General features: G+C 39.9%; 1 protein-coding gene and 1 non-coding gene across 2 annotated transcripts; both read left to right on the forward strand.

Moving 5' to 3' along the window:
* Positions 1-1984: 1984 nt before the first annotated feature.
* Positions 1985-56114, forward strand: NPSR1 (neuropeptide S receptor 1). Its single transcript, XM_015855020.3, has 9 exons — positions 1985-2256; positions 13673-13805; positions 39372-39475; positions 39740-39833; positions 44692-44893; positions 50798-50874; positions 52290-52379; positions 54441-54621; positions 54753-56114. Exons 1-9 carry the CDS (start codon positions 2110-2112, stop codon positions 54844-54846), a joined length of 1122 nt encoding a protein of 373 aa, XP_015710506.1. The 5' UTR covers positions 1985-2109; the 3' UTR covers positions 54847-56114.
* Positions 8511-8582, forward strand: TRNAM-CAU (transfer RNA methionine (anticodon CAU)). The gene has a single exon. It is a non-coding gene; the product is annotated as a tRNA-Met (tRNA).
* Positions 56115-72089: the final 15975 nt, after the last annotated feature.

Below are 72089 nucleotides of genomic sequence, written 5' to 3' on the forward strand. Positions count from 1 at the left end.
TCTTAAACAAGAGCAAACATCAGAAGGTTCAGATCAGCCAAATCTGAGAAAATTATCAATGTGGTGCACAGCAGTGAAGTGATTTTGCTGTCTGTCTCACAGTGCAGCTGTGGGGTCGAGATGTGCTGCAGGTCTCCCCACTGTGTGCTCTCAAGTTCTCCGGTCCTCTGATTCAAAGCTAGATTTGAGAAACATAATTTTGTATGACCTCTTAGACCAAGGTAAAGAGAATGGCCAATGAAGCTGCTTCTTAAAGAAACCCTCTCTGTTCTTCTTACATATAATCCATTTTCTTTGCTTAAGGATTATCTCAAAGTTGTTTGATCTTTCCTATTTGGAAAGCATGCTTATGCTATGGTGTGCTGCCAGAGACTTAAAAAAGAAACAGCTTAGGTTAAGAAAGCGCTATCACATTTTGTTATGCATTAGAAACAAAATATGTGTCAGAATAATAATTTTAGAGTATTTTATGTTAAAACAGTGGGAAAACTCAGTTTCTCCCTTTGTAACGCTACCTAAATCTCTTCAAGCTGAAATTCTTAGAGATTTCTGAAAGTCCTGGCTGGGGAAAACAAAATCAGTTGTAGGAATCAATTCTGCACAGAGGAATTGCTGGGATTTGATCTTGCCTGCTACAGGCTTTTGAGATTCAATCAGAAAAGTCGGCTGTTTCACCATTCATTTCAGAGGTATTCAAATAGCTTGCTTAATACTGGAGAGGGCAGAGGGAGCAAACCCAAAGCACAGAATTTCAGAGAGTGAGCACAGCTCTGTAGAGGATTAAAAAAATAAGTTTTTGGGTTTTTTTTTCCCCTAAAGAATTAGTTTTATTATAGACATGGTATCAGACCGACAGCCCATGGCCTAGGATTCTGAGAATAAATACAAGACAAAAACAAACAACAACAAAAAACATTTATAGCAAAGCAGCCAACTACAAAGCAGGGCAGTGACAAGTGACCAAGAAACACTCAAAAGCAGGAGCACTACTGAGAAGCCTCTTAGCGCCTATAATATGCTCATGGGAAAAAGGAGACAAAAAAAACCCACCACCACCAACAACAAAAAAAGAAAAAAAAAAAGAAAAAAAAAAAACAATCTAGCCAGCCAATGCAAGAAGTTTTATCTTATTCCATAAATATGAGAGAGCAAGGTGAGAGGAGAAAAGAGAAAGCAAGGTGGGATTCTTTCAGGAAGAGGCTTGGTTGCTGCCTGAATGCCTCGGAGCAGAGGTTCTGAGCCTACCTGAGCAATCATTCAGGATGGACTTCAAAGAGATGTCCTCCTCTCTTTCGGATAACATATAAGTTACTGTTTTCCCTGTTGATTTCAGCTTAACATGGTTTTTCTGAAACACTGTGATTTATCTGTATATTCTAACGGATGCATGATTTTCAGTTGTTTAAATGCCTGTTACTGATGTGTATAGGTTAGCGCTGTTTCTTTCTCATCATGAATGGTGCTAATCACCTACATGGGCCAGAATAAGAACCCTCCTCTTATGGAAGCCCAGGCCAAGGTCTGGACATTGCTGTGACACCCAGAGGTCTCTCCAGTCCCCACATGCTCCAGCTCTGAAGGTAATGGGAAACTGAGAAATTGGGCTGGCAGGGCATAGCTGTGAAAACAGATCAAGTTTTCATTAGGATTGTATTGGTCTTGTGGCAGAGCAGCCCATGAGGCTGGACAAGTTCTGGATGTGCTAAATGCATGCTTGCTCTCCAGGTCTATGCTTTTACAGCTGTGGCAGCTGTGACTGCCTGGCAGGCTGAAATGCACATGGGCGCCTCTACATGTCCTGACTTATTACCTGTTGCTGGTCTTGCTGCTGAAAGAGCATGTGGGTGTTGTTAGAGTTGTGCTGAAGGAGAGCTCAAAGAAACGACACCAGCTTGTTGGTTTTTTTAATGTGTTTTTTTTTTTTTTTTCTTTTCTTTCCTTCACTTTGCTTTTTTTCTTATCACTCAGCTGCACTGAAGCCTGATGCCTTTGGTAGCCAGTGGTGGAGCAGTGAGAAGCAGCTTTTGCTGCTGTGCTTTTACAGGAGAGGCTTGGCTGCATTAACTCATAGGAAAATAAGAGCCCAGGCAGCTGGAGCAGAGCCTGGCAATGGAGGTTGGCCCCACAGCAGCCAGCAGCAGCTCCCCAGCTGGCACGGGCTGGCTGGATGTCACCCTTGTCACCTGCACCGACACCGTGACTTTCACCGAAGTGCTGGAGGAAGAGGAGTGGAAATCCTTTTACTATTCCTTTAAGGTACAGCCAGTGCATTACTTTTCTCACAAGATTGGGTGCATCTCAGTGCCTCTGCAGGCAGGCAGCTGGGATTATTGATGCTTTATCCCAAATGTAGGTGGCATTTGCCCTGCGAAGGCATCTATGTATAGTATAAATATATATGAGGCATTTACTGGAAAACAAAAGAGTTGCAGGTTTTGGAGTTGAGTCTTGCAGATCTTAGCAATTGTATCCCCTTATAAGGTGGTAATGTTTTTCTAAAGTGGCATTGTAGTTATACATGCATCTTTAATCAAAAGTGTATTATAGTTTAACACATCTTTTGTGTAATTTCTTATTAGCCATCGCCTTGACACAAGGAATATATTTTCAGTTTCCCAGCTGCAACAGACAATTGCACAAAAGCAACAGGGTTTTGTGTGTGTGTCTGTATCTAAAAACAAAAACAAAAACAAAAACCAAAAAAAAAAAACCCAAACCAATCTAAACTAATAAAACAAAACAGGGATTAGCTCTAATTAGTTAATTGGCTTAGTTTTCTTTTAAACTTGTGAGAAGGATGCAGCATCACTATTAGAATGTAGCAGACAAACGATTCAGGATTGAACACTGCTGAATGACGTGAGAAGTGTATTCATTCATCTCCCAGAATAAACATCACCCTTGCAGTATGTGATTGTAGAGAACAGATGAAAGAGGTGCTGAGTTACATCTTTGCTTCAGCTTTCCGTGTCTGTTGTCATTGCTCAGTATCATGCTGCATGCCATGTGTTACGGTGCTGTAGTGGCACACAAAGTACAAGTTTTGCTTGAGTTTCTAAAAGGAGTTACTACAAGAAGTACCCCGCCTTCCCTTTGGAGCTCAGAACCAAGCAGATCACTTCCAGATGGAAAGATGCAGGCGCTTGCATCGGTTTGGCAATCTGTTGAAAATCAGGGGATGTATTCAGATGCAATTTTGACTTGGAGGAAGTTGTTAGTACTCTGATACATTGCCCCTTGATTCGATGGAATTACAACAGGGATTCACCTCTTCTAGGGAAAATGCTGATCTCTAGTCCTACAGTTCATTAACTGGAGTTTCTTTTAACACAATACTCCTTTCTCCCTCTTCTTTTTTTTTTTTTCCTTTTTTTTCTCTCTCTCCATGTTAGACTCTTAAAAGGCTCTTGAGAAAGCAGAGAAGTGAGGAGCAAAACCTTTTATTACAATTTTCTTCTTATCTCCTCTCTTCTCTCCACACTTAGGGTTGTAAATCTGAACAATGTCATGGGAGCAATATTTTATAATGGTAAAAGTGACAAATTAATTCCATGATTAGAAAGTCCCCAGGCAGAAAAATGCTTCTTAATAGGGCAGATTGAGTAAATTACAATAATTAGGACACTATGGATAGTCATGCGTGCTCGTCCACTGCTGAAGGAAACTTGACTCTATTAGCTGAGAGCTTCTCATTAGACTTGCACTCTGCTGCCTGATGTCTAGCTTTGGCAAATATAAGATGAACTTTGCAAGGAGGTTCACTGATTTCACATCAATTACTGGCTGCTGATAGGCATGGAAATATTTTGACTCGGGAGACAAGTGACAGCTGGTGTTGCTGCTGCAGGGAAGGAGGAAAAACATACCTGCTGACATCCTCTAAGCAAGGCAGGGCTTTTTGCCAGCCATTTCAGCTCTCAATGAGAGCTCATGTGTGGAAGGTGCTGCTGATACCCGCAGCCATCTGCCTGTACCATGCCATCCATGCTCTGTATGGTGGCCGTGTCCATGTCCATTCTAGCAAGGTGCTCAGGATCTTCTTTCTTTTCACAAGGCTCTGCTTTGGCAGCTAGAGAAACAGAAGGTCAGCTTGGAACAGGCTGAGTGGATTAAAAATCCACGTCATTTGAACTTGGTGCTCAAAATACAGCTATAAATGGGCTTTGGCCATTAATTGGGATTTTCAAGCATCCTGTAACCTTTGCTGGCTTTAAAGAAGATCAACAAATGGCCACCATGCAGGTGCAGGTTGTTCCCTGTGTGGCCATGAAGCAGAAGCCTCAGGATGGATATGGGCTGTGCCTGTGGCTGTGGCATGGGGGGGACTGCCACATGATTGTACACCCAACACAAAGCAAGCAAATATTCCTATTTCTCTTTGGGAAATACAGAGTTGTGTTATCTACCTTAAGAGATGTAATAGGAAAACATGATCGAAACCAATAAATGGGGACCAGGGAGTGATGCTTATGCAGTACCTGTAACAGTTCCTACACAAGTGACTTTTTGAGAGTTTTATCCTCCGGCAGCTCTGTAGGGTGTCTCAAACACTGCTCCAACTATGGGATGAAAAGAGAACACTGTATTCTTCTTTTCCTCCCATGCTTCAGAAGGACTGCTTGCACCCACCCACAGGTAATATCTGAGTTATATTGTGGTGGCAATGTGACAAAAGTAAAATAATGCCACTCAGAGCATTTCAGTGCCAAAAAAATTCCCATTATGGGCTGATTTGTGAGTGCTTCCCTGCTTCCCCTTTCAGAACCATTTGAATTTCTTTCCATTCCTCTTCAGAACGTAATAACTAAATCCCATGCTGCTTCAGATTAAAAAACATTTTGCCACTTCAATTAAGTCGTTCCCCCCCCCCCCCTCCTTTTATTCTTTTGAGCTGGGAAAAGGAGCGCTTCATTCACTTGGATGAACATGGTCTTCTCTTCTGTTAGGCATTTTGATAGCTGCCTGGCCAGCTGCTAGATGATCCTTTACACCCAGGTCTGCTGCAAGGCAGCATCCTTTGGGTGGGACCAGGTGTGTAATGTAGTTTATAAGATAAGCCAGAGCTTTCTATGGTAAAGACAGCAGCTTATCCCCACCTGCAGGTTCTGTAATCACAAAATGGCTTACATTGAAGGGGACGTTAAAGATCTTCTAGTTCCATCCTCTATGTGGAAAAGTACTGCTGAAAACTGAGCCCGTGTCTCTTCCTGAGGCCTTTGCATGAGGCAAGTCGGTAGCTCACTGTCTGGAACCACAAATGCAAAGAATTCTGTTGTCTGTGCTGGCATCAAATTCATAACAGATGTGCAAATTGGTATTAATCACAGCTCCAACCTCCCAGGCCAACGGAAAGCTCATTACACCCCTTTACAGTCTCCTCCACATGAATTTAATGTCTGTGTAAGAAGACTCTCTGTGAGTGTCAAATGCCTTTTGCCAAATGCAGTGAGCTGTAGAAGACAGAGATTTTGAGAATGCCTGTGACTTTCCTCTACTTTCAAAGTCCCTCACCTCTGCCTACCCTTGTCCCATGCTGCAAGGTGGAAACTCCAACTATAGGACTATATGCTGATATCTTCCTTATTCCAGCTCCACGAATCCTGATCCCTGTGCTGTACAGCATCACCCCAGCAGTGGCAGTGAAGGATAAGAGCTGTTAGGAAAAATACTGTGCAATCCATTACAAATGATTACTCATAAATAGTTAAGATTCACAGTTGTTGTTTTCTTCTTCCAGAAAGAACTGTCTGCCTGTGGCTATGGCATCCTCCAACACCATAGCATTGCCAGTACCTGCATGTTGTAGCCTAGTTATTTCAGATATACAGGACTGTAGCACCATGCTAGTATAAGCACATATGTGCTTCTCATCCATGGAGGATAATCTTCATTGCAAAGGTCAGGACCAATCACTTCCTCCAAAGTGCTGAGAAGATCAATGCAAGGAGAGCACGTTTCCACAGATGAGCTTTGCAGAACTATCAGGTAACAAGGGTTTGTCTCCAGTTGTCCTCAGAGCCTGTTTAAATCAGTATCTGTGTCCCTATCATTTCAGCCAAATGCGGGAGTCTCTTTATCTCCTGGAAAGCATTTGCCTTTACTATTGCTCATTCTGATTTTCAGGCAGATTGCACAGAGCATCCCATCCCTGAATACATAACAGAAAAATATTAATGGGTGCTGTCAAATTTCTGGAGTAATCTCTGTAAATGCAATCATATGTTTTAGGAAAATGAGCAAACCAAATTATTCATAAGTGACTTTGCTATCTTTCAGTGGAGTGAGAGGAGGAGAATTAAGTCTACACAAACACAGTGTCAAGAACTACTAAACGCAAGCACTGCAATATGCTGTAAGGAGTGCTGCTAGAGCTGAGCTGCTGTGCTGAGGAGGCAATAACTGCTCTCACCTTGTGAAACAAAGCTGCACTGTTCTTGGGTGGGCTGGCTTCATCTACTAGCTTAAATGCAGCACAGAAGGGAGCTAGCTTAGTAACAGCCCCACGTGTGGAAGCTGTGAGTCAACCAATTCAGGCAGGTTTACACCAGTGTCGCTCACACCTCTGACTCTGTGGTCCATGTGACCCGTAGATAGTGTTTGTGACTGCATCTCCTGTATGAATAGGCTTAAAATGTCTCTAGTTTATGAACTGTTTTAATTTCACAGATTAGGCACATTTAATCATCTTACTCATTTCTGTGATTAAGAAGGAACGGTTTCACAGCTTTTAATAGGGCTTTCAAAATCATACAATTATGGATGGGCTATTGAGTGACCTAATATTATCTCTTCCTGTTGAAATTACTTTAGGAAAAATAGAAACATAATGAAAAATACATCATTCTTGATGACATCAAAATTAGGGAAATCTGCTTAACTCCTTCATTGGAAGCTTTTATCATTTGTTGAAAAAAAAAACCAAAAACAAGAACCCTGAAACTCAATAGAGCCATTGAACCATAGAATGGCTTGGGTTGGAAGGGACCCAAGGATCACCAGGTTCCAGACCTCCTGCTGCAGGCAGGGTTGCCAACTGCTAAATCAAGCACTAGGTCAGGTTGCCTATGGTGCCATCTAACCTGGTCTTGATTTTCAACTTCCCCATGACGTCTGATCTAAACTTTCCCTCCGATACTGTAAAAGAATTTGCCCTTGTCCAATCGCTATCTGCCCTATATGTCCCAATTGCTCACTATCTGAATAGTGAACTGTCCTTTACCAAAACACAACAAAATAGTGAATGTGAACTATCTGCTAGTAAAACTGAATTGTTACCATCTGTTCTTGACTTAAAATCTGCCCCTTCTGCCCCAGTCGCATCTATAGAGGATTTGGGGTCAGGCTAAGGACATTTTGCTTCACTGATATTGGAGCATAGAAAGATCTGTCTACATTCATTAAATGCTTCCCACTGAAGTGACCCTGCCTCAGCCATGATGAGAAAGTAAGAGCTAAGAAATATATTTGAAAATATATTTTAATATATTATTAAATATATTTAATTTAATATATTATTAAATATATTTTAAATATTTTTTAAAAACTGAGGCTTCATAAAAAAAGGTTAGTAGAGTATGGCTATATCTTAATAAAAAGTGAAAATAATATTAGTGACATAATTACTTCTTTCTATGAGAAAGTATTCTGATGTAGTGAATAGTTTTCCTTGCACCTAAAATGTAGAAAATATTTTAGTCTTTCCTCTGTAGAACACATTAGCATTCACAGTCTGTAAGTGCAATACCATCCAGATACAAACACATGCAAAACTGCTTCACAAGTTTGGCAGAATAGAAAACATGATTATAGGTCCCCTTCCATCCATGCCATTCTTCCAGGAATGGAGATGAGTGGAGGTATGACTGCTGCCAGAATCTCTGATGTGTGGTGAAGGTCTCATGTGACAGTACATGCCAGAATAACCTACAAGCATGTGCTGGAAGGCTTACATAGTCATCCTGTGAGAAATCATCTCAGTAAAGCAGCCATTGTGCAGGAGATTGCAAAACTATTGGGCATGACAAGTGCATCTGCTGAATTCAAAGCTCATGCTTGACTCAGAAAGGTGTGAGATGCTTTCTTTGTTAAGCTTGCTTGGGGATATTTGTGTTTGAAGAGAAACCTCATAATTAATAGTCAAGGTCTATAGCAGTCAGAGCTATATTTTAGCCCGAGGGCTTAAATGGGAAATCTGTGGTTCAAGAGAGACCTGAGGCTGAGCTAGTATTCATGCAGTGTAAATTGGGCTCAATTCCAGGCCAAGTTACCAAAAAAATCAACTCCTAGAGGGCTTTGTTGCCTTCCTCTCAAATTCAGCTGCAATGGAAGAACCTTTAAATAAATAAATAAATAAATAAATAAAGCTTTGAAGTAATTATTTTCTCAGTCTTTGTTACCTCATCACAAGTTTTCTGTTGTCAATCAAATTGCATTCAAAAAAAATTTAAGGTTTCTGTGTTGTATAATAAAAACTTCTCATTTTTGCCTTGTTAGGCAAAAGGTATTTAAGTAGCAGAGTGGCGCAGCGGAAGCGTGCTGGGCCCATAACCCAGAGGTCGATGGATCGAAACCATCCTCTGCTAACATTTTTTTTTTTGCCTTGGCAAGTTTAGGTTGGGTATCAGGAAAAACTGCTTTACAGAAAAGGTGGTTACACACTGGAATAGACACCCCAGGGAGGTGATTGAGTCACCATCCCTGGATGTGTTTAAAAACTGTTTGGATGTGGTGCTCAGGGACATGATTGAGCAGAGGGTGGTATGGTTAGGTTGGGGTTGGACTTGGTGATCTTTAAGGTCTTTTCCATCCTGAGCAATTCTATGATTCTATGTAAGGTATACTTTTATTATATGAATGGCCAGTACAATTTCTGCTAGTTGTGACAACTAAGTGATAAGGTTACAGTGATCTTTCAGTTCTTTAACATGCTTCTTTGTCCTCACGCATAGTTCATTTACAAATTAATCAAGAGTAATCCAACCTTTTTTTTTTTTTTTTTTTTTTTTTTTTGTGGCTTTTCCCCTCCTCAAATATTCATCTGAAGTAGGAGGTAGTTTGTGTTAATCTTCTGAACTTTCACATTCAGAAGCTTAACATCTAATGTATGAAGCTTACTTCTAGCCTAAAAATCCCCACTGTTACCTCTCTCTTGGTAAAATTATTGGTGCCTATTATTTTGTCCTCTGACAGTGAGACCTGCTAGCTGCTACTAAAATATGTATAAGTAGTTTTTAGTATATTCTTTAAGAAAATAGGCATTATGAGTATTATGCATGCTCACGTGTGTACAGTGCAGGTACAGGGGACTTCTGAAGGCTGCTTGGGCTGACCACTCAAAAGCATCCTGAAAACATACCATACTGCTCTGGGCAGTACCCAGCCAAGTCCTGAACACCTGCAGAGACAGAGATCCTGCGTATTCTATGCACTCCTGTTCCAGTGTTTGACTATCCTCATAGTGATTTTTTTTCCTAATATTTAATCAGAATGTCCTGAGTTGCAACTTCCATTTGGTGCTTCTCATCTCTTTATTGTGAACTCCATTATAGAATATACAAGGAATATACCATACTGGAAGGCACACACAAGGATTGAGTCCAACTCCTGGCTCCACTCAGTACCACCAAACCCTATGTCTGCATCCTATGAATTCAGAAATTTTATTAGAGAGACAAAATAACAAACCACTTCTGCAAGCAAATGGAAATGTATGCACTTTTCAGACAGGTTTCCTGACTTACATTTCACCCATGAAGTGACTTGCTTCATTGGCTAAAGCTGGATTTAATCTTAAAGCAAATTAGCAAAACATGAATATGTGCTCCAGATGTCAAGCATTTCCATGCTTCAAGCAGCAGTCTTGTGGAATAGCAGCATAAGCAATGGTAATTGTCAAGCCAAGGAAATCCTCTTGACTTTGATTTGTTCTGTAACCTTAATTAGGTCACTAACATTTTTAATTTTTCTAATCAAAAAGAACTGCTGTATGACACTAGTCTCGTTCATGATGCTCTTGTGTAATGTAGTCAGTATACCCATTGCAAAAGCAGCCCTTGAAGAAAGCTTCTATACAAGGATCCAAGAGATGTTATTATCTTTTTATCCAGTTGTCTGTGTAAGATATTATTAAACAGCGGTTCTCTTTTCTTCCTGTAAATCACCTTGCTGTAGGTTGTTACAAAAAGACGATTTCTGCTTGATGAACGTGACATGAAAAGAAACACATCTATTTTTAAGCAACCTCACTGTGATGTATAAAACAGAGTTCTGGACAATGCAGCTGACGTGAAGTTCAGGGATCAATTAGCTGTATCTCAAATCTAAGACTTGTTTTCATAGGTGGAAATTTCATTGACTCAGTCAATCTGTACAGGTATTTTGTAAGCCAAATTTTTTAAATAACCATCCTGAATTCTGTGCTGTGATTTTGGTTCACTGATTTTGGGCCAATCTGCAGTGGATCTGAAGAATATATTATTCCTTTTCTTCTTCTTCTTTTTTTTTCCCCCTACAGCCTTTTCATGTCTTCAAAAGTATGCTCATCTGTTCCTGGAGCCTGTTGTGTACTAGATTGAGCAATTTAAATAATTCATTCTTTTTGTCCATCAGTATCCTCTGAACTGCTGTCAACTCCTTACCCTGTGCCTCTCTTGAAGTGCGGTGTCCCAAAGTGGACATAGCATAGCAGTTGGGTTCAGTGGAGTAGATACATGCAACACGTGTTGGTCTCATGGCAGTTGTTGTTTTCAGTGTAGAATTAGACAATATCCCAAGTTAGAAGGGATCCATAAGGATCATCAAGTCCAACTCCTAACTCCACAGAGGACCACCTCTGTCTGAGATTGTTGTTCTCATGCTTCTTGCTCACTAGATCTTTCCCCATCTTCATAGCCCTCTTTAGACTGCAGGGCCCAAACCAGCACCCAGTGCTGGAGGTGAGGCCACACAGCACAAAGGCACAGCAGGACAGCTCCTTCTCTCACCTGGCTGTCAGTGTGGGCCTGATGCACCATTCCCGGGTATGGTTGACCCTTTGGCATAGTGGCGGTATTCCACTTGCATGTAACCTTCACCTACTGTGTGTTGGAAGTGATGTCTTGAAGTCTCACCCAGGCTGGTGTCATTACAGCTACTGCACTGTATAGTCCTGTGCTTCTCCTTTATTCAATGGATTCCTGTTTTTAAAGTGTGTGTTTCCAGTTCATAAAGAACATTTTGAATTCTGGTTGTAGCTTCCGTGAAGGCCTTTATCATGATGAGCATCCCATTAATCCCTACAGAAGTTTTCATTCTGCAAGCAATTCAGGCTGATAGAGGCTGCAGTGATTTAAGCTGCCTATTATTGTAGCTCCTTAATCCCCTAGAATGAGATCTTTTTGTCTACTCTCTGAACAGCAGCTACCATAAATAGATAATAGAAACTTTGTCTATATGCTTTTGTCTACAGTCTTTCAAACTCAGCTCTCCTTACTCAGCTCTTGCACCTTTTTGGTCATTTCTGTAGACTGGTTTAATTGTACATTTCTGTAGAGCTTAAAGCACTCATTTTTAATTGGCAAGAGTACTAACTATATGTGTGCTTACTCCAATGTGGTGAGGAAGCACCCCTCTAACACAGGCTTGGCTGACACTGAATTTTTTCTTATGCAGCAATTGCAAAAAGATTTGTGTCAGAGCCTTGTTCTCTTGTTAGCCTTATCCTTACAATACAGGAATGCAGAATTTCTTAAAAAAAAAACAAAAAAAACGCTCTCTCCCAATTTTATATTAGAGAAAATGGGAGCAAGTCTTGTCCCTTACTTTTTAACATATGAAAGATCTTTGCTGGAATGGAAAAGACAAGTCAATCCCTTAGGAGAATCAATTAATTTGAAGGACAAACGTGATATGAAATCTTACTCTCCCCACCTCTCCCTCCCTCTGGCTTTATCTTCCAAAATGATGCCTCCTTCCAATCCCTGCACAAAACAAAGTGTCCCCATAAGCATAGTTTTACCATGTCTCTGCCAAATGTTGTAAAGGGAATTTGCTTCCAGGAGATTCTTAGATTAATATATATATATATATATATATATTTGTTTGTTGTTTCTTTTCTTGTTTTTGTTTGGTTTTTGTTTTATCTAAAAGTTAAGCATCCGGCCCACACTGGTTGTCTTGTATAGGTGATTCAGTAATCAGTGGAGACAGACATCCCAGGTTGGGTGAGATGAATGATGACTCATGTCTGAGATATTACCATTATCTAGGCTACAAAGACCATTTGAGTAGCTGTCTCTCTTTAGAGCTTTAAAGTTAGATGAGGTGACCCAAATGACAGATTAAACCAACAAAAGTTAACGTGCTGGGAAAAATGAAACCATCTAAACACAGCAATCATTGTGTGCTTAAACTAATCCCTGGCCTCGGGCATGGAGCACAGCCTGGAACTGCTCATACAGCAAGTGGATCCTGCCTCTTCTGCATGGCCACATAGGTCATGAAATCCCACTGCTACCAAACTGGAGCTGTGCTGGCTGATGACTGACTCCTCAGTTGAAAAGGAACTATTCATGCTGGCTACCGATTCTGCTGAGCCATGTGTGTATTTTTTTTCTACCCTGATAATACACACGTTGTCTGCTATCACTACTGGATTCTTCAGCACTTCTTAATTCTGCATTTCTGTGTTTCTCTGTCCTATGCCCTTCAATGTCTTGCTGTGAAAAATGCTGTATGTTCTGATCGTCTTTGCAGAAGAGCAGCAGAATTGTTTTCCTCCTTGCCATACATGTATTATGCAAGCTAGCTTTTCTAAGTTTGCTGGATATTTTCTCCACATGCTCTGTGGATTCATTGCTTCTCCGGCATCGTAGCTGGTTGGCTGATGTGGAAAAACTGAACAGTCCCATGTGGCTAGGAGAAACCTACTGAAAAATAAGTAACCTGAATTTAGAGAAGACCAAACAAGTTTTGGTAGGCCATAAAGGAAAGAGCAAATTGTGTGTGCACCCACATGAAACAATCAAATGTATGCCCCAATTCTTGCAGTCAGAGAATCATGATGCTTCCAGAGTGCTTTTCTTATGTTTCTTTTCTTTGTACACACTACCACTAGGGGACGTTTTGTCATCACGTATCGCGTACGGTGCAATTTTACTTTTCCTTACAGTGGGTCATGCTTACTTTTCAATCTTGGTACACATCTAGATTGTGGAGTGCATGTCTGAATTTCATAGGGCTTGTGGATGACCCATATTCAGTGGGCCTGAGAAGGAGAGAACAATTTTATTTCCCCCATTTCTCCAAAGGAGCATGTCTATCAATATTCCTCGCAAACCATGGCAGCTGGTTATTTCACAGCCTGTTGGAGCAACGAGAGAAAGCTGATGGCTGCCTCTCATTTAAGTGTCCAGTGCTGAACAGAGGCATTGATAGTGGTTTTGTGAATGTAGCACTAATATACAGGCACTGCAAATCAAGCTGGAGGGGACATCACTGGTGATGATGCATGTGAGGTATTTTCTGAAAGAACAAGAATATCTCTTAGTCTAAATAATTAAAAATCAGTTGTCAAAACTCACATTGCACTCCTTTTTGCATTCTCATCTCATTTGTTCTATGTTAACTGACTGGCTTAACCCAAGTCACTATCCCACTCACCTGCCCACATGATTTTTTTGTCTTTCCGATGCAGACAGAGCAGCTGGTGACTCTTTGGATCCTCTTTATTGTTACTATTGCTGGAAATGCCATCGTGCTCTTCTCTACGTGGAGAAGGAAGCGGAAATCTCGAATGACCTTCTTTGTTACACAGTTGGCAATCACAGGTAGTGTTTGGGAGGGAAAGGGGCACTTAAGCTTTGTAGGAATCAGTATGAAAATGACAAGAAGTTTTTTGCATAAATAAGGAAATGCAAGTTGAATGGTGAAGAATTCAGTTGCCACCCAGCGTGCAGCTGCAGCTTGTCATAAGACAGATGGATGGATGCTTATCTAAGGGCTCAGTCTGCCTTTGATCTCAATAGATGCTGCTAGATGTAGTAGTGTCTGTGTCGATTGCAGCAGCTGCAACTCATTGTTTTCACTGAATCTTATCTCCCAGTCTGAATTAGCATCTACATTTCCCAGAAGTTATGTTCCCAGCTGTTGTCATAGAACTGTTTAGATTAAAATAGTTCAAGATGAATCTCTAGTGTTTTTCTGCTAGAATCCTTTCTAAAGTACTTCATTACAGTGTTGCTCCATCAATTACGTGCTTACACTGAAAAGTGAAAATAATTTCCTGTGGTCTGGTTTAACCAAGTAGGGAGTTATAAAGATGTAAGTATAGAAAGGAATATATTTGGTAAACTTTTTGTATGGGAATAAGAATTATGTGGGAGAGTATACAGAAACCTGGCTTGTAAAATGTCACAATGACAAGGAATGGGAATAAGAGCATAGTCAGTAGTTTGTTTCTCTTTGGCCTTGAATTGCCTGAATTTATAGTTTTAACCGTTTCCCAGGGGGAAAAGTGTACAGTTTCTATAACAATGTCCTGCTACTAATCCCTGCTTACAAGACATCTGTGCTGTATTGCTTGTGTATATAGGATGCATTTATTCTTTTTCTGTTGCTTTTTTTTTTTCATTTTTTGTAAGAAACTGTAGGATTTACACAAATTTTCTACTAAGCAGCTATTTAATACATTTTTTCCCAGCAATGCTGAGTCTTCCTTTGATGTCTGCTGTATCTGTTTAAGCTGGAAAATCAAAAGACTATAGTCTCGAATTTTCAACATTTATAATTTGTGAATAAATCAACTCCTGCTCATGGTCTCAATCTGATCTGCCCATGGCCTTTTCCTGCTTGAAGACCAAACCTTACCTGAAACAACTGCAACAAGGTGTGCAAAGTTATGTGGAGGGACTGGCCCATGACTACAGGTGACATAAGAATTATTGCAAAATGAGGAGGTGAAGATTTGCAGTGGGTCTTCTTTGCTTTTACCTGTGAGTCATCCATAATAAAAGGCTTCACTTCTTACCCTGGTTGTGACTTTAATGTCACTTTCTTTATGTACCAGCTGTATTTTCTATCAGATATGCTAATATGGTCTCACAGCACACTTTGAATACTGCAGTCTGAGATCACGTGTCCATTGGAGTTTCAAGCCAGTTTCTGCTCAAAGTACTCCCAACCCCAGATTAATATGCAGAAGATGGTAAAAGGCAGTCATCTAAGCAGTAGCATGGAGCAAGAGCAAAAAAGTACACGAAGCCTCAGAGGAACACAGACCACTTTCTACCTGATGGCATCAGGGAGCAGAGTGCTGAGGACAACTGTCATGAGTAGGGCTTTGGAAGGAAGGTGGGTGGAAAATGGCCCATTACACAGATGGCACAAATGCAGGGCTCACTGTCAGAGCAAATGCACAGGTCAGCATGGTAACAGAAGATGGTTTCTAATATTAAGAGATCAATTAAACAGCAAAGTTAGAAAATACGTATTTTCTGCAGCAGATGAAGAATCAGCTTGAGGACACGGGTGTCATGGTAAAATAAATATAAGAAATAGAAAGATAGTATTAGTCAGAACTAGCTGAGAGACATCTGGTCCGTGTAAGGTACACCAGGAGAAAACTACTATTAGTGTTGTGCTGGGTAGGAGTTCTGTCATTTTTGCACCCATGGGAAAGGCTATTTTACTGGACTAAAATGGTATTGGATGGGGAACTATTTGCTGCAGATTTGAACACAGTCTACATGATGAGAGGAGAAGGGACTGCCAACACAGTTTTGAAGAAGCTGCAATAGTCAGTGACAAAAACAAGGAGACATCTCATTAGATGTGGGCAGCACATAATTGACTAAGATCCATGTGTTAAACTTGCTAGCTCTTCTGATCTCCTCTTTCCCAAAATCATCCCCAACTTTCAAAATCACACCTTGAAAGTGTCTCAGTTCAACAGTGTGTTCCATTTCATATTAAAGGAATTCACAATGATAACTCACCTGACACCTCCGTCTTCAATGTTAGAAGAGTTAACACCACTTTGAACAGCAAGGCTCCTTTCAAGCAATGTTGATTTCTCTCTTGTGATGCAGGAGTCAGACCTCTAATTTATCTTCCCTTACCAAGAGTTTCTGTCAGTATTTTGGCACAAAGAAATGACTTAATTCCTGAAATTGAGCCATTTCACTTCCTTATCTCCAAAAATATTAATAAGAACAAAGCAAGCTGGCAACAGTCATCAGCCTTTCACAACAAGTTATGAGGTAGACACAGAACATTATGAAAACACTGACTTGTCACATTGCTTTGACATGCCAGGCATATTTAAATCCTACTAACTAAAGCCTAATCTCCTGACAATCAGTTTCTGCTTACTCAATCTTACTACTTCCATCTATTTTTGAATTCTTAAAATATTAATTATTTCTGCCAAGGAGAAGGAGAGAAGAAGAATGAATACAGTTTCACCAGTGCAGGCATTTCTAAGCAGGCATTTCTAGGCCATTTGAAAACTTCTTTTCTACAGATATGTGGATCATCAGTTGAGTAGCATCCTCATTTCTTACATCTTCCCACTAACGTAGTACTAAAATATAATATAAAATGAAAGTATGGTTTTTGTGTTATAATTGAAAAGGTATTCAAAACAAATTGTGCAGAGTACATGAATAGGAAATGAGCACTGTTATTTTCCTTTACTCATTGCCAAGCCAGATGGAGAAGAGAAGTAACAAACTGGTTGAGGCTTCTTTCAACATGACTAAAATTCAGTGGTCTTACTCACTTGGCAAATTCACAGATAAGACTCATACGTATCCCTCACAACACCATAATTTGACATGGTACTGGAGGATGCAGGAATCTGTAGAGATATAAAGATCTTGCTAAAGCCTGGATTCAGAGGGTATTTCTCATTAAGTGTGTGCATTTATGCCTATGTTTAACTCTGAGATCGTGCATAAATTGCTTTGAAATTAGCTAGGAATTATGCACTAGGAAATCAGCTAAGAGTTAACAGCTGAGTTGAACAATAGTACTAATCACTCATCAGCTAATTTAACAAGGAGTAGTATTGCTAAGTTTGTGAAGTGCTCAGTATGCTTTTAGGCATGCGCTTTTTTTTTCCCCCACTGTTTTTCTTAGAAACAAGCCTTTCTGTGAAGACTGAAACTAAAGGTAGGTTTCCTACAGATTTCTATCTCCAAGGCAATTTAGTTTCTCAGAAAGTGTAAGCTTTGAAGATTACCCAGTGGGGAGGGTATTTCTAAACACTTTTTCCCAAATAGATTTCTTCTGAGTTTAACGTAACTTACACTCATGGCATAGCTATCTCTACTGGCAGGAAACCTCTCATATCTCCCTCTATCTGATGCCATTTCACATACCTTGTGGAGCCTTAGAGTCTTTAAGATTTTTGCCTCTGACTGAATTCCCCAAGTGGTTCAAGAACAAGGAGCGGGGTCTGACAGATTGTTAAGTTCACAGACACTGTGATCATGCTGGAAATTTTCAAGTGAAATATGGTTGCACTCAGAAAATATTTCTGTCTATTCAGACACTTTACCCTGCTCTACCAAAGAAAGGCCTCCTTAACCCTACTCTCAAAATGTAAAAGCAGCTGACGTGAGCATACATTTTTTTCTATTAATATCTCAGGTATTTGAATGTCTCATCTCACTCCATGGGTTCTGAGGGAGGTGAATCTTTTTCTGTCTCCTGAGCTGTACCTCCCCTAGTTAGCAAGGGTTGCTGCTGTGATAGAGTCATCCGAGACTCAGAGGAATAGTACATGTCAATTTATTGAGAGTTTTCTTAACAGTAACTAATGTTCTACTTGAAGGTAAAATTAGCTAATTAGCTAACTACTATTAAAAAGCACTAAAGGTAATACAATATCAGGCAATGGCTACTACAGAGAGTACAAGAATAAAGGAATAAAATGAGAAAATATAGAAAATGGGGAAAGAGAGATACACAGATATACAGATGCAGCAAAGCAAAGAGGTTCACCACTCCCCAGTCCAGCAATGTCTTGGTGTCAGGTGCTGATCTTTGGTAGTGGTGTGTTGTCCGAGGTTGTGGTGGCTAACGACAACAGTACTTATTCTTATAGTCCAGAGTGGTCAAGCCTGATCTTCTGGAGTGACAGTTTCTGGCTTCAGAGATCTCAGCAGGAACTCCTGTGTTCACATCTTCCAGGCCTTGCGAATTTAGATCAGCAGGTAAGAGGATACAGCAGCTTCTATATGCCTTCACAGGATACAGTGGTGTCATCTCCTAGTCTCCTTTATTAAAATGGAAACATTTGTTCCCAGGCAAGTCTTCATAGAGGAAACACTCTTGGGCCCTCCCATTTGAAAGCAGACAGCTCCAAAGTGATGCTTTCAACTGCAAAACTGTCCACAGAGTGTTGTTGATTGCCATGTGTTGATTTGAGATATTCCTTACCAGTGTCAGACTGAGTATCATTGGATAAGAAGCATCAAATATTACCTAGACAGTCCATTCAATAAAAATTATTGTTGTTTAACTAATTCAAAAATGGATCAAGCAACACAAGAACAATTCTGGCAAACCGTATACTTCACTCAACTTCAAGTACTACTATCTGGAGATTTTTAATGACTATGGGCATACATGTGTTTGTGTATATGTTTTTGTGTTTTATGTTTGTTGGTTTGGGGTTATTTTTGGTTTGTTTGTTTTTCCTTCCCAAATAAATATCTAGAAAGTGGGATTTGAAAATGCTAAGATGATTTCTCCCAGAAATCTCTGAGATTTATTGTTCTGTCTAAACATTAAGTAGAAATCAGAATCAGAAGAGTGTTGGATTCTGTTCATTACTAGGGATAGTAGATGTAAAGTTGCAACTTCACCACATGCCTAATTTTAAGCTTTAGGCCAACAGACTTGATAGGAATACACACTTACTTAGGTATCGCTGTGGTTGTAGTGAAGACAAAAAATAAAAAGAAGGCCAGCTAACTTTTATGGTAGATTACATACAAACAGAAAAGCAAAAGAGAAAGATGTGAAAAAATATTCAGCTGCAGTCTAATTTGTGATCTAAATGCCAAAATCTAAGCAACGACAAGATACTTACACTGGAAAGACAAGGATGTAGTTTTTAAAATGTCTCTTTGCATCACTTCCAGCTTTCTCATTTGCTCCCGGGAAACTGGACTGTGGAAAGTGGCCTTGGTCCTCAAGCAAGTGAGCTCATTTTTGTTAATGTTTAGTAAACAAGCAGTACACCAAGAGCAAGCCATAACAGTGTTATGTGAACAAATAGGTGGAGACAGGCCTCACTGAAGCAGGAATTATTTCATTTCTGTGCTGCTTAGCCTCAGACTTCTGGGATGACTTTGGTCATGATGGCTGAAGGCAAAGTCTGAGAATTTGCTTGTATTAAGTTGGTGCATTTAACTCAACTACTACAATGGCCAAACATGAACAAACACATTAGAAGTTGCCCTTTCTTTCTGCTTCTTTTTTTTCTAAGTAGTACAAGTAAGTAGTGATGCTTAATCTCCAAAAGTGATCTCCTCAGGAGGCTTTGGGTAACAAAACTACACCCAAGCCACTGTGCTACTAGCTGCTTTAATGGGCTGTATGTGTCCTTCACTAGTTTTTTCCTTGTCAGTTTGACTTGAAGGAATGAAGATGACTTGTTAGTCCGTGATCTATGCAAAAGCTTAATATAATAATACCATTACCAAAATTAACATGTAGAACAATATTAACAGATGATTCTCATCCAGCTTTTCATCTGGAAAATTGAACTCGTAATATTTCCCCACTTCAGAGAAATCATAAGTACAAATTCATCAGTTTTACAAGTACCTTAAATACCAAAGTGATAATGAGCATTGGAAGTTAATTGCAGAGTCAATTAGCTTCTAATTCAGTAAGTCACCTTACTGGAGGTGGACTGTTAGCAGCCAAAGAGTCAATCCAGTTCCTAGCTATACTGGAAAACTTGCACTTTCCCAGCTGGGTCTTGTCTGGAGCTTGCCACTGATTTACTGCCTCAGATATAGAAATGTAATTTCGAATGCCGAACTTAAGTAGAGTTTATTCCAGCAATCCCCAGAAATCCTTGGCTTTCTCTTCTTTTCACACTTTCATTTGCTGCTTATTTTTGGAAAAGAAAAATAATAATAATAAAATCAAAAAGAAGAAGCATGAGAAAAAGGGAGAGGCATTTTTGTTGTTGTTGTTTTCTTTTAATAATCATTCTTGAAGTAAAGACCTGGGAGAAGTTACAGTTATTCAGTGATAAAATTGAAAGGAAGATGTCTACATTTTTTAATGTTCACTATTTCCTAAAACTTCTTGAAAATGTAATCAACATATGGTAATGAAACACTTTCTGGTAATGGAGTGTCTGTGCTCTACACTTTATGTTCCTGTGACTACTGAAAAGTGTATGTCAAAATTAGGAAGGAAGAACAGCATTCGTAAATATCGCCACAGGCACAGATACTGAAATTTGCTGGAGTATGCAAAAGCAGCTGAATTCCACCATTTCAAAAGCAGGCTGTTTATCAGACACCTAGTTTGAAGTCCAATGACTCTGCAGATCATCTGTGTGTGTCTTGAAAAACAGGGAAAGAAACAGATCACACCAACCTTTTCTCTGCTGATTAGAGCAACTATGGGGTTTAACAAAACTGTTCATTTTGTATTCACAGAATAAATGAGAATCAATTAACCAAGAACAAAAATGTTCTCAGGGAATAAGAACAGCAATATTAATACTATTTATTCAGTGCAACCTGTGAAACTATGTTGACTTTTCTGGACAGGGAGCAAATAAGAAAATTCATTGCATGGTTGCATTGGATGCCTGGACAAAAAGCAATCATTTTCCATCCTGATGCTGCCAAGAAGAATAATTCAGTAAGTGGAAAGCTATAAGAGACGTACTTAATGTAACTCCCCCAGACTGAGTCATAAGTCAGGATAAGATAAATGTGGTGATGTCACTACTTGCATTACCACATGGTAGCACGTCGCAAACCAGATTTGATACCCATTGCCATTCCTGGCAATTTTAATACCACCTTGTTAAAAACCAAAATTCTCATTTGAATTCTTACTTACATCTAAGATGAGTCATAGTACCCTAGATTGTAATAAATCACTTGGGAACAGATGCGATACAATTCCAGTTTTACTATATCAGTTCTTGCGTGGATAGCCAGGAACATTTCTGATGTGCATCTATTCGGATGTCTCCAAACCTAATTTAGATGAGGTAAAAAATGGAATACATGTAGAATTTGGGAGAGGAAACCAAGAGTGATCTTTAACACCAATACCGAGAGACAGAAAGCAGCTTCGTGTGAAGGAGGAACATTGTCTCTTAGGGAGTTATGGACCTCCATTCCACAGTGTTTGGTCATAAAGCCAAAGGAAAATGGTCAAGGAAAATAAAGATGGTTCCATGTTTCACAGGCGAAATCGTGACGCTAGGGTTGTAATAGAGAGAACTTGGCATCCTGAAAACTTGTAGCTCTAATCTGGTATCAAAAAAACAATGAAATAGAGAAATGCACATGAACAGTCTAGTTACGGAGCTTCCTTGCAGCTGTAAAGTAAAAGAGACCACCTTTGATGTGAAATGAAAAGTTTTTCTCCTGAAAAGATTAAGTTGTACTCCCACAAGACTGGGGCTGTAGGAGAAATTGTGGCCTTGGAGAACTAATGTTAATCTTGGTGGACTGGCTATAGTCTTGGAGAACTGACAGTAATCCTGTTGTGTAAGACAGCTGGACTGCATTTGCCTTCTACATACATGGGCAAGGGATTATGCAGGGAAAGATACAGAAACAGTGATGGAGCTGACTTTGACTTAGTAGGCAGAGTTTTAGTCTACAATATAGTACCCCAAAAAGCAGACTGGTAACCCACAGGGTGGCATTTTTGGAGGCTGAACTGAGAGTGTAGAAATGTGCTGTGGATTTGCTGAAAAATAATTCCGTTTTAGTTTCCAACCCTGAACCAAATGCAAGGTGTTTTAAACTGCCCTAGACCCAAACTTGTAGACTCTAACTTTTGCCTAATGTTCACTGATTGCATTTTCAGATACCTTCTTAAAGACTCACTGGAGAGTTCAGGTCTGGAAACAATATGCCTATTTGCTATGCTCCATCTGTTGTAGCACATTGCAGCAGGAAAAAGTAACGCTGGCACAGAAGCAAAAATAACTGAAGTGTTGTATTCTCTAACACTAAAAAGAAATGTCCCTCCCATTAGTGGAAATATAAAGATAACGAGCTCTCCAAACTTGCTACTGGAAGCAAGAATGGTCATCCACTTAAAACTCGGTAATTATTGTTATTTATATAGCCTACTTTAATCTTACAAATGCAGGAACAAAATGTCCGTGATTCATGGTTTGTAATTAATGCAATCGCGGCCCACTAAGCAGGCATCCTTAAACCAGCATTTTTCAGGCTATTGTGTCTGAGCAGTGGTCCTCGGATCCATTACAGGTAGCAAACCACACTGCAGCATAGCCTGTATGAGGCATAGTGCCCCACAGACAAGGATCAGCCATGAAGAAAACCACTTCTTTCCCATTTGCTGAATGTACACTATCTATATCCTGTGCTTAACTGCCCTAGCAGGGGATAGTTCATGTCACCCACAGGTGCTCAGAGTGGTATTTTCACAGTACCCACTGATAAAAACTGCATCCAGTTTAGGATTAAGTGTGGCAATGTGGCTTTTTTCATATCACACCAGAATACTTGTAACACCAAATATTTGACAGTGAAAAGGAGGTGTCTTTGTCTCATCTGCATATCACTCTCTGTAACACTCTCAAGTCAGAGAAAACGTCTTTAATTTCTACTTTGTGGAGCCATAAAACATTTTCAGTAGAGGCTGGGATTCCTTTATAAAGAATTTAAGCCTTTCCATAAATAAACTTTTCCTGCTTAATAGTCTTTAGTCCATAAATCCCCCTTCCTCTAAAGCACAGAGATAAACAGAAACCAGTATGCCTGTAGATATTCAGTGTCATACACAGTGACTATTCCTTTGTATGTATATGCTCAAATCACAAGCATGCACCAGACTTCTCTTCCTAAGTCACCCAGTATTGCCTTTAAATATCATCCTTTGGACTTGGGCCTTTGGACACTGCCACAGTGGAAAAGATAAAGTTACTGGAACACCTGGTGATAATCCAGTTTCCCCAAATTCAACTCAGATCATACATGTTTTAGAGCTGTTTGGAAGTGGTGCTCAGAGATATGATTTAGCAGAGGCTTGTTAGAGTTAGGGTATTATGGTTAGGCTGCAGTTGGACTTGATGATCTTTGACGTCTTTTCTAACCTGACTAATTCTATGATTCTATGATTCTATGTTTAATCTGCGGTAGAACTGGTCACTTTCTTTGCTTTGCCTGGGTAATAAGTCATTTCTGAAAGGATTAAAAAATGATGAATGAACCTCAGATGCCCTATCTTTATTCAAAGGCACCGTCTTCTCATTTTGACAGATACATAAAGCTGAAACTTGATTCCAATTCCCACCTACAGATTTCCACACAGGAGAGACATATTTACCATTTATATTATTTAAAATGAGCTGTCATTTATTCAGAACCTTGCATACAGATGCCGTTCTTGACTGTGTGCTTGTGTGACTAAAATGAAAGCATTTCCTTTCAGCCAGCTTTTGCTAGTAGAATTTTTTACTCTTTAACCATCAACATGATTTCCCTAATCCTGTGCTGAGACCCATACTATGAATCTAAATTGCTGTGCCATCACAGCTCTGCTGATATGGTAGGATTGCCTGGAGATCGTAAAGGTTTGCCGGGCCAACAACAGTGCTTTTGAAGGCTGTGGAGCAAAAAGTGGGCTGGGTGTGTATGATGGAGCAGCCACATTATATTTGAAAGAGATAGCAAGAAGAGCAACCAATTACTGATCTTAGGAGCTTTTTTTATTTAGTCTAGTGAAATGTGACTTAGGCAAATATTTCCAGATCCATTCTTTCTCTTGTAATTGGACAGTGTAGTATTTTGGTGACAGAATGTTTGCAAGTCTATGAGATAAAGAGGGTTTAATCTGTGACCTTCTTCACCCAAGGGAGTTACTGAAGACATCACATCTTTAGCTTTATTAGGCATCATTATCAAGAGGAAGAAGGGAAATAAAATGATCTCTTAGTTTATTTTCTGATATAGTGAACCAGGGCTGAAGGAAAGCATGAGGCTCAACTTCAGACCTCAGAAACACAATGGGCTGTAACTATCATAAAGATAACTGGATTAACTTTCATTACTGCATTATTTCATGCTGATTTTCATACTAGGGATTATTCATGCCATCTATTTTAGGTGCCTGACTGTAGGTATGTAAGATAGGAAGTTGCTTCTGCTATGATCCATCCGTAGCCAATAGAGGAAAGCTTTCTGAGCTGCCTTTAGGTTTCTCTGACTGTACAGAAGGATTCAGTTCCTAATTTAGACCCTTGAAGTTGACTATATAAATCCCTCTGACATTCATACATCATCAAATATGTCAAGATTAATGTTCCTCTCTGACAACTAAGAACCTAATCCTCTACTGCAAGAATAAGGCCTCCAAAGGCTCTGAATCAAACCTCATCATTAAGTATAAAGCTTTCAAGAAAGAGTATTTTTGTCTTTATTTATTTTTTTAATGCACAGTAATGCATATCAACACGTTATCTGATGTAAAACATAATTTTCAGCAGATCTATATTTCTAAATAGCTACCTGGAATTTCTCCAGACTTTTCTGGCCTCTTACCAAAAGACAATTTATTCAAGGGGAATCTGGAAAAAAATAGCGTATTTTAAACGTTAAATGTTATTCCAAACCTGTGCAGTAATGCTGTGGCTGTCTGACTAACCTTAGAGTAGAACCTCTGCAGACAGATAGATGCAGTAAATAGCTGCTGTGCTCCGGTGCACTAAGCAGTAAGAACAGCATGAAATTACTAAAGGGTGTAATGTGGATATGGACATATTTTAGCAGCTCAGCCTATTTCTGTACATATTAATACACACTAAGAGGAAAAGAAAGAAACAAACAAAATTTACAGTGTTAAACTGAGGTTCACAATACCAACTTCAAAATGTAAAAGAAACTGCAAGTAGGTCATGTATTTATCCACACCTACTTGATTTATTCAGTATGATGGCATAAATAGGCATGTGGTAGCTAGAGAGAGAAAAAGGTAAAGATCTGCATAGCAGTAACTGGGATGTTCAGAACTGGATGGAAATTACACCTGAACAAACCTCCAAGCTTTTCACTTCTACATCAGAATTTTTGCTGCTTTTTGCTGTAGACCAGAATGGGGCACTGGGAGGGGGATCAGCACATAGGAATTGCTTTGTAGCACTATGAACATGAAGAAACATGACAAAAACAAAAGTATAAATATACATATATATAATTAAAATTGCTACATTGCAAGTGTGTGAAAGTGTTTTTAAGTAGTCATTTATGAATTAATTGGCATCACTGAATTAGGAAATAAAGGTAAAAGCAAAAATTAGAAGCCATTTGCTGGATGTGCTAGGACAGCTTATTATCCTCTGGATTTTTAATGTAACCTTTAATACAGAGACAAATACCACATCTCTACACTTTAAGATGGTATGATAACTATGATGATAACTATGAAAAGTTATGTTCTAGTCTTGAGTGAAGGGGCCTATTTCTATCCACTTCCACGTTCTAGCAGAAATAAAAACAGGAACTGGTGCCATGTGAGTGAAATGGAAATCCTAGAAAATGTCTTTCCCATGCTACAGAGATAGTGATCAAATAAACCTGTTTTTCTAGAGAAGTGAGTAGTTGCTCTTACGTTACTGCTAAGCCCACAGAACGGGTTAGTGTCTTAAATACTGTTCCTTAAGAAATTACCTCTCCTGTGATGTATGCTAAGTCAAATTCAATGCAAGAAATGACAGTTCCTGCACAGTCTTTTTTGTTTTTTGAATCACGTGAACTATTTAAAAATGAAGGGGTCATTCTCTGTTGCTTAAATGACATTCCTCCGTACATAATGAAGCTCAAGGCCATGGATCTTTAGTCATAGAAATCAGTTGCAGGTCCCCCCTAAATCATGAAAAAAGAGGCATTTTCTTTCAGCCCCAGCCTGGGATCTGAAGAGCATCACCAATTCTAAGGCCAGCTTTGTACATAACCTTGAAAACATGACACCTCTTTGGTGTTTTGATTTGCCCCTCTTCTAAAAAGGAGTATACCATATCCGCCTCTTCCATCTTTCCTTTTCACAATCAATTTAAATTTGAATGCCTGGATTTCCCTGGCAGAAGTACAAATGGTCAGACAGCAAGTCTGATGCATTTCAAATACTGGGCTTGCATGATGGCATTGCCCATTTGAATTTAGCCTCACAGTACTGACTGCATGGGACTCATCAAGTCTGTATGGCAGCACTGATCCACTCATGTGCAGCACATGCATTTTCAGTCTCTGCTAATCTTCTGATGAATTTTTACGGCTCTGCAGTACTAAAACTCAATACATCAAATGTATTTCTTTTTATCAAAGTGTTTTTAGTGACAAATTTCATTGCTGTGACAGAAATTCTCATGAAATTTTAATGCACCACAGGAAACACAGCAAAGAAAGCTACCCACCTGAAACCTTTGCGAAGCAAAATATCTAATCTAATATTAATACTTAAGAACCAACTGCATCAGTTGCACATCAAACTAGATCCCCTGAAGGGTCCTCTCGTAATATTGTGCTACAAAAACATACCTCTCAAAAACAAAAGTTTCTAAAATGAATGAAACAATAGTGAGTCCCACATCTTTGCAGTCTGGCTGTAAATGTAAGCTGTCTCTAGGTCTCCACATATGTATGTTAGCACTAGTTTGACAAGTTAACTGGAATCACATCCTCTCGCCACACACATGGTTTTCACCAAGTACCTCCCAAAAGCACTAAATTAACAGAAGTTTTGAGTTATGTACATATGTAGCACCTTGGGTACCAAGGATCTGGATGTGGACTGGGTGTGACAGGGTCACTAGTCATCTGCTGAGGTCTTGGAGTACATGGGTACATATACTGGGTGCAGTAATCAACATGGAAGTGTTCTGCACTGTGTCTAGGGTGCAATATGAGAGTGTGCTACTTCAAGTATGGATTTTCCGTCAGCAGCAGCATTACAAACATGTATTGCTCCCAGGAACTAGTTTACTGTAAGTGCATACCATATCTAAAGGCATGTACAATTTCCTCATTATGGAAGGGAAAGTAAACACCAAAAGGAAAAAAAAAAAAATAAAAAAATTAAAAGGATTTGCCAATAAGGAGAAGTTATAGAGAAGTTATTGTTTGGGATAAAGCTCTTGAGGATAAATGAAAATAAAATCAATAAAATGTTGACAATTTGCTACCAGCTAAATTGGTCCCTCTTGTCTTAGATCTTCACCATCATCTGCATCCTTTACAAATGCAAATGTCTGAAACTTTCTGTTCTAAAACCCTGCATCCTACAGACTGCATAAAGCTTTTTCTTAGCTTACAACAGAAGTAGGCAGGATAGAAAAAAGATGAAATTAGTGCTGCATTTTTATAAGATATAGAGGTGAATTCACTAAGGCAGGATACGAGCCCACACAAAGTTTCAAGCTAATTGATGGGGTTCTCATTCAATGCATTTTTTTAAGGTCAGACTTCTCCCTAGAGTAAATACCTCAGGGTTGTTACTGAAATTTCCAGCATCTTTTCTTTCAGTGCTGTGACCTTCCAGATTAAAAAATAACTGCTTGCTTTGGAAAGCTGTGTGGCTTAAGAAATGAGCTCAGCTCTTTCACATAAGTATTGACAGCCCCCTTGGGTATCAACATCAGCCTGAAAAATGATGTAAATTTCATATTCTGAAGAAGCACCATATGCCCATATTTCTTTAAGAAAAGAAATATGAAGTCCTTCAGACAACAAGGAGAAGTTTCCTCACTCCCTACAAGCACACAAAAGGAAACAACTATACTGAACCCACGGCAGATGGAACAAGTCCCCAGCATGCTATGATGTTTGGCAATGCTCATTCAGACAAGCTATGGCAATTATTGCTGCTCTCCTTTACCTGGGGAAAGCTACAGGCCAACCCCACAGGGTCTGGTCTGGGGAGAATGTGCGTCCTGAGACCTACTCATGGTACTTCAGGTAAAGGATTAAACACACAAAGGTCTGAACAATGAGTTTGTGGACACTGCTGAGCAAACAGTAACTGCAGGAGATGGGAGAACGGCTCTTTGACACATCCAGAAATAAAAGTGATGTGCCCAGTTGTTGGGTAAGACTTTATGTGCCACCTGCCTAGCACCAAAGTCCCCAGCAAACCATGCTCAGACATCTGACTGTGAACTGGACTGAGAATCAGATCAAGCTGGTGACTGACAGGTAGAGACAAGCTGTCATCTGGAAAGCCGTGATGCTGACTGCAGCAGAGCACATCTCAATATATTACAATATGTTAGATGTATTAAAGCACTTCAGTGTGCATAGTTTAGAAGTTAGGGAGCACAAAGGGCATTTGCCTTTTAATAATGTTTTTATGAGCTGCCTGAGTGATTTGCAAGCAGTTCAATATCCACCGCTGCATACCATTACTGCTGTATTTCTTAGAAGACTGCTTGGATAACACAAGGGAGAAAATGACTGTGATCAAAGTAAAATTACAATACACAATTGCATTTCTGTGAACAATCTACACAGCTAATACAAATAGACTGGAAAAAAATCGATTCAACAGGATCCATAAAAAAAATAAATAAATAAAAAGCACCAGAGCAATGCTTCCAAAACAATACCCCATGAAGGTATGCTAACAAATAACTCTGTACTCTTATTTGGTTTATAATGTCGCTATAAATGTGAAAGGATCTACAAAAGGAAATGTTTACGAGTTCTTTTATTGGACCTCATTATGTGCCTATAACATTAAAAACAAATTATTTCAATCTTGCTCAGGACTAACTTGATCATCCTGAAATGTCACAATCAAATGGATTGCCTGCTCTTGCAAGATAGCATTGTGTATTTTCAATCATAATTCCGAATTCTTAAACACTCACTCATTAGTCTACCACTGCATTTTCAAATAAGTACTTTGTCAGGTTAATGTTCCTTTCAGCAGACAATGCAACCACAACATTATTTATACTTTGCAGAAGAGTTTTTATAAAAGATAGTGACTTTATAAACTCACTGGCTTGCTGAATTTATACTGTCTGTTGCTTATGTTGGCTTTTTATTCTTAGTAGGTGCCTAAAAATGTTCACATCTCACCTTGGTTGACCAGTCTTTTCTCCAGAGATCCACTGTGATCTGCATCGAGCTTTTCCCACTGTTACATTTCTTGTCTGAATTGTAAATAAATATGAAAGATCAAATTATATTCTCTATTTCAGAAATCATTCAAATTTCAGTGGGACATTTCCAGGATGGCACTAGGAAGATGTGGAAAAGGCACAAGTAAATTGATTTTTCTTTTTAATTGTGTTGTTGGTTTACCCTCTCTGTGCACATCAGTCTCACTGAATTACCTGCAGGGAGAACCCAACTTTCTGGATATTCATCTCACACCATTTTGCTGAGGAAGAGAAGGAGGGCATTTGGAAAAGACTATTACCTTTTTGGTTTTAGCATGCAGGGGCATCACTTTGGGCTGAGACTGTGAATTCAACATGGCTGCTGGTGGGCCTAGCCCTCAAATAACAAATCACATCTCACCCAAAGTATCTTGATGCTAGTCAGAAACTTTGATTCTGTTTCAGCTTATCTCTGAGCATGTCTTAGAGGCATTCAGTTAGTTACAAGTTTTGGAAAAGGAACCAGTAGCATGAGTAATTCTCTACAGCAAAATGTTGGTCCTGTTTAACGTATCTTTTCATAAATGACATTCTTCAAAACAGCCCAGTTTTTGGACAAGGCAGAGTAAAAAGAGAAGGGCTGTTATCATATTCCAGTCACATTTGGTGCACTCAGTGTGGCACATGGAAATATGAAGGGCAAGAGGTGGCCTTGAGGTTTTCTTTGGGTCCCCAGAGCAAAACCAGGCATTAGGGTGGCTGATATTTTGACAGTCTTTCGAATGTCCCATTGGTAGTTCTGAGTATGCTTTATAAATACACTCAGCTGCCAGCAGACTGAACAATGTATTTTTTACACTGGCAGCAATCTGCTTTTGCTGTGTCAATTTATGTTGGTTTTATTGGAAGACTTAATTCTGGTTATGACAGCTACGAAATTGTTCTGTGGTCCTGAAGGACTGATTATGGTTTTCCTACCTTCAGCCTGTTTTAGACATTCAAATCCTAAAGACAGATGCACTGCATTTGTTTTTGTTTGCAATAAAAGGTTCTCACAGCCAAGGTATGTAATCCTTTGGGTCCTACATTTCAGCATTAATAAAAAAGTAGATTCTTTTTTCTGAATTGCCTGGGAAAGGTTTCCTCTAAATTATACAGATTCCTGTTTGATTTCCTGCAGAAATAACAAGCAGGATTGTCACCTAACAGAGGGGATGCTAACTTTGCAGTTACTCTACATTGAAGGTTTGGCTTCTGTTGCTAAAAGAATATATGTGTGCAGGCTTTTCTACCTGGCCTCTCTATATGCCAGCTGTAGACATTAAGAGAGATGACTGCAGAGCTCTGGGTACATTTCATGGTGCTGCCAGCAGTATGGGTCTAATGAGTATACTTTCCTCAGAATCATCATTTATGTTCTCATTAGCTCTTGTTAAAAGACGTGACTTTCAACTTTTGCCATTAGATGTACAAATATATTATTAACACCTTTTAGTCCAACATGTCTACAGGAGCATTTATAACTGCAATCTAAAAAAATTATAATGGAAAGAACCTTTGCATGCACTAAAAAGCACGTAGAACATAAAGATACATTAAGTAGGGATTTTTACTATTCCCTTCTTGCATACTAAAGCAGTGATATTTATTATTCTGAGTCTATCTTTAGGCACACTTTTCTCCATCTTTCCAAAGGGCTGCACACAAAACACCCAGCAGTTTCATGTTTCATGCTTCCTCACCTGCTGATTCATGCTACTCGCAATCACAAGTGTTGAAGTATTTTTCCGGAGAGTCACTTTTTTCAAACTCATTGCATAGCTGTGTAACAAATGTTTGTGAAGGTATTAAAGGACTTTGGATTTTGCATGAAAAATATGAATATGACTGTGTCCATCTGCTCATGAGGTCCCATCTGCAGTACTACAGGTTAGATGGTAGGAGAAAATTTTTTGCTTGAAGGATGGTGAGGCACAGGCTGCCCAGAAAAGCTGTGGGTGCCCCATCCCTGGAGGCATTCAAGGCCAGGTTGGATGGGAACCTAGGCAGATGCATCTTGTGTGTGGCAGCCCTGCCCACAGCAGTGGTGTTTGAACTGGATGGGTTATAAGGTCCCTTCCAACCGAAGGCGCCACTTGGCATGGACAATGTCATGTGGTATCGTGGAGTCCTAGTTGATCTGATCAGAAATCTATTATGGCTAGTTTTAGGAGAGATCCAGATGTTAAATAATATTCAGTGTGTTCTGGCATTGCAATGCATTTCATGGAAAGAAGTTCAGCATGTATTTTCATCTACTGCATTTCCCATGTGATGATTTTACAAGACAATCCTCCAGGGAATCTTGCCAGTATATTCTGTTTGTGTTATCTGCAAATACCAGGGGAGACAAAGAAGGTATGAAAATGAGAATGGATGTTGTCCTACTACTATGTAATTGCAAGCCTACAGTTAGACAAAAATTGAGCTGCAGCTTGCAATATCACTGCTTAAACATCCTGTCAATCTGCTTTACTGTTTGAGATGAGGAAGAGAAAAAGACTATACTCTTACCTATCAACATAGACTAAAGTAGCTACATCAGCAATATCTGAAACAGTAGGAAAGGACTGTAAATGCTGGTGCTCAGTGACAGTCATAATGACCAGAATGTCTGAATTACAACAATAAAAACTTTTTACATGGGTAGTCCACAATTTTTATATGACAAAAAAATCATGCAGCTGCTGTTGTGACCAATATATGGATGAGAAAGCCTTAAAATACTTGTGATAAAGTGTTGCCAAAAAAGATCAATAAGAGGGACCCAGAGGAAATAAAAGAAAGATCTATATAGAAAACAATGGGGAAGGACAGAATTAAAGTGGACTTGTTTAGTAGTTGATAATCCTACAAAGTATATTTCTCCTGAAAAATATTAGAGACAGAGGCATCACTTTCAAGAAGCAATGAATTACAAACTGTAATTGCTTTGTCCTTTGAGGAGGCATGTCTTTGTTATCTATAGGAGCTACATTAACACTAAATGACGCCAATTTCCTATGTGTTGGAATTTTCCCTCCTGCTGCTTTCATTCTTCCTACCTGTTCTGCTTTGCCTGAAGGAGAGAAGGGGAGTTAAATTAATGAGTTCCATTTGAGATATACTTTCCCGGCAGCCAAATAATAGTGATAATTGTTATTCCTTAGATTTGACTTAGACATTTAGGCACACCACCTAAGACTTATGTTTATATACTTCGTTTTGCTTGATTCCTACTTCAAAATCCACAGCCACCTCCAAAGCATCCAATACAACAAAAAACTTATGGACAATGTTTGCAGTGTTTGCCTTTATCTGTTGCTTAAGCAGCTGCTGAAACATTGTCCACTGTTCAAATCTCTGAGTTGACCTACATTCCACAAAAGATTTCTCCTTGGAGGAGAACTTATCACAGAACAAAAAAATGCATAACCTCATAGGCCACACTCTCTTCTGTGTGAAAGTAAATCAAGAAGGGAAGTAGGGACACCCAGAACTGCCATCAACTCATCACTCCACAGCAATCATCATCCACACAGCTCTCCATTCAGCTCCTCACCCTTGTGGGAGGAACAGGGTTTTCTGTGAGCTTGAGACCACTGCTGACATGGATGAACACATCCTATAAGCCAAGTTCTTTCTGTATGGAGCTCCAGTGTTTCAGCAAGTGCCCTGCTCCACACAATCCTTTTGCAGAGCTGCTGGCTTAGTCCAACTCTGTGAGTGTGGGGTAGTGTGGGGGTGGGGAAGAATACTTAGAAAGAGACTTATTAATAAAGGCAAGTAACACAATGTTCTAATACCCCTCGCAGATGTACCACATTATATTTGAATTGTCACAGATCTGATCTCTGGCTCCCTGATAAGTGTTGCATCTTTAGAGGTTGGTGCTGCATAGCCTGAGGTTGTCTCAGTCCACCATTAAATAATTAAATTAATATTCATTTAATAATGAAACCTGGTGAGCTCTGAGATGAAACTGGAGCCTCACTCAGTCCATTCTGATAGCATCTTGCCTGACTCATCCCGGGGGTTGGGGACCTAAGCACAGAAATGTAAAAAAATCAATAAATACGTCAAAAATGCTTACCCACCATAATAAGACTTCCTTCTTCCTATGAGTCAGAAAAAGGAAAAAAAAAAAAAAAAAAAAAAAAAGGAAAAACATAAAACATTGCTTCTGTCACTTAAAAAAGTCTGCATAGCTGTAACAGGGGAACCAAACAGACTCCTTCTCAAAGGTTTTCAAGTGGGTTTTGTTTCATCTCTTACATTTTGTGTTCTGCTCCAGGCCTTAAGCAGAAAACACACAGCTGCAGTCGATTTCCCATGAAACAGCCACAAATCCAGCTCTGTGCCCAGGTAATCTGCAATGCTGTGCAGGGGACTCTGAGCAGCCACAAAACTGGGAAAAGGGGCTGTGCCCAGTCCTCGCCCTCATCTTTAGCACTGCGCTGTTTTGTGACCTAAAATGTGGGCATTTTAAAATGGCTTTTTTAGGTATATAACAGGTGTCATGTCTTTGATGTGCTGCTTCTGGTGCTCTTCGCAGACAGGTAGGTGATGGGAACACATGGTGATGTCCCCAGAACATGAGCTGGTGCTCAGCCCTGAGGAAGAACTTGCCTTACAAGCCATGCCTCATGCAGTCTGGTGCAGTCAACAAAACAAGACAAGACATCCCTCTTTGCAATGAGAATGCTGAGTAAATTACATGAACGGAGGCATGAAATTTCACTAAAAGGTCCCAGCTACCAGCTATGTCTAAGAGTCATGGATCACTACATCCAGCTTAATAGGGCTGCTCTCATTGAAGGAAAAAAGATCATCCTGGGGATGAGATGACATGTGAAGCTTTTTAACCCATGGCAGCTTATCAGCAATCTGCTCCTCACTTCCGACAGGAAAAACCTTCAGCATCTTTAGGGGAAATGACTTAAGGGAACATCAGTGTCAGCACTAATAATCAAATGATGGAGGGCTTTTTTCACAGCCTTGCTAGCACAGAATTTTGTTTTAACCTCATTGGTCGTAATGAAAGAAATATCCTGAAGTCTGCACAAGATACATCCCTTGGGCAATGCCATCAACTCAATGAATTTCTATAAAAAGATTAATTGGGACAGTTGTAACATGTCTGTATTCCCATGCTAGATCACTAATTACCTCCATTTGTTTTCCATAATGGACTTCTATCTCAGTGGAGGTTTTTTTGCCACGAATTTTTTTTTTTTCTCGCTTGCAGCAATAGCAAACCCACATTCACTTTTGTCCCTCCAAGGGCAGTGCTGTCTTTTTCCCATTTTTTCAGCCTTCAGGCCTGTATAGCGGTGTCTACCACACAAGTTCATGCAATTACCCCAGGAATCAAGTGTATCCTGTGCTCAAACATGAGTCAAGCTCTTGCACTCATTTATACCCCGAGAAGTCCAGAGGGATTTTAATGAGCACGGTGGAGACTTGGGTAAGATCTGTGGATTTTTTAGGATTTTCACAGCTGTTTTCAGCACCTGCAAAATTACCCAGATGTTGCAGTGCTATATTCTGTGTGGTTCTTACAGAACAACAGGCAGCTTCTCAGTCCTTTGCTTACTTTTTTTAATAATTGCTGGTTTATAAAATCTGCATGTGTGATTTTGAAACAGTAGCAGATTCATAAAGTCAGGAAATTGTTGTGCCCTGGAAGACTTGTTGTTGCCATGATGGGGATGAGGAGGAGGGAGCAGAGGAGCTGCAGAGCTGCCTGGCTTGTGCAGACTCCATCACTTGTTTTTTCTCCCCTGCATCTGAGGTAAATCCACCACTGCTCCCTACTTCCCTCTACTTTTTCTTATTATTGAAGTCTCATGGATTTCTTCTTTTAAATTACATTTTTAGGAACTCCACCTCCTCTCAGAAGCAAACTGTTACTGCTCCCATTGCATTACTGATTTTGTCTTCTTAACCAAGAATCTTTTTTTTTTTGTATTATTTTGTGAGTACACTTTTGGATCATGCCATCACATGATGGTTGTTTTTTTCTTTTAATTTTCTATCAAAAAATGAATATAAGTAATTGATTGATTTTTCTACTATTCTTTCTGAAGAATTAAATGAACCTGTAGTTACACAGTTGCCTAGCAATACCAGCGAATAACTGCAGCACACAGAATAGACCCTGGTTTTAAAAGTACTAAAAAATCAATGGCAATGACAAGCTAGCATGTAGTTATGAACAAAGGTTGATAAGTTTCTGTTTTCAGGAAAGATGTTGGACTCACCTGGCCTGGAAATAAAACACAGGTACCTAATATGCAAGCTCCCAGGTCAATGAGGAGAACTGAGGACACTAGCAGTAATTGGGACACTGGGGTTTAGGATAAACAAGGGTAATATATCAGCTAAACTGATCCTCATTTCCACCTTTTGTAACATGAGACATCAGTGATATATTCCATTCACATGTCTCAGATGTATGGCACTGAAACTGTGCTGGATGCAAAAGGCAGGGGAAAAGATTGGCCAGTACATGATAGCAGTGGACATGATGTGATTGTTTAGAAGAGTGTTTCCATAATGAAAGGGAATTGAGAAATCTAATTTGTCTTTATCTGCTTTGGCGCACAGAGCTGTGCTGTGCCCAGGGACACACTCTGCTGCAGAATGTCTGCCCAGCATCTCCAGAGACTCAGAAACCAAAAAACACACCACCAGACAGGAGCGAGGAGCTCCAGCTGCCAGCACAATGCAGCTGCAAAGTTTAAAACTCATACAAAAAGCCTCTGCACTCACCCAAAAACTTCACTGAAGGGCTTTAAAGAGAAAGAGAGCTTTGAGCTGACTGAAAGTACCTAAAGCTACAGCTATCCTGGCAGGTGCTGTAGTGCAGCTGCAGAGTGGAGTGAAGAGTGAGGGAGATGGAGCTGGCATTCACACCATGCATTCGAGGGGCTTGCATTAGATGACTGACTGCCCCCATGGTGTCTCAGCACTACCTGGCAGCTGCAAGGCACATCAAGTGGAGAGCAATTCCGGGACGAGCATCATTTGAAGTGAAGGCTCATTCACTTGCCTCCATGGCATGAGTCAGAGAAATGGTGACCAACTGCAGTTCAAAAATGCATTTGGAACACAAACCAAAAATGCCGAGATGGGCACAGGCTGCAAGGGAGGTTTTGGGTGCACAGCCAGCATCTCAGAGACAACTGACCCTTCACATTTCTCCATGGAATTTCCCAAGGGCATCAGGAAGTGATGACAAAATGGTGGTGTGAAGAGAAAGATGAGAAGATGGCCTTCCTTTCCGCTTCCCTTCTCCCTAGAGGGCACTCAGATGGGAGGATGGAAGAGCAGATTGTGCATCCTCCTCTTCCCCAAGGGGATGAGCCCCCATTTACTGCCTGCTCGGAGGATGCTAGGATTGTCAAAAGCTGAAGGATACCCTGAGGTGAAGCTCTATTGATGTGTATTACTTTGAATCAATGAATATTTCATTATTGGAGAGAGAGAATATGAATCAATAATTCAGGAGTAAGGAAAGGGAAAGAGCTGGGTTTGAGCCACTGCTAGAGGATACATTTCACTTTAAAGTACTTTAACTCCATGGTCTCTTCAAAAAACACCTTAACTACAGGCACCTACAGTCTCTTCAATAAAGTCCTAAAGCCAATAATACTCATCAGAGAATTAAAACCATCCTTTGCCCCCATTAATCTAATGAACAATCAAAGTTTAACATATGGCTTCAAACCAGGATTTTCTGTTGCCTTGAGCTGCTGTAAGAATAGAAAACATGGAAATACTGCTTAGAAGGACCTTCTGGAGGCAGAGAAAGAGCGAATAGAGACAAAATTGTTGGGAAATACTGGGAGAGGAAAGAGCAAACCTGTGTTAATTGAAAGATATTTAAATAATTGAAATAATTGCCATGAGATAAAGACACAATTAGGGAAGCACTGGGTGTACTTTTAGCAGGAATAATATTTCTGCTCTAATTTCATTTTGAACTGAACCTTGATGAAAAAAGGAGATAAAGGAACAGTGATACAGAAGAAAAAAAACAAGCCTGTTTTTCTAATGAAGCAAAACAGGCTGATGCTTCCAAAGCATCAAAGTCCATCTTGAAGTACCTGGAATTTCTTTAATGTGAAAGCAAAATAAATGAATGTTGCCAAAACCAGTTATGTCTGTGAAAGCACTGCTAACAATCATTTATTACTTGGGAAAAAAATTAATAAAACAAAATGGTTTTCAAATTGTTCAGATGCCTTTTTCCAAAAGCACACATTTTCAAATCAACCCTTCCTGACATGGGAGTTGTAATGCCTTTATCACAGAAAATATTACAGACAAATTTGAGATGCGTAAAGTGGTGGTATCAGAATAAAGCATTTTATCTCACTTCACTATTTTTACTTTTATTTTTAATCAAAGCTCTTTTGCTTTTGTCCTCAGAAATTGTACAAAATATTTTCCCAGCCTGCTCCCTTCCCTTGAGGTAACCCATGCAACAAGAGCAATGTGCTCTGCTACTCTCAGCAGCAAAACACTACACTGATGGACATTTTTATCCATGTACAGCACTCAAAATAATTATCCTATACTACAGGGAAGAGCTTTCTTAATATTTTGGTTTTGGGTACATGAGTTAATATTGCCCATATGCACAGGAGCAGTAACGGCTTTTGAGGTCTCTTTCTAGAACTTGCATTGCTGTGAGTGCTCATTTGTACAATAAGTAGCAAAATGAAGACTGGAATATCTCCTCTGATATCCTCAAAGAGTAAAAGATGCCCTGAGGTGTGTTCGTTTTGGTGTACAAGGACTGACCAGGCACAAGTAGGTTAACTTCAAGCTGTCAGGGAGGGTTTGCTTATTAAATAATTAACTGTGTGAATAAAATCCTGACAAAATTGCTGCTAACTTCAGCAGCATCTGGATTTCACCCCAGGTGCTTTCCAAGGATACACATTTCTTTTTGCAGTGAAACAACAGGTGACGAAAACCAGACATTTGATATCTCTGTTTTTGGAGCAGATGCACTCCCTTGAGAGCTCAACTACCTCTTCTCCAGGGTTATAATTTGTCCACTCCTGATGGAAAAGCTGGGGGCCTTAGCAGGAGGCAAGGTGTTGAAGGAGAAGTTGCAGGTGTTCTGAAGGACCAGGCCCATCTCATCTCTCAGGGGAGGCCTGAAGGTGTACACAGGTGTACGTTAAGTGTATGTTCATCTCACCTTGTTTCTCCAAATGGACAAACTCTTGATTAAGAGAAAAAGATCAAAAAAGGTCCAGCTATCCAGCACTCTCTGAGACTCTTCCAGCTCCTTCAAGGATCCTTTGCTACGATCAGCAGGTGCTGCCCTGGAGGTGACGGGACCAGTGTCACGGGTTACCTAGATTTACCTGTGCCCGTGACAGTGGCTGCCACCCCAGAAATGAAGGGAAAGAGGGGAATGGACAAAAACAGTGGCAGCAATCTAAGGAGGAAACTTATTTTACTAAATACGATATTGGAATACAAGATAACACAATATAATACAATATAATTGAGGCTGATAAATCAAACAAGAGAGAGAAAGAGAGAGAGAGAGAGAGAGAGAGAGAGAAAGTCCCCAAAAACCGGGAGGCCTACTGTGAACTCTAGGCAACAGGGCTGGAACACAGAGAGAGCGAGAGAAGAAGAGACCATTCCAGCCTGGGAGTGAGATTATATATGTCCTCCTCCGGTGATTCATCTCTGGCTGCGACGTCCTCTGGGATATGTAGTTCTCCTCAAAGAGCTGAGTACTCGGGACACTGCCATTTCATGGAACTGGAGTATGAACCTTCCACACTTCCACATACCCTCAATTACACTTCCACATACCCTCAATTACACTTCCACATACCTTCAATTACACTTTCACATACCCTCTATTACACTTCCACATACCCTCAATTACACTTTCTTACACCATCAAAACAGTTTGTCCCATTGAAACACCCTAAATACCATATAACTTTCCCTTAGCAATCCATATTGTTCAGGATATGGTCTTCCTCCACAGATTCATTCACGGGACTTGTAAACATAATGACTGACATCATCTGGCGCTACACGGGAGATTTCATGGCCCCTGACATCGTCTGCAGAGTCATCCGGTACTTACAGGTACAGGACCACATGCTCTCTTGTATGCCCAAACTCACCCTAGCAAAATGCTGCACAGATGCTTTGTTGCCACCCAAAATGCTAAAGTAGTCATTTAACATTTAAACTTGTTTATTTAAAACACATTAAGTCCTTTATGTTTTTTAGGCCAGAAAAAGAAAAGAGGTCTGGGTGAAAATATAAGTTTAACCATAAGCTTTTTTATCTGGCACCGATATCTACAGTAAACGTTTTGACTACTTTCTTGTCTATCTTCTGCTCCAGGTGGTCCTCCTCTATGCTTCAACCTACGTGCTCGTGTCACTGAGCATAGACCGATATCATGCCATAGTTTACCCCATGAAGTTCATGCAAGGAGGTAGGAGCATTTCCATACCTTGCTACTGCCACGGATAGTATTGGCTACCTTCGTTTTGCTAGGAAGTGTTTCAAAATTATTAACCCTGTTCCCGTGAATTATTAATTCCTGCTGGACTCTGTTACCATTCTCTGAATGGCAAAATAGCTGTGATTTCCAGATTTATTAAACTGCACTTAGCCTTTAGCAGTTTTTATAAGCATTGTGTTTGCAAAGAATGAAATGACATTTTAAAAGCACAGAGGTTTTTATTATCTTCCAGCATTTTGAGAAAATTATTATGGGCAAAAGGTATCCCTTACAGCTATACTGACTCTAGGAGCAGCAAAGGCATTATTACCTGTACACTCACATGAAAAAATAATTTGGATAGAGTACAGTGTTGGGAATTGATATGACAGTTTGATGTGAACTTCAAAAACTATAGCAACTAAGTTTGGACATTGATTCTATCTTAAAAATTTCTTCAGTTTGTTATTTTTGCAGCATTGTATGCTTAGCGACACAGTTTAAAAAACACGATTTCTTTCCTCCGCAGCTGAAAGTCTGAAGTTATGTATGTTGCACAGTGTGAATAAATAGCAATAACAGCAGGGGGGAAGGGGATCAGTTACAGAAGCCATGGTGACTAAAAAATGCACTTCAGTCATAGAGAAATATCATTCTTACTTTGGACTAATGATGACTTTTGACCAACTGCTCTATTTGGGGGATCAGAATAATGGTCCTCTTTGGCCTTAAAAAGCTGTGAATCCATCGCAGCCCGGGCAGTGTTGCATCTTTGGCAGATGTTAAAGCCTGAAAGCTTCAAATGCTTGTGTGAAGTTCAGCCTAACATCCCCCAGCATACAGACTGGCTTTTTCAAAGTGGGAGGATTGCTACCAAGCCTTTATGAGCAGGCTTTTGGGTATACAGGGTATGCTGCAGCTCCCACCAACCTGGGGTTCACAAACCACCTAGAGCCAAGCAGACCCAATGACATTTCTTCTTTACAGTACCTCCTGAGCTTAGCAAAGAGGTTGTAAGAACAACAGAGACAAAAAACCTCCATAAGTGCCTTTTTTTTGTTGTTGTTGTTGTTGTTGCTGCTATGGAAAATTTGCTAGTTTAAAGAACAAATTGTATGCAATTTTTTTTTTTATTCTCTCTGAAAGAGTGCTTTCTTTTATGTGACGCAGACTCCATTAAACTCTTCCTACACTTGGTGGGGTGCAGAATATCTCAGTCCTAAGAGATTTCAGTACTCATCCTACTCCACAACAATGTTGCATTACCCCTCATCTGTCCTGCATCCTGCAGAAACGCACCATTCCTCCACCACTCAACACAGGATGGCCAGAGGCTGAGCTGTAGTTCATTTTATAACACAGTGATAAGAAGTCTAGGATAGCTGAAGGAGTACACCTGTTTCCCCTCATCACATTTACTGAAACCCAAGTGGTTCAGGATGCTTTTCTAAGATCTGGCATGCTCATCAAAATGAGCACCCTGATGAGCACCAGCTGCTTCCAGCAGGGCTGGTACCACAGACAGATGCCTTTTGTAGAGCCAGGATCATGTAACCAGCTGTGTGTGTTCAGTGGGAAAAAGGAGGCAGTGGTAAATTCAAAAGAATGCCGAAGGAGGCATATTCATCACTGAAACTTCCTGCAATACATACATGCATAACCTTTCGCACTTAGCTGCCCCTGGCAGAGGTTTCCTGTGTGCAGTTCTTAGCAGTCTTGCAGAAGAACAAAATGACTTACAAAACTTTGTCAGTGGTGATGACCCAGAAACTGTCAAAACAGTTCTGAGTCAATCAGTGGTAAGTAGCACGTGTTCTTTCTTTTCAGAGTGAAATGCTCATCCCCCGAAACCCTTCAGTCAAGAAACAAACGAGTTGTTTACCCTTTTCAAACATTACATTCACCTGCAGCCTTGAAAATATTATTTTGGAAAGAAAAAAAAAAAGGTCAAACATTTTCTTTAGAAAGTGTCAAATGATTTGTACTATTTTTTTTAATTATATGTTTGATTCCTTGCCTCAAGTTATGTTAAAAAACATTTGAAATAAGCTGCACTCCTAAAGGCTTCTAAGAAGATAGATAGATTCGAACAGTGAAATATTTCATATTACACTTTGCAAATATGTAATTGAGCGCAGAAATTGCAAGATGGAGAAGAACTGCACTTTTTAATCCCCACACTTCTGCTCTATGAGGCCCCAACAAATCAAATCATAAACAAAAACTGAAGATTGCAAGCTCAAAGAGGGAAGAAACCGAAAACTTACAATGGAAAGCATTACATAAATATTTCAGATATGTAAGACCAGCGTACAAACTGACCAACAGCAGTCAACAGAACTGCTTAAATAAAAGACAAAATGTAAACAGATGAAAATTGACCCCTTTATGGTTTTGGGGTGCAAACGCTGAGGTCCATTAGATCACTTAGATCCTGAAATAGTTCTCTCCAGATTTAAAATGGCACTTTCTTGGAAGAAGGATTGCGTAACATTGCCATTCACAGTAGCAGGGAGCAATACTCCCAGCAGAATGTGCATTCCCGCCAGATGTGGGTAGGGGCACGCAGAGGTACACAAAGCCCTTATCACAGTGTCGCTGAAGGAAGAAAAACAAAAGGGATGGAGACTACATCGAAAGAGGGTGGCCAGCAGGGCAAGAAAAGTGGCTTTTTCCCTCCTTCCTTCTCTTAGGAAGATGGGCAGAGAGAGCTGGGCTTGTTCAGCCTGGAGAAGTCCCCTGGGAAACCTCATTGTAGCATTCCAGCACCTTATATATAACTTATAAACAGGAGGGGGGCTGACTTTTTACATGGACTGCTAGTGATAGGACAAGGGTGAACAGCTTGGAACTAAAAGAGGAGAAGTCTAAGTTAGATGTTAAGAAGAAATTCTCTACACAGAGGGTAGTGAAGCACTGGCACAGTCTGCCCAGAGAAGCTGTGCATGCCCTATCCCTGGAGACATTTAAGGCCAGATTGGATTGGGGTCCTGGGGAGCCTGAGCTGGTGGGAGGTAGCCCTGTCTATGGCAGGGAGTGGGAACTAGGTGAGCTTTAAGGGCCCTTTCAACCTGAGCTATTCTGTGATTTTACAATTCTGTGAAAAGGACAGTTATGACAGCCAGTAACCAGAGCTTATGGCAAATTCCTGCTAATGCTGGGTGTTGGTTTTCAATGTTAGTATGGAAAAAAAAAATCTCAACTTAAAGAACAATATCATTTTGAAAGGAAAACACAGGGCAAATAGAATATTATACAGAATGTTATACAGAATATTAGAAATGTGTTATTTGATTCCATTTATAACTTATATGGTCCTAGTTATATAATTTGCCAGCATTTAGAGCATTATAATATTATAAATAAACTGCTTATGAGGCAGCCAGTTAACATTAATCCAATAAAACACAAATCTACCCAGATGCTACCATTGCTCTGCAAAGCTTTTAAGACTAGCAAGGCCATGTTTTATCAAACACATGGAACATTTAAAAACAAAAATAAGTGAACACTGCAGCTACTATTTTATAGAACACAAAAATAAAATAACTCTATTGCCAAACCCAAACTGCCTACTTCTCGTCAAATTAAGGGTGTATGTTATCTAACCGTGACCTTTCCACCTTAGAAACAGACATGTAGGTCCCATCAAGGCTTGTGCGCATTCCGATCAAGTAGCTTGCTCACAGTCTGAAGCGCTTTCTGTCAGGAAATATTTTATGAAACTCTTAATATTCCTTTTGCTAAGTTTATTCTGTTATGCTTTGGGAAACCTCATGCTTCTTCTCTGCCAGTGCAGTATTTATAGACTTAATCTAAACCTCTCACTTATGTGGTTGTCATCAGAGTTCCCCTATGCCCAAGATTAGAAGGACTATATTTTGCTGAATGTGGGCAGCATTTAAAGATGAGCAGGATAAATGAATATTTGCAACTGATGTTTTATAAAGCATAAAATTGCTTTTAAAATGCTTCTCCCACATGCTTTCATATTGCTCTTTGAGATTCAAGGAAGAAAGTCATACTTCTTGACATCAATAATTTAAAGTGATTTTCTATTTCACATGCCACTCCAGGTATTTTGTAGGGAGGATGGACAGTAAAGTGTTTCAACACTGAGTCTTCTTGGATCAAAAATCTGTCCCCATCTGTTCCTCCAACAATCTGACTTTGGTGGAACAACTACTGCTGAGGATCACTAGTATAACACAGATCAGCTACACACTTTTTACCCCACACTTTTTAGCAAGAGCTACACAGATTTTAGTTGAAAGATATATATTTATGAAATCTAAAGCTTCTGTTTGCTCCAACTAGTTGTTTTTTATAGAATCCTTTGGGTGTCACATGGCATCATTTAGTTATCTACCAGTTTTCCCTATCTGCTGAGAACACCATAAACCAGGTGTAAGTAGTAACACAAATTTGCTTTAGCTCTCATTCCTGATCCTTGAACTGCCATTCTTCACCAGGCAGTCTGGCAGGATCTCCTAGCCTCTGGCTGCTGCAGCAGTTGAAACATTGGGCATGTGTCCACCAGCTGGAGATGAGGTTGGTCTCCACTGACATTTCAGTTTCTACCTTGCTGACCCTGACTCATTTCTTTCCCCTAACACTTCAGATTTGATGGACCCTTATCATTTTTAAATGAAACACTCAAAGTGTTGAAACACTACAAGACAATAACAATATGGCTTTTTAGTGTGAGCAAGAGATGAAATTCCCCCACTCCTCTGCAGTCTTTTCAGCACCTACTATTCAGAGACTGTCCTCACCTCTCTCTCAGTGCTACTACAAAGGTCCAATCCCACTGCCCACTCTGCTAACACTGTCTGTTTGAATTTAACAGAAAGGCAGGCAAAAGTTCTTATTGGAGTGGCCTGGAGCCTCTCTTTCCTGTTTTCGATACCAACTCTGATCATTTTTGGGAAACGACAGCTCTCCAACGGGGAAGTGCAATGCTGGGCTCTCTGGCCAGATGATTCCTACTGGATCCCATACATGACAGTAGTTGCTTTCCTTGTGTACTTCATTCCTCTGATCATTATCAGGTAAGCCTGCCAGTGGAAGTGCATGGTGAAAGCTGTCAAGCATGCAATCAGCTTAATGCTTTAATTTCAGTCATTCATTATGGTTTCATTTCCACACCTGCCTCGCAGTGGCTTTGGTTCATATCGGGTCATTGTGCTTGCCTTGTGGTGCTCTCCATGTGGTAATAGCCGGGGACATTATTTCTGAACAAGGAGTGCATCTCTAATTGTGTCCACTTATCTCTGCAGCTCCAGGCTTTAAATACACCTTTATAAACATGATAGGAATGTTTAGCTTATATGATAAAACAAGAATTTAATAAAAGAACAGAAATACACTTAACGCTAATTAAACTGAAATTAATTTTAAGTGCTCTCAAGCTTTATAATATTTGAGGAGTGATTCTTCATCAGGGTCGGAAAGATATTCCCAATTGTTTGAAGCTGTCAAGCACTCCTAAAATATGAAAAGAAAACCAAAAACCAACCATAATGAAAATTTGAACTGCAAGTATCTCAGATTGATTTGCCTGAGATCACAAAGGTGTTCCACAATGGAATCTGCTATTAAAATGAGAATAAACATACACAAATAAATAGACAAAAATAATTTCACTGTGCAGCGGAAAATATCTCAGAGAACACTGAGGCTGGCTATTGTTTCTGGAGGAGATCTGTTTTGAATTTTTCACGTAGTTAGCAATCAGGATATTGTATCCAGCACTTTAAATGTTTCTGAGGAGAGGCCTGTATCCTGTCAACTTGTCAGTCACACAGGTGTGTAAAACCTCTCATGCTCAAATTTACACGTCCACACACTTTCTATGACTGATCAGCCACTCCTTTTTGCATGGAATATGTATAGGTTTACCAACAACAGGCAAGCTACATGGCAATTCTTTTCCAGTTTTCTGACATTATGTTTCCCCTCCTCCCTGTCAAAACTACGAGACTTGACTTACAGCAAATCCCCAGAAGCAAGAAGGCAATGAAAACAGGAGGGAATAGGGAAAGGCGGTGAAGGCAGCATTTCATGAGATTGCTCTGACAGCTGAGAGATGAATAAAACATCCTAAAATTTCCATGGCTTTAACCTTAAGTGACTTTCACATAAAAAGTTTATGCCAGGGCAGGAGCTTAAAATCGTGGCCAGTTTCCTGTCTCAGGGTACCTAGTGCAATTGCTCCCACTTCCTCTTCAGCAGGAAGACAAATTTTGGGCAGGTCCAAAGTGGTAGCAGGCACATGGAGGAGGGAAGTGGGTGGATCATAGAAGGGTTCATAAGGGCCATTTATTAGTTTTTGGCCATTTATTAGCTGGTGACCCTACCCGTGGCAGGGGAGTTGAAGCTCAATGATGTTTCAGGTCCATTCCAACCACTCTGTGACTCTACTTTCTTCAGAATAGAGAGGAATGTCTACAACCACAGAAAAACATTACTGTTAGAACAAAATTATTAGACACACTGTGAACAAATACTACATTTGGAAACAGCTGTCTATATTTTGAACCATGTTTTCAAGTTTTGGATTCTCAAGTATACAGCTGAAGGTTGAAACATCTCATCTGACACATACTCCAGACCTCTGTCAATGCAGCCTCAAGGCGCAACATCTCTTTCTTTAACACTTCTTGGCAGTCTAGGAGGTTGAATCTAACCTGCTTCACGTGGCCACATCATAGGGATAGGGAGTTTGCAGCTAAAGAACACTAGAAATGACCATTGATTTCTGCAGGGATTCTAATTCCCTTCAAAAGATATATTCCAACAAGTCCCTCTGAATGTTCTGAAGGACTGGTGAGACACCCTTTCAGAAGGGTGAGTGAGGACAGATGCAACGTCCAGATGTAACAGGTGTGTGCTATTCTGTTGAAATATTAATGATAAAAGTAAGAGGTATTATTTATTCAGGGAAGTAAGGTATTTTGTCATCTCTGCTTTTAGTGGCTTTTAGGTGAAGGTGTTCCAAAAAAAGCCTGTAACATAACAATGGAGAGACAATACATAAAATTGCAACTGAAAACTCGGGTAATCTATGAAGAGGATTTATTTGTATTAAATTCTCACATGAAGTGAATTCTTATATGAAATACAAATTTAATATGAATAAAGCAGGAGCTGGGGTACATCCCGCAGTCACCAAGGAAGCCAAGCCTTACAGTGCAGGCAGCACATATATAGATTAAGACTAAGACCCTTTCTGCAATAACTCATTTTGCTTGTGCAGATTCTTTATTTTCTCCTCTGAAACACTCCAACTTAACTTCATGGTGGGTGCCCAAAGCAATGGGATGCTGCCTGGCAGAATTAACTCTTAATTAGTTCTGCCACCTGAATCCACAGGAAGCCTCACATCCATAGCAAAGCACTTCACCTAGGAAAGCACTTTTTCTGGCACAGTTCATCCAAAGTTCATGCAAATAGTAAAATCTTACTTTTCAGGTGCAGAACTTAATTCTGCTCTGATCTGCAACTCTGGATGCAAAGTTTTCTGTTGCCACAGTTCACATACTATCGTCTTTAAGCTCCTGTCATCCATCCTCCAGCACTCACAGCACCGATTTCACATGTTCCCAACACAGCCTTCAAGTAACCCAGGCAGGATGCATCATTCATAGCACTACAGCACAAAGGATCTATAATTCAGCTGATAACCTTTACAGTCAGCCTGGAAAACCCTTCTGTTGATGAGCAAACCCTCCAGACACAGCAAACTCTCTAGAAAGCAGGCCAAAACACGAAAATAATCTGCTCTTCAATTTATTTATTTTTTAATGTCTACATAAAAAAGGCAATCTGTGAACAAAATCACAACAGATTTCAGTACTAGCGAGGTGTGTTTCCACAGCCACTTTGCACAAATGGTGAATTTTTTACCCAATTGTAATACAAATGAACAAGACTGAAATATCAGAAAGAGAATGAAAGCTCTGATTAGATCTTTAATCTAAGCACTTGTTATCTTTGAGAGCTGAGAAAAGGGAAGAACATATGTTGTTTTCTTTTTAAAGCTCCCCTCCTCTTTCTTTGTGCTGGTCAGGGAGAGCCAAGCATCCTGCATCACATCCTGTTCTTCCTTGCAGCACTTGAAGATTTGGCCTTTTCTTTCCTCTCATTTGGTCTGCACTACCACTTTTTCTGCAGCTGATATTGTCAACCTACCAAGCATCAAAGAACACAGAAAAAAGAACTAGGGAATCTGCTTGACTTGTTCCCAGCTCTTCCAGCACAAGAGCCCACAGCCACAATAAAAGCTATTTCAGCTACACTGAGAAAAGCCAAGTAAATGATACCTGTGATAGGTGGAGATACTCTGAACACAGGTCAAACAGGGTCCAGATCAAGATTACAGACTTACCTCCCACAAACATTTACACCTTACCTCTCAGGTCTTGTGATAGGGAGACGTGAGAGTCACTGGTTTTCAGTTCTGCACTGTTACTCTGTGCCACAACATAATTGAGTTCTGTCAGCCAGATATCCAGAAATTTGGAAGGTATGAAGTTTTGTTCTTTTTAGCTGCTCCTCAAGACTGTCAGATGCATTTGCTCAGTTTTAACCTGATTAATACAATACATAAATACTCACCTAATATAATTCCAAATACAAGTTAAAAATAATAATAATAGTAATAAAAAGCAGAAGTTCTTCTTGAGGTACAGAGGAAAAAAGCAGTCCGTCTGCTGTTTAAAATCAGAATTCCAAAGAGAACATTTGCTGCTGAGTAGCAAAAGAACAGAAGGGAAAAAATATAGAATCAACTAAAAGGAAAAATTATTGAACTAAAATTAAAGCACTACAGTGAAATGATGAGTAGATGAAATGAGAAGTATTTATCAGAATTAAATCAAATAAAATGAAAAGAGCAGTATTAATAAAAATCTCAAAGATCTTATTTTGAGTTTGATTCAAAGAAGACACTCATTTTTGCCTGCAATTTCCATTTCAAATGAAGAAATTCTAGACCTTGTACATAAGTTCTACTGTCTGCCCATCTATTCACTTACTCATTACGTATGCCTACAGTGGTTGAGCTGGATGAAGTTACATACACTTTTTTTTTGGATAAACAATGCTGCTAATCAGCTAGGACAGAACATAGTACAGCTGCACCCCTCTGCACAAATACAGTATGAGAAACAATAGACAATGCTGGAGGATAAATACAAGCAATTAACAAGGAGCTTCCGTAGGCCTTTTGCCATTGTAATGGCTCATTCTGTTAGTAAATAGTGAGCCCAGGTGAGATGCTAGCATAATGCAATCATTTATTTTAAAACAAAAAAAATAATTCCCATTCTTGAAGTGCTGGCATCTTAGGGATGTTATTATCAACTTTTTTTACCAGAAGACATTTTACTTTCCAAAACAAAAGTGATGTAGGAACTACCTTAAGTTAGTTATTCACAAGGACAAAGACTGCCAAAATTGCCAATGGAGTCAAATTAACCAATATTGTTAGCTAATAACATGCTACAATGAATGTGCATCTTAGTTCTTCAGAATCTGGATCAATCTAAATTGCTTTTGGAGGTGCAATGAATTTAATTTGCTGAGTTACATCCCTAGACTAAATTATCCCCTTGTAACTTCCTAACACTTCTGCACATATGCATCTTCCTGGGGCTAGAAAAAAAGAAGCACTGCATTTTCATATGAACAGCGTATCCTGTCTATCATGTGGTCTTCACAGCCTGAGTGGCTCCTTCTCAAAAAAAGTTTTAATTCTTTTTTCATTTAGATTTTCCACTACATCTGATCTCTTCTTTCCTTTAAATGATTCCCCTCCTTGTAAATAATGAGCCACAACAACTCATATAAAATTTCATTATGATAGTATGCATTATGACTACAGAACCTTTACATGGCATCCAAAAGTCATGGACAAGGTTGCAGGACCAGTACACTAAGTACATTCCAGCAAAGAAATCCAACATTTGGACTTCCCATCCATTTGAACACCAGCTTCTCTTTGTCTCTCTCTACTCTTCGCTCATCTGCCATTCTATTTACCATCAAGTAGGAACCTATTCCCACCTTTTAAGATGTCACCAGAAAGCAAGTGAAGAGCCTTGGTTCACAGTTCAATCCCAGAAGCACTTGGATGGAAGGATGCAAACTGAGTACTCGAAGCCCCTTCATCCTGATATTTGAGCAAAGCTGTATGCATTCTTCTGGGCATACAGACATATCTGCACCAAAGGTGGTACTGTTCGGATGGCAAATAAAGAAGGTCAGGCTAGAGACAGCAGGCTGAAGATAAAATAGTCTGGTAAATAAAACAAGTCTTGCAGGGGCTGGCTGAAGTTTTCTTCTGATAACAACAGTCATCATTGTAATACATTCTGATTCACTGAAACAATCAAAAGGGAAATGATGCATGAATTTTCAACCTTTGTCAGAGCAAAGTACGCAGAAACTCTCAAGTGCATCAGCTGATAAATAAACGGGCTCTTGAAAAGCCAGGAGATAGAAGGAAAATATCTGAGTCAGCTGGGAGCCATTCTAGGCCTTTGAAGGGATTAAGGAGGGCAAGATGGCATCTGTGGAAGAGGCATGCAAAATTGCAAAATCCTTACAGGGTGAGAATGGTGCTGCTCTGTTGCACAACCTGGTCTGTATGTTGGATTTCCAGATCTTACCTTCTCAGCTTGGGAACCAGATATCTGGAACCTGTGCAGAGAATGTACCTACAGGATGCACAAATACTGCCTTTGCAAGCATGGTTAGGAGCTGAGAGTGCTATAGGAAAGGCTTGTGTATCAGTCTGAAAGTTCCGGTAACAATAATGTCTCTTCTAATAACAAAAATACACTGCATGATAACAAGACTCCTTTTTGGTCTCTATGAAAAACCATGAAATAATTTGATGTCAGTTAAATTTACTATGCCTCACAGTATCAATGACACTTTCCCTTCTGCAGTGTCATATACTCAATCGTGATTCGAACCATCTGGATGAAGAGCAAGGCTCAGGCTGTCATTATATCCAGCTGCACTGGTGAGTCTCAGCACACTTCTCCAGACACAGCATTCAAATTTGGGGGGGCACATCAAATCTGGGAATGCCCACAGATGGGCTGTTGAGTTGGGACGCCATCACTGTGGTGAGAATGGGTTATCTGCCACTGCTCCTTTGTAACTGTTCCACATATTAAGTACCTTTTAAAGAAACGATGGAAAACATATACAAGTAAAGAATTAGAAGGTAAAAATCCTTACTCTAGAACTCAGAATCCTTAATCCAAGAATTTTGTCCATATCTAGAATGGTTTGTTTTCTAGCAGCCTCTTAGATAAAAACTTTGCAGTGTTTTCAAATGCCCGTGGGAACTTTGGATTTTGGTAAGGCCAGAAACCTTGCAAAAAAAAAAATAATGTCATTCTTATCACTCGAGATGTAGATTCTGCTCTAGAAGCCAAGTAATTTTGAGTGTCATCAGGTATGGACTACTTTCAAGCATCTCTATAGAATATTTCACAGATAACAAGCTCTCATTAATTTTATTGGCATTTTTTTTCCTCATAGATTACACAGCCTGGGTGTGTTGTTTTTTTCTAAGAGGTGCAAAAAGTCATGTACACATAGTTATTTACAATGGCATTCATTAAAATTCCATTTCTCAGCTTGGATTTCAAGAGTTGAAAGATGTTTAGATAAAAGATGACCTTCTTGTGTGTTCACTATGATGAACATAATTATTCTCACAGGGCAACATGAACAGCAAATAGACCCTGATAATGAAATCAAGCATATTATTACAATCATGCTGGTACTGCCATTGAAATATGGAGATTGGTTCTCAGAGACATTAGTGCAACTTCAGAGGAAATGAGATCAACCAGCCTTAGTGTGCAGCTGAATAGACTTTGTTTCTCAATTCAAACCACATTTCATTTCTGAAACAGCATTTCTTCTTTTATTACTGAGTCCAACTGAAGAGTACAATGCATGGCTGTCTCTAAAGCATCAGAAAGAGTGAGAGGTTAAGGGAACAGAGTATGTAGCTTTCAGAATCCATCTAATTGAAATGCAGTTAAAAACTGAACAGGTAGTCTGTTTTGCCAGGTTATATCCTATGTTTTTTCATTACAGTTGCCAGCTCCTTTCACAAAACATCTCTTCTAACACCACTCCAGTTGTGTTTTTGAAGCCATGATGGCCTACGGTTTTTTGCTAAACTGATATTGTTGGGCATTGCAATGTTTCTCCCTCCTGCAAAGCCAAGTGTGGAGACTCAGGGGTATGCAGCTGCCACAGTGCTTCAGAAATATCTCCTGTACATACGTTTCCACTTTTGATTTTAGAAGGCTCAGGTTCTGAGTGCCTAACGTGAGGAGACTTGCTAGTATGTGAATTTCAGGAAATGCATACATCAGCCCTGCTCTTTCACTAGTTCTGCTCTTCTGCCCCCAGATGGCAAAACCTCTGCTGGCTACACCAGTCGCGGGTTTATATCCAGAGCGAAAGTGAAAGCCATCAAGTACAGCATTGTAATTGTTCTTGGTAAGTATGAAAAAAAGGCCTTCAGCTGGCAATTGAGGCAGATGCTGAAGTTAGGGATCTCTCTTCATCACCAGCAAATAAAGTGCATGAGGTGGTTCAGCAAAGGAGTTTTACTTAGACCTCTGACTTGCCTTCTGACCTTGCCCTCTGCCCTCCTATAACTGACAGGATCCTATTTTAGGCAACTGAGCTATGCCCCAGATGCAGTGATATATACAGCCCTGCTGCACATAAAGAAAGTAAAGGAGTGACATTGCCTAAAAGGAGCCAAGGAGGAGGTCACTTCCTGCTAATCCAGGCTGCTAAAAGACCTAGGAAATTAGTTGTCTTTTAGGTTTAGTTAGATAATGCAAGCGGTAAATAAGCTGCTTGGTCAGGGCAGGGACAGGAAGGAGAGGCAAGGGAGGCAGAGCAATTGAGTTTGATGTCAGAAGTATGTTGCCTGCAGAGGTGGGATGAACAAGCTCTCCTCGCCCAGCCAGGATGCAGATGACTCAGCGCAGGTGTCCTCTGTCTCCCAGGGAGATGACATTATCCTGATGGAATTAGGAGGCTGACATTTAATCTCGATAAATAAAGGCAGCATCACACAGCGCTTGTGATTAGCTGACGGAGACAGACAGGGAGATATCAGAAGCTATTTACTCCCCAGGGCACAGCAAGAGAGATTGTTCCTCTTACCAGTCCTACACAAAATTCAGATTGATTGATACCATGATAATAGCTACTACTAGAGGTGCTTACTTCACTGGTTAGCTGTAGTGTCCTTGGACATGAGTGATGCTGCTGTGATTCATGCCTCTCAGAAATCCAAGTACACTTTCTCTGCATCTGAATTTTTCTGTGTGGCCATCAGAGAAAGATTGTGTATCAAACAGGCATTACTGCAATGCCTCCGGATGGCAAGAGCTCACCAAGGTGCTCAGTATTTCAGAGGACCTTGATAATATCGGGCATTCAGCATATCTCACTGTGCGAGAAAGTGAAGGCACATAACACTCATGGATTTCTCTGAATCCATCTGTAGTGAGGGATCTGTAGCCAGTGCTATGATCCACATGCTGACAGGGCACATTCTTGTTACTCTGGCCCCTGTGTGTGGACACTATTAGGTTGGTTACCCCAGAAAACTGGAGAGCTTACTTCTTCCTTGCACATTCACTGAGCACCCAGCTCTATGCCAAGTGAGAAATACTGCTTAATGTAAAGGAAGGCAAGCATGGGGTCATTCTGCTGTCTCATTTGCATCAGGAAGAGAACGTGTCTGATTTCACACAAAGAAGCACACTGGCAATCCAGGTGCCTATAAATGAACTGGATGAACTGCCTGCCCCAGCATGTTCAACAGTCTTTGTGAGAGCATTCAACATAGGCGTTTATGAGACAAATTAATCCTGTATGCCTGCAAATAAAGTGAAACCCATGGCTTCATTATCTACCATCTCTAAACAAAAGCTACGAATGATGCAGCCCTCTCAGAGCTGTTTCTCAAATAGCAGTAGGGGAATCGGAGAGTCTTCCTACATTCCGTTACTACACGGCACCTCCAACCAGCATGCAAAATGGTATGTCAGCCTGCTGTAATTTAGTGTGAAAGTGTCATTCCTTGCTTCTGGGTGCCTAAGAGCCTTTTCTTAATAGGTGGCTGTGTTAGGCAGGGCTGTCACAGAGCAGCACTTTGGTGCTGTCTGCGTTTAGACTGGCTGCTCACTCAGGGGACCATTAAAAGAATGCTTTTCTGTAAGTGATGATGCTCTAACTGGCTACCTATTTACCCTTTATGTGTGTGCAGCGTTCAGAAGTGCCTCAATACGTCTAGAGGGAGCACTCTAAACACTTAAAGGAGCACACGTAATGTATTTTATGGGCATTGAAATAAAAATGAAGACAAATAAAAACACAATTTAATAACTACCGTCTTAAATAAGACCCTGCATAGGGAGCCATTTTTCTTGCATGAACAAATAGTTATGTGTTATGACAGTCTCTATTTGTGTGTATGTGATTAACTCCCCAAATAACTATGCTGTCTAATGTCAAGCTCTTCTGTCTTTCTCGCAGCATTTGCTCTCTGTTGGAGCCCCTACTTTCTTTTTGATATCCTGGACAACTTCAACATCCTTCCTGAGACCAAAGAGCGCTTCTACGCATCCGTGATAATTCAGAACCTGCCAGCCTTGAATAGTGCCATCAATCCCCTCATCTACTGTCTCTTCAGCAACCACCTCTGCACCCCCTTTGAGTACTGTCCCTTTAATCTCACCCTGACTATCCCAACAGGAGGGGAAAGATGCATAACTCATCTTTCATGAGTGCTGAACTCATTTCCTATTTTCACCCATTTTAATCCTGACCATTCCTTATTTTCCTTAGGGAGAGAAGAACACGACGGTTGGAGGGGACTTTCCGGGACCGGAGTGATGGAGGGCAGGAGATGCAGGTCCTGTCCAAACCAGAATACATCTAGCACAGGTAATGCCTTCCAAACCACAGCAGAACCCATGCTGAGAGCAGAGGTTTCCCTGAAGAACAGATGGACACCAAGCATGAACTGACTGGACTGAACCTGTGCCTTGCTGCTGTTGAATAGCACAAGTATTTGGGACCAGAGTTGCACCTTCAGCTATAACACTCTGCCAGGAACAAGATGGCCACAAGGGGTTTGCATGCTACTTTTGTGATGGCTCATTTTAGCCATGTTTTCAAGCAAGCTGTAACATATCTGTGCTCCAAATGGCAGAAAGAAATGTAAGAAGTGTCTAGTTAGAGCCTTCTCTCTATTCTTCAAAAGTCCCTTGAAGCCATCCAGTACCATGCAGCTCATAGAACTGGTGAAGTGTTTACAAGCAGTTACAGGAGGGCACCCTGCTGAAAATGAACCTGGGAACTTTTTGAATGAGAATACTCCACTGTCACCCTAAGTAATTATGTCTTGGTTTCACATGCAACCACTGACAATACCCTAACAGAAAGGAGGGGACTGTAGGGATGGATGGCTGTCTCCCTCCCACCTTGCCACGACCACATACACACCATCTGTGTAGTTCATCATCCCATTCCCTTACAGAATTCCCCTGCTGTTTTACCTTGGCTCCCCTACCTTGATTTGCCATGATGAATATGGGTGATAATTTTCTTCTGGGCTACAGTATAATAAGATGTGACCTAGCCCATCCCAAGTCCTGTCATTCCTCAACTGCTCTGCTGCTCACATCCCTGCGGTAATAGCCCCAGGCAATCTCTGGGGGGTCCCGTACTCATGTCACGTAAGTACACTTGCCATACAGAACACTCCAGCAGTTGGAGAGAAGGATGGGTTAAATTGTAAAACTCAAATTATATTTTTTTAATTATATGCTGATGTTCCAATTTTATGAATTCATTGTAGAGTCCATAGAGCACCAGTCACCAGGTAGAGCTTTGTGGCACAGTAACCTGAGCTGCTGGACATTCCCTCCTTCAAACCCTTGGGTTTGAATACAAATGTTCTTGGTGTTGACTTAGCAACTGAGTGAAGGATATTAACGCGAATGCTCATTTTACCATAAGTCAGCTTAAATTGTTTGCATGATAATGAGCTCTAACCAGCTGCATGGCATATTTTTGCCTCTCTCTGTGCAAAATTTGCATTCTTACACGAGTCTGTTTAAACAGTTTTTTTTAATGATGATGATGATCCTTCACACTGAATTTATTCCCTGCGAAACAAGAACTGAATAAAATTTATTTAATTAACTGTGTTACAAAAATCTTTTTTCCTAAGCAGAAGACATATAAAATCATGCAGCTTTATGTTCTCAGGAAAATGAGTAGTGTTTCTCTTTTTATTATTACGAAGTTCTGTTGCATAAAAATTTTGGTGTTAAAACCAGCTTAATTAAAACCATGAATCCACACCACCCTGTACAGCCATTGCCTTGGATAGATTGTCTATAAGAACCAGATAACTTTTTTTTTTTTTTTTTGTAGGCTTCTCGTAACATTTCCAGAAGTGGACTGCATGGTTTAATCTTCATAATGATGTTGGTTTTATCGGGGGGTTTTTTTCAACCATTTTTCATCTGATACAATTACACTGCTTGCCTACTTTTGAACATTCAATGCAGTTAATATCTGGAAATCAGACAAATTTTTTTAGTAGTACTTTGGTTTGTAAACTTACATGCCTCAGTACCCCCCAGAATATGTATATATTTGGTCGGCATATGAATTAGCCCACCAAAATTAAGCGTATGAAGAAATAAATGTAGGAAGCCTTGAATATTAATTTATTAATATTAATATTACTCACTTATTTTTCAAAGAGATGGTATCTTTCAACAATTACTGTGTCAGGTACCATTTATATGTTGTTCCTGTCATTTTACCTGTGGACCTGACTGCAATTCCCTTCTTCTTATGGAGATATTTCTCTTTAAATGCCCTCACATTATTTGTGTCTGCACCCCTTCCAAGCATGTGTTCAGAAATAATTATTCTCATTTTCTTCCTGTTTCCTTCCTGCGGTAGCACAGGAATGCTTACTAAGTTTTTATGTACTCTCCTTTTTTTCTTTTTCTTTTTCTTTTTCTTTTTCTTTTTCTTTTTCTTTTTCTTTTTCTTTTTCTTTTTCTTTTTCTTTTTCTTTTTCTTTTTCTTTTTCTTTTTCTTTTTCTTTTTCTTTTTCTTTTTCTTTTTCTTTTTCTTTTTTCTTTTTCTCTTTCTTTTTCCTTTTCTTTTTCTTTTTCCTTTTCTTTTTCTTTTTCTTTTTCCTTTTCTTTCTCTTTCTCTTCCTCTTTCTCTTTCTCTTTCTCTTTCTCTTTCTCTTTCTCTTTCTCTTTCTCTTTCTCTTTCTCTTTCTCTTTCTCTTTCTCTTTCTCTTTCTCTTTTTCTCTTTCTCTTTTTCTTTTTCTCTTTCTTTTTCTTTTTCTTTTCCTTTTCCTTTTCCTTTTCCTTTTCCTTTTCCTTTTCCTTTTCCCTTTCCTTTTCCTTTTCCTTTTCCTTTTAGATAGCATGTATTATATTTAAAAACTGAAAAAGAACTGATTTTTGCCATTAGTCTACAAAATACATTCACAGTCCTTTGTCTCGTGAGTGAGTAATTTGGGGGATTTCATTTAACTCTGGTGGGTTTCTAATTTCATGTCTACAACCTGCTCTTTACCCGTTGATTTAATTGTGATGCAATTGTTAGGCAAGATCCCAGGCTAATCAGGAGAAGTAATAAAAGATAACATCAAGGTCCAAATGCCAAGAGACAGAGTCTGGAACAAAAGAATGTGGCACTCACTTGGGTGAGAGTCCATGAGATGTGTATTGCATCTTCTGTAACATTCGAAGACCCATTTGAGAGATCCTTTCTGACACAGTAATCATTATGTCAACAGGATGTAGAATGCCTTATGTTTATGAAGTCGTTTGTGATCATAGCTTCCTAGGAATCATGAAAATGAGATACTCAACCCTCAGACAACTCACATAAAACAGCCTAAAACTAGTATAGCTTTCAAACTAATATGTAAATCAAGCAAATAAAAAATATGTCTTTCCCATGACAAGCACAAAGAAAATATGAATGAGAAAGTTATTCAACTTTCATTCATTTCTGGATGCAACTTATAATTAAATTCTAAGTCCAAATTTCCATCTGTTGTGAAAAAGTGTGCAGTGGCATTTTCTCCATATTCCAAATTCCCTTCACATTTTAATTTCTATTTTGAAAAAAAGTTAATGCAAGACAATAAAATGTAAGATCCAAACTACTGAGTAGGTATGGTCTAATAATGGAGTTCAGTATTCTACACTGAAATTGTGGAAGAATAACAAATTGAAAGCCCAAAGTGAGGCATTTTGCCTTCTTGTGCATGCTTCTGACTAAGATCTTAGAGGCACAGATGTGATTAGCCAAGAAAAATGGCAGGAAGTGTGGTTTGTCAAGAAAAAATGATAGCCACAGTGCCAAATGGAGCCAGGCAATGTGCACATTTCAAGGACCTGAGCTCATAAGGTTCCCACAATTCTTTCACTGAATCAATCACGCATGCACCCCACGACCACAGGTCATACTCCCACCTCTACAACAATTTATGCCCTTGGGAAAAGAGAGCATAGGCACCTCCTATCCCTATGTCTGCCTGCTTTCAGGATAGGAGACACAGAACATTTGGTGGTGTTTGCTTTGCAGGGTTCCCAGGAGGACTAACGTTTCTCTCTTCTGCCTTTTTGTGTGATGCACTCCATTTTTATATCAGCAAATGGATTCTGTAGTACCTTCACCTAAGCAGACAGATAGTATTAATTTTTCTGAAGCACATTACCTTTGGGAAGGAGTAGGTACACCACAGGGTACTGCACACAACAGCTACTCAGTGCAAGAGCAGAAGTACACATGAAACCAGCACTTATTTTAGTTCAAACTCTGGTACTTAAGTACTGGAAGGTTTTACGGTTGTTAGGACCTTATATTTTCATGACACTACAAGAGATCACAGGCAAACAGCAAAATCCTTCCTCAGACCAAAGGCCTCTATTTAAAGCACTGGAATAAACAGCTCAATAAAAGATCATTTTTAACACAACTTCAGCAGACAGTTTCTGAGGAGAAGTGTGCTTTGGGGCAACACCAACCAATGATTCCTGTGAATAATCTCTTGGCATTCTCTCAACAGGGAACGCAATTGTTGGCAAGATGCCTCAAGTTATGAGTACCTTCAGTAATTCCTACCTGTGCTGTTTGTACAGGTTTGTTTCACCCAGAAGGCATAACACTACCTGCCACTTCACCTTACCCATCACAATAACTGCATGTACTCTTCAGAAGCACTTGATGAAAACAGAGACACAAAAGGAATTTCAGAGCACAGAAATAAAAGGATATTATATGTTATTGGTGTATATTTTTTTTTCCAGTGAGAAATAATTCCATGCTAAAAATAAACTACAGTCAAATCTATCAGACTTTACCTTCCAACCAAGAGCCTGGTGTTTACAGAGTTTTCCATTTATTCATCAACCTTCAGAAAAAATGATTGATTTGGGGAGTAGATGCAATTTTTACTGTAAGGTAACTTGTGCTTCATTTTCTTTAGCAAACTGCAATTTATTTTACACAGCATTCAATTTAGATAAGCATTATAGCTGAATGGTTCATCAGATAATCTTTTGTCATGTTTGATGGCATCTTATTCTGAGTATGCATAAAATATGGGGAAGAGGGTTATACATACAAACACAGGGATGGGTTTACAAATAGGCATTGCTGGTTCTTTATACTCAGTTGCTTATAGTGCTACATAATTAGAAGCTTAAATGTTAATTTAGCCTCAAGTGAGACAGATGCAAATGGACTAAAATTCAGCAGCTTTAATAAATTCAATAAAAAAGGACTGTCTAAGGTTTCTTAAAAAAAAGAGCTGAGTGATCTTTAGAACTACATTAGCAGAAATGTGACACGATGTACAATACTGTGCACTAATAATCAGTTACTTCAATTACGAGAAATTCTACTATGAACTGGGAGCTCATCAGCTGGAAATGTCTGAGGAGGAGAAGGTGCTGAGAGTATGCAGAGGTCAGATGATGCTTAGTCATTGGCAACATCACGGGGTCAGCAGCTAATATGATCCAATGTGCATCTGCTGATGCATTTGTTAAGGCTCCATTAGAACTATTGTGAGTCTTCATTGAGAACATTCTACATAAAGAAAAAGATGTGGAACAAAGAAGCCTGAGGTTATGGCTTTTTTGGGCTAGTAAAATGAGAAGTGGAAAAGGGGTGTTTGTACCAACCATTAGCGCATCAAAAAATGTTGAATGAGGAAAGGACAGAGAGGTGACAACTGCTTAAAATGTGTAAAAATTGTTCAACAAATGCCATCCCCTGGAATAATCTTACTGTGAATAAATTTGAATAAAATATGAATAAATTAGTGACACAAATCAGCTTGTTCAGCAATATTGCACAGATCAGCAACAAGATTTTGGGAGTAAGAAATGTACCCCATTTTGTGTTATGGCTGTTTATTGAGATTTAACCACAGTGGTAGGCACAATTCTCTGTGCTTTGCAGAGAAGTGAAAGGGTCCGGAAGTGTCTGGTTCCTCCAGCTTTGCCTCTAGCTAATGGCCCTGCCTTTGCAATGGTGCAGTGAGGAGATCTAATATGAACAATATCTGTGGCTGATATTTCATATTTGGAGACCTCATACCTTCTGTACTCAAACTAGTGGAGCTGGGAAGGAGTACAAACTTGAAGACACATGCATGCCCTCCCAGCTCACATCACAGGTTTGAGGAAAGTGCAAGGTGGCAGCTGACCTGGCTTTCAGGTTGAGCCTCATACTGATAATAGCACAGTAACGAGAGCACTACTTTTGGAAGCTTAATCCCTTACCTCTTTGTCCAAGACACTGAGATTCGCACAATTGGACTTCACACAGCAGTCCATAGTCATGCTGGAGGCTTTCAGACTACCTGGCTCCATGGTGCCTAGCTGCTGTGCTGCCACTCCACTAACTTCACACGTGTTCATGGTTCTACAAAGAAGCAATTAAGAGCATGCAAACTGGCATGCAGTTATGCATGACGTGACTGGAAAACTGTGCTTTCTGGGTAGTACAGAGTAATGCCAAAGGGAAAAATTCATGTCGCTGTAAATTAACAAAGTGTCCTTGACTTAAAGGATTTGGGTCCCTTAAATGCATTACACTGAAAATTAAAGAGAAGTCAGGCTCCCTTGGTCATGCTAAAAGCTAAAAGGTACATTATGAAGCTATCATAGAGCGAGAAAAGACTTTAAAGTGATCAAATGGGAAAATATCACTAACTCCCATTCGGAGCCCATAGCTTAATCTCTTTATCTGGGAGAGAAGGATTACTCCAAGAGACTTTTTGAAAATTTAGATAGGGGAATTACTGATGTGCATTGACATCAGGTAGCTGAAAGACGCATGTTCATATGGCACCAAAATAATAATTTAAAGGTGACTCGGTTTTGCAGTGTTTATAAAATGGCATGAATGTAGGCTAATTTATAGAGGAAAGATAAATGCAGCCACTCTTTTGGGAATACTTGGCAATTTTCCTGACTGTCCCTTAGAGAATGGGCTGTTAATGTGGTTATTCCTATGGGGTAGTGTGTAGAGACATCTGGGAATATTTATTGTCAAACAGTCTCCTGCAGGAAATTACTGTTTCTGAGATAACTTTGAGTTTGAAGGTTTTTCCCTGCAGAGAACATCTCTTGGACCAAACAGAAGGGGGAGGCATCTCAGCAAGGCCATGGCTTGAGGCAGTGAAAGCTCTAGGCTCAGCTTGTGACACCCTGTTCAAGGGAGTGGACCACCTCCTGAGGCTGCCTTTGCTTTCTTGTCCCTTTATGGTTGCTCCCCTCTTTCCCAGCCTGTTTTCCCTTCCACAAGATTTTCATGTGCTCTGGGACTTATCATTGAGGATGGAAAACTGTAAAATCCTAAAAAATAAGCCAGAAAAAGTAAATTGTTGACCCAGGAGTCAGTTACTGTGTCTTAGCACAGCTTTATAACTTTCAGTTGAAGCTATGGGTTTGGTTTTTTTCCATGAGGTCTACATCCATGCATCAAGGAATATATAAGAGAAACATTCTGAGCTATGGGTAACCATTCAAAACCAGGCATAATTGTAATTTCATAAGAATAATTGTAAAAGATCAATATTCTACCCAGCTGGATATTTGCAGAAGCTCGAAGGCAAATAGGTTGCTATATTTTGAAAGTTATTTAACAAATTTAATTTGCTTAGATAAAGCAACATGAACTTTAGTTCACATGCTAGGATGCTTGTTGGGTGACAAGTGAATATCAATGATAGACCAACCCATTCTTAGCACCGGTCAGGAAGATTCTTTTTATGCTTCTAGCAGGAGTTGATGGGGCTTTGTTCAAGAATACAAGACCTCTTTAACGTGTTTACACTTACTATTTCAGTACTGAACTAATTGAACTGGCATCTCAATTCAAACTGACATTTAAAAAACAGGTCACAGAGATTTTTCAGGTCAGCCAAGCAAAACACACAGAGGAAACAGTGCACACTGACACAGAATCATTTATTAAAACCTAATAAGTATGTTGGGAGATATCACTTAAATATTGAGAGAAATGAAAAGAGTAACATGTATTTCCTAGAAGCACAAGTCATTCCTATTTCTTGAAAGGTTGTCCTGATACCAGGAAAACATCGAGAGGATTCAAATTACACTACAAGCAGGAATTCATAAAACTCATCAGCCTGGAAACAGGGTACTCAGTAGCACTATTGTGCTTAGGGTACTCCATGACTACTGCATCAACTTCCTGAATGCTCTTGGTATTATTATACTCTCAGCAGTGAAATAATGTAATTCCTGGTTCATTGAGTATACTTTGAATTACATCTATAGAAACTATAGATTCCTATAATCAATCTAAGGGACAGTGCAAGCCTTCCAAGTCAAGATAAGGTTCCCAGTGAAATTTGCTCCTTCTTACTCTTAATCAGGACTGATCAGCACAAACACCAGAGGATCTATTTCAAAGGTCCTAACAGACAGAAAGTCTTAGAGTCAGTAAACTTCCCTACCATAGTCTCAGGCTGTGACCAAAGTCCTCTGACTTTGGAGTAGTCCACAGTGCCAGTGCCTTGATGAAGAGTTCAAGGAGTCACTATTGCATTATCTCATTACACAGAGGGGAACTGCATTCACTGTGAGAAAGCTGCAGCCTAAACCCCAGCTGGGGAAGAGAGGGAAGCAGGCTGGGAAAAGTCTGGGAAATATTTACTCACAAGTAAAAATCCATATCCAAACCTATCAACTGTGAAGCCATGTATATAGAGCAGCCTTGTGAGCACGTGGAGTTATGGGAACAGACAGGAAGACAGGGGCCACAGTATCCTGACCACTCTGCTTTGGATTTAGAACAGGTCTAGACAGCCTGCATTCTCCCACACCCTTCAGCATCCTGAGACACTTCCTCTGCACATGTGCCAGCTTTATACTCAAGCCGCAATCAAATCAACACTGATGTCTATCTTTTTAACAAAGCAAAGGCGTTTGGATAAAAGACCTGTCCTGCCTGATTGCCTTGCTGGTTATCCAAGAGATGCAAGCAAAGGGCCAGTTGCAAAATGAAAGCACTTCCTCTGCCAAGACACTGTTTTTTGAGATTAGTGATACAGCAATCTTATTTTAGTATTTCTACAGTATACGAAAGCCAACCACCTCTCACCACTGCTTCACAAAGCAAATGTAGCTCAGATAATTAACTCAAACACAAGTAATTATCAATCTACAGGACATTCATGAGCAGTGTCATTAGTCCCTTCAAACATATTACCATTGCTCTACTGACTGACATTGCTTACACGATCAGCTGAATTCAGTTCATAATCTTTTCAATCAGAAAATGAATGACTGCAGTCCTCCTTGTCTGAGTTGCTACAGTAGCTTCCTCTGAAGTTTGAATAACGTGGGTTTATGATGAAGCTTCTGCTGCTACCTATTAAAGTGATCTATGGCTCATACTATTCTAGGTGGGATACCTGCAAGCAGAGGCAAAAGTGGGGTTCTTAAGATCATTTTAACTCATTTAATACACTGTAGAACAGAGTGGTGGGGCAGAAGCTGTTTCTTTTGGAGAGTGACTCCCAGGAAAGCTTGTTTACAGTGCACTTCAGATACCAACAGTTCTTATCATGATATTTGGGCATATTAAGCCCCTTTCTCTCTCACATATAGGGCTTTCATCTGCTGCCCTATTGCAGACTTTAGAATCCCTCGGGGCACATCAGAAACTTCCCGCCTTGTAGGGTGTTGTTCGCCTGGTGTATGGTATACTGATAGTCATCAAGCCCTTTCCTCAGTCCTCTGCTCCACTTGCTAAGTAGATAAGGGAGAAACACCTCAGGAGGGGACAAGGGGACTTAGAGAGGATGCACAGGGCTGGCTCTGGGCAATTGCTCCTCATTAAAACTCCCTTCACCAGCAGTCACATTGCCACCAAACGTTATGTAGCCTGAAGCCTGTAGGCAGGTCAAAAAGGGCATGTAGAAGTGCTGTATTTCACTGTCTTGTCATGTTTCATGGCAGCCAAATGATTCTGTGCTCTTATCACTCATTTGGAAACACAAATGAAATCTCTTCTGCTAAATGGTGCTTACGTCAAACAAATTAATACAGAAGAAAGCTGAATCTTCATTGTAACAGGAGATGTATACTCAATAACTTAGTCTTATACTGACAAAGCGCATTTCAGTAGAGTCAAATACCAATCTATGCATCAAGGGGAAAATATGCCCCCTGTATCTAAAAACCCAAAGTCTAGAAAGGAACTAGAGAGTTAGCAACGTAGCATGAGCTCTCAGTGCTATTAGAGGCTCTGATGAGATATGAGAAAAGAAAGTTGTTCAGTGCCCCTCCATATGCAATGGGAAGAACAGATGTGGATATAATAACTTTTTCAAACACACTTGTGTAGTCTCACAGCAAAGAGACAGAAAAAATAAAGTCTGAGGATAGAAGAAAATCAGCTACAGAAAGAATCTTCAGAATCAATCTGTTTTGCTTAGAAAAAGATTTCCAATGGCAACATCTAAGAACCTTCACACAGAGAAAAAACAAAGTGCCAAAAAATTAGATTTAGTGGAGCAAGGCATGATGTATCGCTAGTAAAACGCTGAAACCTACAAATCAAACCAGACATAAGGATCTCATTTTAATAGGGAAAATGTTGAACTAGTGGAAGGAATCGCCATGAGAAATACTGCATTGCTCATCTTCAATGTCTTTTAATCAAAGCTGAGTTGCTTCTATTTTATGAACTGAAATTAATTGTCCTTCCACATTTGGAAATCTTTAAAAAATATATATATAAAAATCAAAGTTACATTCTGCTTGGCTTTGCATGAACTCTTCTAGCAATAGTTAAGTGCACTGTGTAGCGTAAGAAACAAAGACAAAATAGCTGACTAGTTTCTAAAAGCCTCCAAGCCTGATTTTTGTATTCCTGTTTTGGGGTAGAAACAAACTCAAAGCACTGTTTGGTTTTTGTTTTTGTTTTTTTTTTTTTAATATGTAATGACAATGAATAAAGTGTCCAGGTATCTTTTAGATAATGTTGTGGTGACACAGGAAAACCAGCAGATGGTACCTCCAGTGTGGATAAAGCTGACTCTTGACCTCATCCTAGGAGAGCACAGTAGAAACAGAGTATATTAAAAGAAGGGGCAAACAAAGCAACAGTTGAGTAGCAGGGAGAAGCTTAGAGGCTGTGAAGGAGCTCCAACTTTCCTGCTGTCAATTCTGCCTTTGATCTCAAGATGAACCAGGAATTCACACAGACATTGCTTCGTATCCCCAAGGAAAAGTCAGAATCTGGACAACAAAGTGATACTATTTACATAGTGCTGAGAAAGATGACTTATAAGGAGAGCAGTAAGGTACATAAAACAGAGATACAGTATCTTATATGTTTATGTACATATGCTTTATGTATGAGATAAGGTACATAAATCAGAGCAGACTAGACTCTCCTATCTATTTTGTCCCACAACTAAAGAAGTAATATCACTAGATTCAAACACAAAGGCAATCAAACTTGCAAGCAATCACAGTAAATGTAGTAGTTTAATTACATACTGGTATTTGGAATTCCATACTCTGTGCTAACAATCAGTTTAAACCTTTTGCTAACTCTTCAGTACTTTACTGCACAGGAATAGTGACTGTAGTTTTGATCACTCTGGTTGAGGTTCAGTTTAAAAATATAAATTAAAAAAGGTTGGTTTTATTTCCAGGCAAAAAAACATCACAGTTCGGATAAGAAATAAAACCCCATTCCCTGCAACATCCAGCTGTGAATGAATACCCTATCGTTTAATTGTTTTGCTTATATCGTCTTTTTTCTCTGCCCAGACCACTCTACTGTTAAAGCATAGATGGGAATGGTCTCTTAAACAATCTGAGGATGTCTCTTCCTTTCCTTCCTCTTCTAGAAACTGCTCTGGCTTGGTATAAAACTTTGCATATGGCACTTTTCACATAGCAAATATGAAAGGAGTCATTTTTCATTTTCACTGTGCAGCAAAATGATATTACCTACCACAAATTTAATCTGCAACGTGAACTGCTTATAACCCTACAGCTGAGTCACTATGATTGCTTGGATCTGCTTTCATAATTTTGGGAAGGATTTATTTATTTAGAGAAAAAAAAGAAAAGGAAACTGGCTTATAGGTTCTTGGCAAACATCTAAGACATTTTTTTTGTCCTGAATGGAGGATAAGTGAGTGTTAATCCCTCCTGAAGGCACTATATTCAGTTGATTCCCATTGGGAATATGGTCTACTGTGATTATTGAGATGTTCTGCCTCAGAAAGTTGACAGCAGTTTTTGTCTAAATGCCAGAACACCTGCAGACAAGCAGCAATGGGTCAGGATGTCTCCTGGAAGGACCTCAGCACACGGTACACCATTGCTTTGAGCAGGAAGAGAAAAGTCTATCTCTTGGCCAGAGATGCTGGGACTTCACTGTACTTGATCCATGCCCAAGGGAGAGCCTCTCCCTGAAAGGCAAAATACGTGCATCAGTATCTCACATGTAGGATTACCAATGTGGCACTTGTGAGCACAAGGTAGGCTGACAACAGTCTTCACAACAGTTGACCTACAAAATTGTTCCCTTCGATTTTCATTTCATTATTTTAAAGTCTGAAACTGGAACCCAACCCCAGAAAAAAAAAAAAAAAAAAAAAAACAATGGCAAAGTTGTACTATCAATAAAATATCAATAAACATAAAGAATCGTGTTTGTTTTCTTTTCCTCCTTTTGAAACAGGAAGGTAATACTGTGAGAGTTCAGGGTGGGTTTTTTTGTGTGTGTGTCTGTTTTTTTTTGTTTTTATAACCTCTCTGTTATGCTTCATCGGGTCTAAATCCATATTACCCCTTCTAAATGCACTGCTACCTGGAATTTTTTGTTCAGTAAGACAAATGCAGAAATCCTTCATTACCTGATGAAACGTCATTGACTGAGGAAATGCATTCATTAGTGCTGAAGGGATTTTGTCTGCATGTATCTATTCGTTGTCAGTGTTAACCAGATTGAATGTCTTTGTCTTTCTGTCTGGCCTTGCTCATCCTCTGCAAACAAGATATTTGGAGACATTTTGAAGGTTAATTCAGAATTTCCCAAATGTCATTGAACTATGAATGATAAAGTTCATCTGATTTCTTTTTCATCCTCCTTCACAACAAACTGTTTCCAGTAAACTTACTTAACAGCTCTTAGGGCCATAACATCTACAAACCAAAGGCATCTGAAATCATGAGCTGAGCTCTTGGTTATGAAAACACACCACACACACCCCACCCCACCCCAAAAAAACCCACCTCAGTTCCTTGTTCTTTGGTTTCAACAGCTTCATTCTTTCCACAAAAACATGCAATAACCTTGATGTCTCTTCGCACTGCCCCCAAAGTAAGTTGTCTCACTTTGAACGGCATACATCTGTTACTGAACCAGAGTACATGACATTCAAATTTGGTGATGAATTCACTGCACAGACCTAACCTGAACATCTCACTGTCAGTCCTGAAGAACAAATTCGCTGCCACTGAGAATGGAGAATTTAGGTTTTTGAGAGATTTGTGCTTTCAGGTTCAGCTATTAGCATGCTCACCACTATGCACTCTTTAGTAGCTAAAGAGCAGGACATCTCAGTTACAAGAAAAATCATTGGTCTTACCTGGTTTCACAGTGATCTCAAACTAACTTACTCCTTTTCACCATGGAAGAGTGGAGTCACCTCCACAACGTGTGGTTAGCATCAAGGGAAGCACTCAAGTCATCTGACCCAGAAAAGATGAGGAAAACTGGTCAAACAGATCAATTGGTTTCATCCATCTACTGATTTTCTGGTAAAATTTGATTTTGACACACAACAATATTATTTTTTCTGCCTATTAACATGACTTTGTTTTCTTTAGAAATAGCGGCCAAGGAAGGGTATTCTAAGTTACTAGAAAGAAAATGCAACCTTCCCAACATTTCATGAATTGATTGAGAGGTTCCAGTGAACAAAGCAGCAGACTCATCAGTTCACTGACATTGCAACAACCACTGCAATTAGATCATAAACACCACACCTTTTAATTTCACAAATTGATAAAAAAAAACAGTATGAAGCAAAGGGTCATTGCAACAGACATATATTCCATACAACACAGTTCTTTAACGTGCAATAAACCAGTGAAACCAGCCAAGAGAAATGGAGACTTCACCATCAGGAAGTTGAACTACAGAGGAGAGGGGTCCACACCATAAGCACTCAGCTCACAGGCAGGAAACTCAATACTCTATTTGTATCAGTTTGATATTTTTTGTGCTTGTTTGCTCTTTTTGGCAGCAAGACAAGGACAGAGAGGGGGAAGAATCACAATTCTGGAGAAGGCTGTGTTCCATCTTGCTGGCATTCTGGCATTCCTCAAAGCAAGCCAGGTGCTGCCCCACTGTAGTTGTATCTCCATTGCTAGCAGGGCTCTGCTTCAGAGAACTTTAAAATACCATTTTGCCCTGCTGACAGTCTATTCTACTAAAGGTCATACTTCAAGCTTTCAGGCCCCATCCTCACACTCTCACTTGGGAATTTGCTTTAGGAGAGTGTGGTTGAAGAGCTGGTATGCTATGAAGCTACAGAATGCGATTAGCTGAGCTGTATGCAACAGAGTCAACAGAGGGTTGACTCAAAGCATCTCACTAAGAGGCTTCATGCAAGGCAGAAGGAAAAAGGTGCCAATTAGGTATCCACAGAAAATCCTGTAGACCTCGTCTGCTAGCCAAGGCAGATTCTTGCTTTACCACCTGGGCTACAATTTATGCAAGATGTGCAGACATTCTCCCTCACCTTTTCTTGTGGCAGTGACAGATTTTCCCAGATGCTTGGCTGATCTCGGCTGAGCAGCCAGCACAGTCATTTCTGCTAATGGCTATCCCCAAAAGTCTGTCACTGAGACTGGCGCACCTTAACCCCCACAGGGTGAAAAGGCAGGTCCCACTGCCCCAACATCAGCTGGCAGTGGGTCCCAGGTGGCACAGCAAAGGTGGCTGAAAGAAAAATATTCCTTTAGCCGGCTTTAAATACTAGATACCTTTCTGAACCAATTTCTGACCTTTTAAAAAATGTCATTGTTATTAATTCAAGCAATTTGCAATACTAAACTTTAAATATTATTCAGAGTAATTCTCTGTCCTTTTGTAAAATGCCATTCTATTCATCCAGGCACTCACATTTTTTATTCATATGCTGCTTCTTAATTCTCCTTTACTCTACTACTGAAAGAGAAGCGCGTAACCTTTGCCTACACTTTGAATCCTCTTAAATTACATCACTTCAAGGCTTTACACTGCATTTATTTTACTGGGAAGCTCCAAGATGGCTTTTTGACACTGCCTAATAACATCCCCAACTTGCACTAAGGGTGCAAGCATGGCTGTGTCCACACATGCAAGGGGCCTTTTTGTCTGACAGAGAAGGATCTCAAACTCACCACCACTCAGAGGCATAACTGCATGAATATTCAGGAGCAATGTTACTGCAGTTACCTGGCTTTTGCTATTGGAGCAGCTGGAATTAAAGCTTTGCTCCTTTGCTTTTATGTCAGCTGCGATCTGTAACTCTCAGCCTGCAGAATCCGTGTATGCTTAAGCAACTCATCCTTCTTTTGTAAACCAGGTAACAAACAGCATCACACCAAGGAGAGCTGCATAGCTGCAGGTTTCAGGTTCACCCTCTTGTCCTCGGCAGCATTGGAGAAAAGAGTGGGTTTTCTAGACCACGGGCAAAAACTGTAGGCATACCAGTTTTGCATTCAAAACACTGTGGAAATTGTGTTCTTTGTTTGTTTTCAAACAACCAAAGTACCACAAGTACATTAAGCCCCTGTTTGGTGTCTTGCTTACATACTAGTGTTCCTCCAGCTGAGGCAGTGACTCACTGTTGGTACACAAGCTCAACAATACACACAGCAGAGTGAATACAGGAAGAGCTGCTTAGTCACATCTACAGACAGCAGAAAGTTCCTTTCTGTTCCTTTCAGTTACTTTACTCCGAGCATTTGAAAATCAGGAAGAAAAATTAAGACAAATCCAAATCCAAAGAAAAAACAAAAACGTACTACTTTTGGAAATACAATGTTCCCTATCTTTACCTTTCTGCTTAGGATCAGAATTCAAGTCAGGTTTGTATATTAGCATTTCATTTTGTTATACAGCATACAAATGGCAGTGCTTTGACATAGGAACTTTTAAGCCAGAAAGAGCAGAGTTTCTGAAGTTTCCCGGGGAAATAAGACATAGATAATATGAAAAAGCACAAGAAACTGAGCATGATTTTCAAGAGCTATAGCAGACACAATTTATATAGACTGCAAAACATCAAACGTTCACCTGAAACCTGAGTCACTTGGAGTCACGGCTGACTACCCTTTGATTGAAGCTAAAGTCATGCATGCAGCCAGCTCAGCGATTCTGGATTTTTGCTGCAGGAAACCTCATTCCCAATGGATTCACAGATGCTATACTGGGCGGTCAGGCAGCGCACCAATTTCAGCAGCTACCCACTCTCTCAACCTGGCCATTGCAATTCTGGGTTTCTAGGAGTCATGCAATCTGTGTGTACAAAACTTCACCAAGTCCTTCAAGCTCAACTGTTCCCCTACAGTAGGTCTGGAGGGCATGGATCCACCTACTTAACATGGATTGCTCTTCTTTTTCAGCACAACTGCTAAAAGCCAACCTCTCTGGAACTATTGATTTTAAACCCTTTTGTCCCAGGACAGGCTTCTCTGACTTGCCCTTACCTGTGCTCCCATGGCTGACCTAGTTATTGCCTCAGCTTATCTATCAGTGGTTCAGGACATGATTCAACAGTTCCCATACAGAGGGCTAGCACCTACCCACAGTAGAGCAAAACCTGCTTGTTTTTCTTGTCAAATAAACCAGGTACTGGGGTCAAAATACTTGTGTTCATTGTTCCTAGCAGTTTCATTCCAAATTCCCTCCCATTCTCTGATTGCTTAAGCTGAAGGTGCGCAAACTCTGGACAGCTTTTCTTCTCTTGGATCTGGCATGGTTCAGCCACTATGTTTTTCTTCCTGGCTCTTCAGTGTTGTTACTGTTAACTGCTAGCAGCACATAACTTTATTCTCACTACTTTAAAATATTTGTGCATTCTGAAATTTTCCTTAAAGAATCATACAAGAAAACCAAGGATTTCCACTTGTGCTAATCATCACTTTGTATTTACAAAAGGTTGGACAGGGCTCTGGGCAACCTGATCTAGTAAATGTGTATGTTTGGTGGCCCTGCTAGGCAGGGGGGTTGGAACTACATGATTCTTGAGGTCCCTTCCAACCCGGGTCATTCTGTGATTCTGTGAAAAGGCATGGAAGGAGGCTTAAAAAAACTACCAAGGCACAATACACAGGTATCTCAGACACTAATATATCTTTATGCAACCAGACAAGCTCATGTTATCACAGAATCACAGAACTATAAAATGGCCTGGATTGAAAAGGACCACAATGATAATCTGGTTTCAACCTCCCCTGCTATGTGCAGGGTTGCCAGTATGCGTGTCCCATAAACCTACCACACAACCCCACGCACGCACACCCCTTCCCACCTCCAAAGTCCTCCCTTGCATAAATCATCTCATCATG

The sequence above is a fragment of the Coturnix japonica genome, chromosome 2 (genome assembly GCF_054131305.1).
Source record: "Coturnix japonica strain WE chromosome 2, WE-NBRP24, whole genome shotgun sequence".
Lineage (NCBI taxonomy): Eukaryota > Metazoa > Chordata > Aves > Galliformes > Phasianidae > Coturnix > Coturnix japonica.

Bases quoted from the DNA above. Each gene is read 5' to 3' on its own strand.
- NPSR1 (XM_015855020.3), top strand. From the start codon at position 2,110: ATGGAGGTTGGCCCCACAGCAGCCAGCAGCAGCTCCCCAGCTGGCACG. The intron at 13,806-39,371 runs GTAGTGTTTGGG...CTTCCTCCACAG, and splicing joins TACACAGTTGGCAATCACAG to ATTCATTCACGGGACTTGTA. The intron at 54,622-54,752 runs GTACTGTCCCTT...TATTTTCCTTAG, and splicing joins CACCTCTGCACCCCCTTTGA to GGAGAGAAGAACACGACGGT.